A 71,604-nucleotide genomic window follows, 5' to 3' on the forward strand; every position below is an offset into this window, starting at 1 on the left:
GCTATGTTAGGAATGGATACTGGAGCTGTGGGAAACGATAAGCACAGTTGCGCTCGAGATCGGCCATGGGGAAAGTGGGAGGACAGTGAAGATGAGCTTGTGTGTGAACTGGAAGCTCTGCCTGCTCTTTCTGTAGGTACGAATGAGTCTTCCTAATCCCCTAATTTTATGGAGCAAGATCTGTTTGTTGCTTTTGAAGTACAAAAATCCCTATGATGTTATATATACTATTGTCATATATGGATGCAGTCTTCCTATGCAAACACGCAAAATTTGGATCTCCCCAATGGTGGAATCATACTTAGCCATGGCAGTGACTTCTCAACTCAGGCAAACAGAAAATGATAGATACTTACTTTAGCTCAATGTTATTTCAGAATGGATTTTAGCTATGAAATCAAGGTAGGGATGGCTAAACCGGACAAAATACGAGATTTTCTGAACAAGCTCATAGACCTGAAAGATAGTGCCTTCGATACTAGACAATATAGTTGGTATTCTTCATGTCATAATATTGTTATTAGTATCTCTTCGAATTATTTTTAGCGATGCATGTGATCTCTTCTATCTTCTTGCTATGTTTTTGCTCTTCTCTTCTCTTTCTTCTCTTTTGAAGTACTGCTATTTCTAATGGTAGGGGGCATTTGAGTAGACATAATTTCATCTTGGTTCATTGTACTCACGCATCTGTTTATGCCGCATGGTTATACAAGTACTAAAGTAATATCTGGTAGCTGCATTTATTTATTATTTGCAATAACTAGCACCTGCATCATTAATATGCTAAAACGCAATATTTGTATCCTAAATTTCAAACATTCAAGCACATTCTCAACTTTCCCTTGTTTTTGCTTTTGAAAATGCTTGAAGCAGGTACCATGAGATGCGATTTGCATTTCTGAATGTGAGAATGTGAAGCAACTTCAGGCAATATTCTAAATTTTACATTTAATGTGATTCCCAGGTACTATGAGATGTGATTTGCATTTATGCACAATTATGGCTTCTGTATTGTTGCATTTGCTTGTGTATTAGTAGGAATCTTACTGAGCACTCATATAGGCTTGAAGCATTTATTTCTGCAATCTTTTATTTTCTTGGTCTAGAAAAAATGATTAATTTACTTGATTTCTTTACTGCCTTGTCTATCTCTTTAGTCTTGGAAATTATTCTTTGTACTTGATTTCTCTATTCCCCCATTAATCCTTGCATAAAAGAAGAACTTTTTATCGGCTCTAAAAGCTCTTCGACTGCACCATCGATGTTCAATTAGACTGTATACACATATTGATTTATTTTCACGGGCTGATAGGCTATCCCTTATGTTGATTTATTTTCACGTATAGATAATTAATGGATAATGTGTCACTCACAGAAACCTCTTTCACTTATGCATTTACAGTCTGTGTTCTGCTATCTGTATTGTATATGAAAAATTTTCACATATAGAGAATGAATGGCTAATGTGTCATTAACAGAAACCTCATTCACTTATTCATTTACAGTATATGCTCTTGATACTTTAATACATACAAGAAAATTGAGCACAAGCGGATGATACAGATGCAAAGGTTTAATCCACATGCCATGTTGAGTTCTTTTGGTCCTCTTCATCAGAATGGATTCACTCTTTTTTATTGCTTGCTCATCGTTGATTTTTATATATCTTTAATGTAGCGTTTCGCAAAAAGGAAAGACATGAATGTGCACATCATTCTATTTAAAACTTTTCTCTACTGAATATTTCCTAACTGATTTTTATCATTGTTATGCATTAGATTTCAATGTGTTTCCGGTGTGCTTAATCAGAGTGTTAAACATTTCCCCTTATGGTTGAAACATTTCGTTCTCAGTTTACCATGGCTACGCTGACCATGAGAGGTACATGCTTACTGCAGTTTTGTATGTCACTACATAATACTGGTAGCCTACGAAATTTCTCTTCTTACTAGCGATTCACTTGACGGCTTTTATATAGAATTGTAAGAAGGGTTTAGTGTTCGTCCGGGCCCATGGAAAATGTAGAAAAGTACGAGTAGGTAAACACATTCAAGTAATAATCCCCATTAAATATCTGCAGATGCAATGCATTCTAGAGCTATAAAAATCCTCATTCTTTTACACTTTAGGGTAATTAGTACCTTTCCCTCTTCATAAATTATTCATAAAATGCTATATTTTGAGTTGTAATTTTATGTTCCTAGAATAGAAGAACTACCGATTTAAGATCATTGTGTTCATTTTAATTTGTGCAATTGTATTGTCTTAATGCATGCTGATTACGGATTAGCTTATTTGTTCAGTCAATAATTTTGTTGGTTTTACATTTTATCTAAATAGATGATTTCTAAAATTTAGAACTCATATTTATCTTCAAAAAATGTTTCAGGTATATGTTTCGTAAGGTATGTGTTCTATGTTAGCGACATTCTCCTGAAAGGTCAACGGAAACAAAAGGAAGTGTATACATTTTATTTGGATCTCATCAGTGACCTTGTGCACCTGTCTATATATATATGCTCTTCTTCATAGCAATCTTCCTGTAAGTAATTTGAAGATGTTCATTCCTCTTAGTATATTGTAGTTTGAACTTAAATGGCTGGTCTTGCAATACTAAAATCAGGAACTACGAAGTCCCACTGCACTTGATCCGTGAGCTCTACGAGACTTCCGCAGCTTGAGAATCTTCATTTCAGAATTCAGACTATGTACGCTACAAGAAAAGATAACTTCTAACATGAATGAACACTTTGCTACAGGAGATAAACTCAATGTGTGATTTAGTTTTTCCATATATACGCAGGAGCGATGCCACATTTATTATTTAATGTGAAGCGATGAGCACATCAAAGAAGCTGCTTTGTGGGCACTTGTTCCATGTACATTGTTGTAGAACTATGTGGGCACTTTTCGTGAACAAAGGATGTGCAGCATCGGTACAACAACATGGAGATCAACCAGGTGGTTAGCCTTGTGAGCTTTTCTTGGTTTTATCACACAATTAAACCATTTTTATGAGTTAGTAGTAGTTTATGATGGACAACAACTGCGGGTTTTGGTTCTTCAGCTTCAGAAGGAGCAACAAGGCAACAAGTGAGAACGTGAACATGCGCCAAGCAAAACTTGACGCTACTGCTTCAGCTGCTTCCTTATATGGGAGAACGCTTATTCTCCAGCAAGTACACATAATAGTTTATATTTTCTGGAGTAGTTTAAAGGGCAAAGCTCTTCTCTATGTGAAACAATTTATCTTTGGCAATTTGCCATAAATAATATGTACCGACTGTTCCTTCTATATACAATAGCTCCTATTATTCCTTAACTATTGTTGTTAGTACGGTAGTACCTATATGGTTCTATATGGTTATATCAGAGCTGAATTTATTTTTTCGTAACTGTGGGTATGCGCTTTTTTCTACTACATACAATTTCTTTTTTAGCTGTACTAGAGTTCACAGTCATGTCAGTGTATAGTTTTGTTTTCAGGCTCTAGAGCATAATATAGGATAAGGAGCATCCATTATTGGTATTGTTTCATATAACCATTATTATCTCTTTTGATGTGTAGCGTGAGCTTCGTTGTGCCCAGGGGTAGACATGGTTTGTGTTGCCTAATTTAACTACTACTCCGTGGAACCCTGGTGAGGACGTGAGATCTCCCTTTCGCATGTTCACTAAGTCCAGTCGTATGTCCCAAATTAAACCTCAATCTCTAATGTTGTTAAGTATTAGAGGTCAAAATGTAATATCATATTGTTCTGTTGGCCAAACTATCAACATATTTTTTTCCTTTTGTCCTGATCGCCAAGTACTATCAGCATAAGAACAAAGCTGAGAAATCTACTATGTGGAGGAAAAGCGACGGACTGATGCAAGACTGCAAGATACATGATATGTTGTGTTCTTTTGCTCTCTTCGTTAACTGATAAGTCTCCCCTAGCTCCTCTTCGTCAACTCATAATTCTTCCATGTATCCAGTTAAACAAAATGCATAATTATTCACTCTTCATTTAGTGCTTGCTTATCATCGATGTTCACAAATGTATATAAAATAAACATTGACACAAGTTTCACGGGGTCGTGCGCCAAGGCGCACAACGAAATCTAGTAAACATAAAGCCTACATGTGTATAAGACAGATAGACACATAGTATCCCAACAAACAAATCACTTCGCTGAAATGTATCTCGATGATTCAACATCAAATGTACCAACAAATTACTCTTTCGGTTTGTCCCTCTTCCAAGGAGACGAAAATTCAGTAAAGTTTTCTCTTACCGCACATGCAAACATACTACTCGTGTGAGAAATAGTGAGGTTGTAGTTTCCTTAAATTGTAGTTCCATTAAAGGAATGTATTCAACATTAAATAGTGATTGTGCCGGCATGAGCATCGCTCCAAATCCTGGAATATGATGAACCTAGTCAGGCAGTGTAATCAAGCCCTTTAAAATTTAAATGACGAATCACAATGATGTATAAAACATTTCTTAAACATGATAGAACGTTTCAGCAGAAAAAACAAGTCTTAATGCTAGTTTTAACATAACAATGCTTGATAAATCTAGTGTCACTGCAATTAAAAAACTAAGTGCACATCAAACCCTCGCCCTTAATTATAGTCACATGTGTTTGCATATCCACTTTTGGTTGGATTTGCACTTCGGCAATAAAGGACATAATTCATTCTAGGATGAATGGATTGGATTGGTACATCATCATGCAGCTAATAAATCCCCATGTACCAACTGACGAGGTCATAACAAAAGGTTTGGATTTGATTGCACACAAAGAGCAATTTTGAGAAATACAAAATGAACAAAATTCTGACAAAAAGACATACTATTTTAATATTATTGTACTACCATTTACTGTCATAAAATTGTCTTTTTTTTATTTCCTAAAATACAACGTATTTTTTAACGGGACTTTTTACATACACCTATACTATACATATCTATCTATATATTTAACACCATAATTTCTAGAGACACAGAAGTGTGAGGTTTTAAAAAATTTAAAAATCTGAAATTGAAGGTACCCATGTGTCAAAGACACTTTTTGTCTTCTCTCCTGATGATTCGGCGATTTCCTTCCGCTAAGAAAAAGAAGATTTGGCGATTCCCAAGTCCCAACCCTAGCAGCCCCCGATTTGCTCTCTGCCGATCCCGTGTCGCCTCCACGATCTAGCATCCCACGCCTCTAGCCCTCCATAACAAGATGAAGAGGGCGATAGCCTTACCGCTGCAGCGGAAGGTGGCCCTCAACCCGGATAGGAAGCGGAAGTTGGCCCTCAACCCGGATAGGAAGCGGAAGTTGCAGTGGCTCGCGGCGAGGTTCCGACCGAAGCGGCGGAAGGAGGCCAAGGTGGTGTATGTTTGTGCTTGACTGCTCTAGTGCTCCCGTTATTTATTTTTTTATCCAGTTCATAAATGAATCTTACTGAGCGATGCCTGCTAGGTATACATGACTGACAAGGAAACTCACATGCTTGCTGTTGTTAACATGGACTGGGATCATATTAAGGTTTTGTGCCAATTCGAATTCCTTTCATCTTGAAGTTTGCCTCAACAACTTTATCCATGTTCCTATAGTTTGTGTTGCTCGTAGAAACTTCTCTTTGGCAATGATATTGTTGCTTTGTTTTGCCCTTCCAACAGGCGGTGGACTTGTATATGGTCATGACATCTGGTATCCCGGAAGGTGGCCGAGTTCTGTCAGTCTCGATATATCCAACAGAATTTGGACTCAAGTGCATGCGCGTTGAGGCAGCTATAGGCCCTTCTGCTCTTATTGGTGCTGATTGTGAAGAAGATAGTGACTTTGAGGCCGAGAACAACAAGCTCCGTACTTCTCTAAACAGACGCAGGTTAGCAACAAAGCATAGAGATACTTTTGCTGATTATCATCTTGTTTACTTTTCTGTCTGTCTGGGACTTAATGAGAAGAGTTTGAATGCTTTTTTTAACAGTAAGTCCATAATATTCTCTTGCTGATGAAAATATTCAGATCCTCTCTGTAGTTGCAACTACGGTGGCTTCTCATTCACATGTTCGGGATTGTGTGCATATGTCCATGGCCTTGTCTATCCATCTTTCATATTTACCATATGAAAATGTTACTACCTACCAAAGGTCTGTTGCTCTACCCTCTGATGATTATGTCGATCTTGCTGCAGGTTCTACTATGCAGTTGTGTTGTGTGATTCCAGGGCAACTGCACTTCACCTATACACGACTTTTGATGGTACAGAGTTCTTGAAAACAGCAAATGTGTTCGATTTGCGGTTTATTCCCGGCTCTATGGACTTCAACTATCCTGCTCTTGATGTAGCTACAGAGGTATATTACTTGAACAGATAGTGTTTGCATCTGTATTTTTTTCTTGGACAAGGGAAGGGTCCTGAAGACCCAAAAAACTGCATTAAAACTGCTCGGTGCGATTACAAATTACACACAGCACCTAAAAAAGCACATCAGCTCTCTAGCTTTACAAAAAAGACCCTACAACAAATCAGTAAATCATTTGGTCCTTCTCCACCGAGATTTCGTTGAAGCTTTAGAACACAGACAGCTGCACCTTTGCCTGGGACATCACCACTTGAGAGAGAGCAGGCGGTGGACGCTGCGTTGAAGCCGAAGAGCCTACATCCTGGACTGCAAGCCTGAAGTTTGAGAATAGTTGCCTTTTCGGCTAGAAGAGCCAGCGCCAATATGGCGATGACTGTCATAGCACTACTGGGTATGCTCTCCTAAACACATGTGCAGCTTCACTTTCGTCCCGTGAGGCTTCAGATATGGGCGAGCCTGCCCCCTTTAGCGACCATGACAACAGAAAAGGGCCAAACCACCCCAGATCTAAGCTCCACCAACCTTATTGAACTGGCCGAGGGGCTATGGAGAGGAGAGACGAGGGAGCTCATTTTTTTTTCGTATATTGGTTTGTGGACATATTATAAACTGTCAACACTTGTCAGCATCAAAGTTCCTCTTCTTCAGTAGTGGTTGATTATATTATGTTTCTTCTGAAATGCTTTTCAAATATATACTTCCATGTAGGCAGAACTTGCCCCTTTCAGTCATGCTAAAAGAAGTCTTTTCTGTCCGCAACTTGTTTGACTTAATGCAGGCACCTCCGAGTTACAAGGAACCTGATTTTGGGACTCAACTTACCAAAGTTGAGCCCATCTGGGATAACGATGCTAAGGTCAGCTCTATTTTAATCAAATTATTTTCAGCTCTATCATTTTAAGTACTCCCTCCGTCCAAAAATAACAGACTGAAGTATGTATCTAGATTTATTTTTAGTTGTACATACATCTGTATATAGAAAAAGTTGAGTTTATTTCTAACGTAAAACTGAAAACAAAATTTTCTCTTTAAATTTATAAATGTCAAGGGAGGAAAACCCAGTGTCAACTGTCAAGATAGGCATTCAGCAGTAGTGAAATAATAAAGGAGGAAATACAGTTTCATGTAGACTCTTGTATTTTTTTTCGTATCTTCTTTTGCACAGATGTGAATTGTACACTTGCTACGGAATCACATGCCTTGATAATGGTGGCATGCATGTTTCTACTCTTTTGTCTCATGAATTTTTTCCAATATGTTGGTCATCGTTTCTTGTCCTTCCTTTTATTGTGTTTATCCTTTTTGACGTCTTGTCTTTTTCCTGTTGCAGTTAGATAAACTTCTTAAATATATATCAAGGTATGAGGGCGAATCAGATCAATGGTTTTGTACAACAGGAGTCAGCAGAAACAAGCATAGAAGGTGCGCACCTGTGGGGGAACCGAATGATGGGGAAACGTGGTCCCAAGATTCTGCTGCCAACTCTCTTGTGAGGCGTTCTAAAAGCAAGCTAGAGTGAAAGGTTCATTCCTTTGCGTTACTTTGGGGACTCTGGTGTGATAATAGTTATCTTTTTGTATTTCTACTAGCACAAGAACCCGTGCGTTGCTACGGGTTTATTTTAATATTCAACTACTTCGTGTAACCTAGTGTCCCTTGTATTTCTCACGCCGGCTAGTGCCTTCATAGTAGTAAGTGATGCCCTTATCTTCCACGGCCACTATCAACCGGTGGCGTGTTGATATTTTTTAAATAGGTAAATATGTTGTTATGTTGCTACTGATTGGTTTCATTTATTAATAAATATTATGTAGTAAAAAAATAATTATACTATTGGATATGAGTTTATTTTTAATGCGGTAATGGAGGTGCAACTATATTATAAATAATTAGCTTGTTCCTTTGATTGGGTTCGTGTCACCCTAAAAAAGTTTCCTTTGGCCGTTCTCCTCCACCATCGAGAATTGGTGGTTTTCATCCACATAGAGCGGCATTCGTAGGATTTAACTTCTTTGATGACATTACGACACGGGATGCGGCACTTAGCGGTTATAAACACCGATGCACACATCTAATAGTCACGCTTGCGCTAGGTTGGCTAAAAATTCATTAGAATTAACTTCGCCGGGAGAGTGCTTAGGAGTTTTTTTCCGCTCGGTCACATGATAATTTGCCGAGCTAGCGCTAGCACTACATGTACACGTTAACGCCGCGTCCCATTATAAGCCGGTGCAGCCTAGGTGTCGTGCCAGCTGTGTGTGACCAGCATAAACAAACGGCCAAGAATGGTATACCCCCAAGTTTGAAATAATTGCTTAAAAATAGATGTATCTACAATTAGAGGAAGTATTTAACTTCCAAAATATTATTTCAGACTTACCGCACAGCAGGTGTAATCAGTGTAATTAAAGTTTGCGCTGTGGTCATCTCAAAAAAAAAAAAGTTTGCGCTGTGGTGCTGTGTGTAACATGAAAAATAATTGTAGGATGTGGGCCATATTGAAGAGGGAGTCGTGCGTCTGTCTCTTGCCTTCTGACTCCCCATCCCAACCACACCACCAGGATCAGACACGCCCGGGTCAATGCTCCGATCTATCGACACACAGCCTCGCCGACGCTCCTCCCCCTCCAGATCCTTGGAGAACACCCGTCCTTCCCTCACCTCCGCCGCCTGGGGACCCCCCTCCTTCCTTACCTTCTGGCGACGAAGCTCCTACGCGCCGCTGAGCGATTCCTCTTTCCTCTCTTCCTTCCGGTCAATTTCTGAGATTTTTCCACACATTTTCGTTTTCATATCCTCTCTGCCCTCTGTCTGCCACTGCGGCTACCCAGCACTTTTCGAATCGTATCTTAGTATCGAGGCTCGTTGATTTCAGCTAATTCAACGTATATAAATCGGCCAAAATTGTTGTAATGAAGCGAGGTGGGATTATTTAGCACAGAACATCTAGGCGTGTCCAGTAGACGGAACTTCATAAGGGGCTTTTTGGTTTTGGCCCATTGATGCGGACCAGGCTCACGAACATACCGAGGTGGCCAGAGCCGGGAGGGAAGGAGCATACGGCCGGGGGTGAAGGCAGAGCTGGGGGTCAGACTGCGGTGGGGAAGAAAAAACGAACCGGTACATGGCTTTCTACTGTAGTATGTAATTTGGTGGGAGGGTAAATCCGTCCAATGAAAAGTTGGACGAAAATTTTGGCAGAAACCTTAGCTCCTTTATTATTAGGTATAGATTTATCTTTGAGTACTGGAGTTGTATCCTGTGACTTGTGAGGCGTTGTGCCACTGTTTTCATATATGCCGTGGTGCATCCGCATGTTTCATGTATCCATGCATCCGAAGTCCAATTTACCCCCTAAACTAGTCTCAAAGTTGGCTTACAACCCTCAACTTTATTTTGGTTCAACTTTCAACCCTGAATTCTAAAAACGGTTTAGAATCACCCCTTGCATTGTATTAAGCTGGTTTTTTGTGTACCATGTATGTTGTATGTTGATGAGTTGGCATAGTATATAGGAAGAAAACCCGCTAACTGGCGAGAAAAACCGGTTCAAAACATGTTTAAAAAAGGGTAGAAAGTCCAATTCCAAACTGTTTATAGAATTCAGGGTTGAAGATTGAACCAAAGTAAAGTTGAGGGTTGTAATCTGAACTTTGAGACGAGTTTAGGGGATAAATTGAACTTCTCTCCCAGAAGAAACTAATACTAACTACCCAACACAAAATGACTTTGCTCTTTTTCATAATGCTTATTTGCACTTCTTTTTATCATGATGTTTTGCTTCTTATTTCTTTTCTCCCACAGCCTCACTCCGATTTCTTCACGCGCCTTCGGAATCCCAGATCTGACCATCTTCATCTTCTTTAGTACCAGCTGATCCCGGGCAGCTCTAAAGTCTTCTTCTCCAGCTCCTCGCACCAGGTTCCAATTTTCGGCCTCCATCTTTTCTTGCACAGCGGCATCCATCTCTAGAGAAGTCCTTAGCTGCTCTATTGATGCTGGTTTTTTGCAAGTGGAACATAAATTCTTCACGAACAGGTCCTCGAAGGTTTCTCAGCTATCTATGGACCCCTCTAGCAGCTTCCTCATCTAGGATCTTGCAGCTCCACTTTGCATGGCTGTTGCTCTTGTGCCGCCCATCAACTTTACTATCTCTAGGTAGTCAACCAACCAATCCTCCGGGTCTTGAAGTCCGTCGATTTTTTTTATAATTATCGGGTAGCTTGAAACTAGTGGGCACTCGAGTTTTGCGAACCCTTCGGGTAAAGCAAGGAAGTCCGCACAAGTCCTCATCACTATCTTCTGCTGTCTGACGACTTTCGCGGGTTCTGTTTTCTCGACCTCTTTCCTCGGGTGCTATGTCGACTCGAGCTTGAGATATTGTGTTCCTTGCGTCGCTTTCTCTTGGAACATCTCGCGTTGCCGCCACAGTACGTCGATGACTATTTTGCCTTGGGCTATTCCTGCGTGGAGCACTTTCGGGTTGTGGTGCTATTTCTATTCTTGCTATCGCCGCACCCATAACACTGACTCCTGCCATAGCCATCTGGTACAATGATGATCGAGGATATCCTTGAGGTGGCCTAGATACCATCAGATATGCGTGTGTCGCCATGTATCCTGCCTCTGGCGTTTCCAGGATTATGTGTCCTCTCGTGTCTATTGACATGAAAGACATATCGAGGTTTTGAATCAGGTTATCCCGTTCTCTTTCGGGTATGCCTGCCAACCGAGATCTTGCTCTCCCGCGGCTATCTCTCTGATTGGCTGCTGAGTTTCTCGACTGTTGACTCAAGTTGTTCCTGCGCTCGCTGGAGGCATCTTCTGTAGCTCTTCTTTCGTCGAGTTTTTTCTGTAGTTTTTTTTAACTTGCGCCTGGAGTGACTGAGTTTATATTGATATGCTTGTAGCGCTTGCGCCGAAACTTGTGTGGTCATCGGCTCCGTGCCGTTCATGGCTCTTGTAGATCTATCCTATGCTTCCTGCGACAGCTGCACTTTTTCTCGTGGCTCGGCTCCAATATACTTGCTTCCTATTCCACGCGTGAGATCTGCGGGATCGATGTAAGGGTTGCCCAAATCGTCGAAAGCCTTAGACTCTTCATCAGCTTCACGACCTGCTCCCGTGATTACACGGATCCGATGGTATGTTGCAGTTGTGTTTTCGTCGGATTCAGTGTAGATGACACCGTCATATAGATCGGTGAAGTGTAAGGGTACATTGCCCCTATGTGTGGTTTTGGTAATTAATGACAACCCCTATGGACTAATGTTTTCATTGAGTTTATATGAAGGAATATCCCATAGGTACTACTTGCTCTCCATGTGTTGGATTCAAGTATGGATGCCATGAAGATAAAGATATACCTTGTGTATTGGCATCAAGATCATCGGTATGAAGATATATATGTGATATGATCAAGAAGAAGAAATGAAGATGGAGTTCTTATGTGGAACTCAATATTATCCATGCTCTATCTTAAGTGAGTATGAGAAGATACAAGGTTGAGTTGGGCAAGTTCAAGATGAGCATCTTGAGTGGATCACATGCTTGAAACTTGCCGTCCATTTGGTGATAGTGGACATATGAAGATGTGCTTCAATGAAGCTTTCCCATCATAGTGTATGGGGAGCATTTGTGAGTATACACGAAGCGACAAATGATCAAGTGATGGGATGCGCAAGGCAAAGGTATGACCTTGATAGGTTTTCCTTTTACCGGTCTCGTGGTGGTTGATGGGAGACCGGATTATAGGATAGATAGCCGCACTATTAAGAGGGGCTTTCGGTTGGGTAACTTGACCACATCGTCTTAGGGAGCTCAATCCTTTGCATACTTTGCATATTCTTATTGCTTCTTGGTATTTCTCGGTGTGAGGTTCTTGAGCTTGTTGCTAGCTTTACAACAAGCCTAAGTTCATCGAAAACGGAGTTCGCATGCATCTTCTATTGCGTTTTCAAGGTTGGGCGATTTTACAGGTTATTCATAATATAAGGTTCTACCTTTTATATTCATGATAAAATCCCCTCCTACAGATTCTTGAGTTTTCACTTTCTATAAGATAGCATTTGTTGTTATCTTCCAAACAAAATTGGTTTCATGCGATTCGGAGTTCGGGAGCATTAGTTATTAAAGAAAAGGAAAAAGGAGAAAAGAAGAAAAAGAAAAAAAAAGGGGGGAAGGAGCCAGCCGGCCGGACCGGGCTAGGCGCCGGCCCACCCGGTCGAAAACCGGCCTGGGAACCGGTGCCATCCGGGCGGAGTCCCGTGGGCCTGGCCGCCCCATCCGGCCCAGCTCCCGGTTATCAACCGGCCCGCCCGGCTGCCACCCCGGCCGGACCGGGCTCCTGGCCGGACTGGGCCACACCGCCCACGCGGCCCACCTGCTCACCCCGCGCGGCCTGTGGCAGTTTGCCGCCCCTGCGCGCCCAGCTCCCTTCCGGTCGGTGGCCGGCTGGGCCGGATGGCTGACCGGCCTCCTCGGCCCGAGCATCCGGTCGGCCGGGCTGGGCCGCCGGCCTGGGACGTTTTTAGAGCTGTTTTTTTGCCCGTTTTCTTGTCTTTTTCTCCCCAACAGTTTTATTTGCTCCTAGCTATAAATAGACCCTTCTTCCACCTTGAGCAACTAGTTCTTCCCATTCTCTCTCCTCCATTGCTACCATTTGAAGAACTTGCTCTTCCCCTTGAATCCTCCAACCATTCTTGCTCATATTTGAGGATTTGAGAGAGGAGATCTAGATCTACACTTCCACCAAACCATTTCTTCTCTAAGTGAGGGAATCTCTTGGGATCTAGATCTTGGAGTCTTTGGTTGACTTTCCCCCTTGTTCTTCCTCTCCAATCTCATCCTAGCATTCGTTGCTTTGGTGGGATTTGAGTGTGAAGGACTTGAACACCTCCGGTGTTCTTGCTTTGCATCATTGCATAGTGTTGAGCTCTCCACCACGATTTGTTCGAGTGAGAGACCGTGAGCTTGTTACTCTTGGAGGGTGACCTCCTAGTTGGCTTGGTGATTGGTGCTCCGGTGATCTCTTCAAGAAGATTGTGAAGAGGCCCGGGCTTCTCCTTCGTGGAGCTTGTGAAGTGGTTGTGGAGCTTGCCATCTCCGGAGCGGAGGAAAAGCTAACCATAAGGAAAGGGCCATTATCCTTCGTGGGTGTGGTTCGGAGAATAGGGTGAGCCTTCGTGGCGCGGGGAATCCTTCGTGGGACCTCCACTCCTCCAAACGTGACGTACCTTGTTGCAAAGCAAGGGAACACGAGAATACATCCTCGTCTCCGCGTGCCTCGGTTATTTCTATACCCGAGCTCTCTTTCCTTGTGATAGTCATCGTGCTTGAAGTACATATATCTTGCTATCACTTGTGCTACATATATCTTGTGCCTATCTTGCTTAGCTCTAGTTGCTATTGTTACACTTAGTTGAGCTTAGCATATTTAGGGTTTGTGCTTGTAAACTAAACGATAGTTTAATTCCGCATTCATACAAGACAAATCCGCAAGAGTTTGTAATTGCCTATTCACCCCCCCTCTAGGCGACATCTCGATCTTTCAATTGGTATCGAGCAAGGTCTCTCCTTGTTTTAGGCTTCACCGCCTTGAGAGTAAAGATGTCGGCTAGTAATTTAGTGCACAATGACACAATTATCTTTGTTGGCACAAATTATCATTTGTGGCGAAATTGCTTGCTTTGTAAACTTCGGACCTTGTGTCCAAACATTGAGCAATTTCTAGATGTAGGTTTTTCTCCTCCGATGGATCCTCAAAATCTATCTTTAGAGGATGAGAAAAACTTACATCTTGAAGCTCAAGTATCTAATGAGCTTTTATTCTCCTTGAGACCCGATTTTCGTAGGTTCTTGATATATATAAAGCGAAAGTCGTCTCATGAGATGTGGATCAAGCTTAAGGAAATGTTTGGTGGATCCACTTCTCATTTGGTCGGTGGTGACTCCGAGGAGCTCTCTTCTTCTTCACATCATGAAGAGCTCCAAGTTGCTTCCACCTCCGGCCGTGATGAGTCATCATCTTCTTCCACTTCACCAACGTGTTGCAAGACACAAGGTAATGATATGGTGAGTGGTGAGGGAAATTGCAATGTTGATATTGTGCTCAATAGTGATGACTCTTCATCTCTATCTCATTGCAATGTTTCCTCTTTGGACTTAAACACATCTTGCATTGAAAATAATCTACATGCTTGTGTTGATAGTCCTTGCATATCATGTGTAAATTGCTTACATAGATCTCATGAGGATATGCTTGCCTTGTCTTGCTTCCATAATCAAAATGTTTCTATTTCCTCTAGTTGCTTGTTGACTAACATTGTAGAGGAAACCGAACACTCTATGGATCAAGACATGTTTTCAAATGAGGATTCAAGAATATCTTCATCTTCATCCTCCGGTATGCACATGTGCCTTATGGCAAATGGATCAAAGGTATCTCCTACTTTGACTCCTAACACTTTCTCTAATGATGAGAGTGATGATGATGATAATGATGAAGAATATAATACCTTGGTGCATAATATGGCAACGATATATGCTTCTCTTCATGGTAATAAAGAAGCTCGTGCTAATCTCGAACACTCTATGGATATCTTGAATAAATATAAGGAAACCATAGTGAAGTTGGAGTCCCATGTTGAAAATGAGGAAATGAGATTCACTCTCCTCAAGCATGAGCTAAAAGATGAGAAGCATACTAATTTTATGCTTACACAAAAAATTGAATCCTATATGCATGAAAATGAGAAAACTATTGTTGATGCTTGTGCTACTAACTCTAATTCTTGTGAAGCATCTACCCTAGAGGAGAATGTTGAGCTAAGGGCTCAACTTGAATTGCTAACTAGCAATTATAGGGAATTGGAAGAAGGTCATAAAAAACTCTCAAGCTCTCATGATGATCTTCTAATTTCCTATGATGGGCTAAAGTTAGCTCATGAGGCAAGTATCACTAAGGTAACATCTTGTGAGCCTCATATGGATGTTAGCACAATCTCTACTACAAATGTTATATTGCCATGTGCTAGTCCTTGTAATCCATCTAGTCAAACTAGTGATACACCTTGTGTTGGATTACTCACTTTGCCTTGTTGCTCTAACAATGAAGCTTCTACTTCCTCTAGTACTTGCATTTCTACTAACCATGTAGAGGAAATCAAAGAGCTCGAGGCCCAAGTCCTTTCTTTAAAGAAAGACTTGGAAAAGCGTCATGAAGGGAAATCCGCACTTGACAAGATGCTAAGTGTGCAACAATCCCCCAATGACAAGAGTGGACTTGGATTCAACTCCAATAACAAGAACAAGTCCAAGAGCAAGAGCAACAAGAAGAAGGGCCAAGACAAAGTCAAGGATCCGGCCAAGTTGGTTTGTTTCAAGTGCAAGGTTGAAGGGCATCATGTTAGATCATGCCCATTGAAGAAGAAGAAGAAGCACTTGAGTGAGAAACAACAAGGGAAACGGCCACAAGGTAAAGGTCGAGCTCATGCTCAACCTCAAGTTGAAGATAGGCCACTTCCCAAGAAGAATCAAGATATTGTTCCCCAAGAGAAGAAATCAATAAAGAAGAGAAAGGGGAACACTTGCTACTTATGCCGTGAGAAGGGGCACTTTGCTTCTTCTTGCTTAGGTGGTACCTTATCTAACCCTATAGTTGTTGATAATGATTATTCTCTAGGGAAGGATAAGGATGGCAATGTGTTTGCCAAGTTTGTTGGAACTCAAAGTGGTTTCAAGAAAAGAACCATTTGGGTTGCCAAGCCTATTGTGACTAATCTCTTAGGACCCAACTTGGTTGGGGACCAACAATCTCAAACTTGATCAATAGGTGCATATGGAGGTCATTGGAGATTTGGCTACTTCATGAAGAATTAAGGGATCTTCATATATTAAACTTTGACCAAGCCAAGTCATATGGATCATCATCTATATCTTATATCCAATGTTCCTCCTTGCGGTAACTTATACTTCAACTCTTCATGTGTATTGTAAGTTACTTGCCCCCTTTTGCATGTTTGGTTTTGTACCAAATGTGTGTATGTATGTGTTGTGTCTTACTTGCTTATCTTGTGTGTTCAAGTATGTTTGTTTGACTCACCATATACTTGTGTATTGTTTGGAGCCTAATGCATCTTGATGATATCTTATTTGGCTCTCTTGAAGTGATTAATGGAACATCCCATTTTGGGGGAGTGATATGCTTTGTGCATCTCTCTTTCTTTAAAATGTGTGTACATGGGTACCACCACTTAGTATTGATATTGCAAGATTATCTAGTCACTATGTGGTGTTCCATACTCATGAGAAATTCAAATTCTAAATATCCATTAATCATCTCTAGTTGAATTTTAGTTGCCTCTTATTTAGAAGAAATGTTTTATCACATTATGGGGGAGTAATATGTTTTGTACATATCACAAGCCTAGAAAATGTGAACATATGGGGTTATGCCACTTAGAGTTGATGCTCTTAATTATCTTGTTCCTAGGTGGCATGTTTGCTCAAACAAGTTCCATTCCTAATAAAAATATTTTATTACTCACCTTGTGGGCTTTTGTTTGAATATGAAATTCTTGGTGCGGTTTTCCTCAAATACATATCTCTATATCTTATTTGGGACACCGTTTGCTTCAAGTTATTCTAATCATTGCCGTGCGTGATTGTGTGACTAGTTGAAGCTATCAAGAATCTTCATCCGTGCATAGTGCTCAATTCTATATACTTATCCTATGCCTTTTTTGTGAAGTTGATACTTTCTAACATTGTCAATACTCCACCGGAAATTATTTCCAATATACTCATTGTCTTTGACAATTGATAACCTTGTATGTGGTTGAATTTTTGGATCATCTTCACCTTGGATTGTTTCTTATTGCCTTATTTTACTTCCAACAAATCTTTGTTGCTCCCATGTGTCTTCCTTGTCCCTTTGAAAAATGTTTTGATAAATTCTCTTGATTCATATCAAGTGTTTTTTTTGGAAGACAAACCTTTTTCCTTACGGTACATTGTGCCATTGTGAAAAGTGTATAGGGTTTGGTTTATTTTGTTTGAACCTTGCTCTTTTGGGGAGTTTGCTATCTCATTCTTTCTTACATGATTTATTTGCTTGAATGAAATAAATCCTTGAGCATGTTTGCTTTATTTCATCCTTTATGCTCAATGGTTTCTTCTTAGTTCATTTGTTGAACTTTGTTGAACAAATCTTTTGTGATTTGCTTCTTAGATATAACTTGGACAACAAATTTGTTTTGTGGCACCTCTATGCCTTATCTAATTCTTTTGGTGTTTTGTCCAAAGTATATCTTTCTTGGATCTTTAAAGGTTTTGGTGCATGCTTATATCTAATTTGTTTATACTTGTAGCATGCTTGCTTTCTTTTGCATTATGTAGGATATACTCCATCAAATCCTAAATGGCTAAGATGTGCATGAAATTCAAACTTCATCTAAATATGCACATGTTTATATGGAGTGTGTCCTATATATTGTGGTTAGTCTAACCATGTTGGACCCAATAAGTTTGGGGACCAAGATGTACTTGAATGATGTTTTAGGTACATTGGAGATGCAATGGAGGCTTGTCTCATCTATAAGGAAGGTGTTGTCACCATATGAGGATTGGAGTCAAGCTAGGATGATCGATGAACTCTTATCTACTACATCAAGCCATTGCCATCTCGGTAACAAGTATCTTATTCATGCACTCTCATATAGCATCCAACCTCTTGTAGGTTGTATCTTGGCATGAAATTATTTATTTCAAAAATATTGCGGTTCTTGAAAAATCATTTTTAAAGCGAAACTTCTTATTGTACATTTGAGTAATTTGAGAAGATGCATATGTTGGGAATATATATATACACATCATGTTTATGATTCACCTACCCAAATATGCCCTCTAGCAATTTATTGCATATCAATTCCTCAAAGAGCTCTTATGTGCAATATTGATGAAATTGCGAAATAAATCCATATTTATGATACTTGTTGCCTTTCTCAAAACACTCCAACTAGCTCTACTTCCCTTATTGTTAGTTGTGATGTTTTTGAGATTTAACTTGGTTGAAGTTCATTCATATACCATAAGTGAAAATTGGAGCCATAGGCTATATATGCTTCTTAAGCAAACATCCTTTGGTATATCTTATGACTTCATCTTGGATATCTTGTCTTATCTATTTTGTTAACCTCTTGTGTGTGCATGTTTCTTTATGGATCATTTGTCCACTTTAGAAACTTATATACATAAGAGCGTTAATCCATCACCTTGATATCTTTGTTCTTTGCCGACCATCTTTTATCCTTTTGTTTCTTAGTGGTGTTGGTAAAGGAGATTTATGAGTGCTTGGTTTATTTGTTTCCCTTCTTGCACTCATATCTCGTAATTGTTGGACTAAAGTTGTTCTTGATAAGCATATTCTCTTTATCTTAGTTGTGTTCTAAATGATATATAGGGAGTGAGGATTCCATGTTTGTGCATATTGTATTCAAAGGCAAACATTATAAATTGTGCACGAACCTTGGGGAGCTTTCTTATTTTATTTAAGAGCACTATATCTCTCTTATCATGATATCTTTGTTTGTCCAATTGGATCTTTGATTGCTTGCTTTACTTGTTGAAGCTCACTTCACCATGTTATCTTTATGCAATCTTTGATCCTCAATATAGTTTGATTTCCTTCAAGTATTCATCATTGGATATGTGCACTTGATTCCACTCAAATTATGAGAAGTGCACACTTTGGGGAGGAACTCACATTATATTGGCCTTCTAAATTTTTCACCCATTTTGACAATCGATGCCAATGGGGGAGAAATTTAGAGGGTTTAAGGGAATGGTTTTATACTTAAGCTTGGTTTGTGCTTAAGTGTTTTGCCTCTCATGCATTCCATATTTATATGTCTTGCATGGTTGTATATATATAGTGGAAACTATCCCAAAGGTTAATCTTGACAATGTATGCAATGAATTCATGTTCATCACACGTGCATACATTGTGGGGGAGTTTTCTCTATATATATTGGTTCTACTCACATCCATTGCATTTGTTGTAGTTGTGTGAGTAGAGCCGGTTTTGATATGGACTAGCTGCTTTGTGTTACTTGACCATATCAAATACAACCTCTTGTATACAACTTATTCTCGGATAAGTTGCGTACTTGTCACTAATATTCATTATATAAACCCTCTTATTGTGGTTGTCATCAATTACCAAAATGGGGGAGATTGTAAGGGTACATTGCCCCTATGTGTGGTTTTGGTAATTAATGACAACCCCTATGGACTAATGTTTTCATTGAGTTTATATGAAGGAATATTCCAGAGGTACTACTTGCTCTCCATGTGTTGGATTCAAGTATGGATGCCAAGATATACCTTGTGTATTGGCATCAAGATCATCGGTATGAAGATATATATGTGATATGATCAAGAAGAAGAAATGAAGATGGAGTTCTTATGTGGAACTCAATATTATCCATGCTCTATCTTAAGTGAGTATGAGAAGATACAAGGTTGAGTTGGGCAAGTTCAAGATGAGCATCTTGAGTGGATCACATGCTTGAAACTTGCCGTCCATTTGGTGATAGTGGACATATGAAGATGTGCTTCAATGAAGCTTTCCCATCATAGTGTATGGGGGAGCATTTGTGAGTATACACGAAGCGACAAATGATCAAGTGATGGGATGCGCAAGGCAAAGGTATGACCTTGATAGGTTTTCCTTTTACCGGTCTCGTGGTGGTTGATGGGAGACCGGATTATAGGATAGATAGCCGCACTATTAAGAGGGGCTTTCGGTTGGGTAACTTGACCACATCGTCTTAGGGAGCTCAATCCTTTGCATACTTTGCATATTCTTATTGCTTCTTGGTATTTCTCGGTGTGAGGTTCTTGAGCTTGTTGCTAGCTTTACAACAAGCCCAAGTTCATCGAAAACGGAGTTCGCATGCATCTTCTATTGCGTTTTCAAGGTTGGGCGATTTTACCGGTTATTCATAATATAAGGTTCTACCTTTTATATTCATGATAAAATCCCCTCCTACAGATTCTTGAGTTTTCACTTTCTATAAGATAGCATTTGTTGTTATCTTCCAAACAAAATTGGTTTCACGCGATTCAGAGTTCGGGAGCATTAGTTATTAAAGAGAAGGAAAAAGGAGAAAAGAAGAAAAAGAAAAAAAAGGGGGAAGGAGCCAGCCGGCCGGACCGGGCCAGGCGCCGGCCCACCCGGTCGAAAACCGGCCTGGGAACCGGTGCCATCCGGGCGGAGTCCCGTGGGCCTGGCCGCCCCATCCGGCCCAGCACCCGGTTATCAACCGGCCCGCCCGGCTGCCACCCCGGCCGGACCGGGCTCCTGGCCGGACTGGGCCACACCGCCCACGCGGCCCACCTGCTCACCCCGCGCGGCCTGTGGCAGTTTGCCGCCCCTGCGCGCCCAGCTCCCTTCCGGTCGGTGGCCCGGCTGGGCCGGATGGCTGACCGGCCTCCTCGGCCCAGCATCCGGTCGGCCGGCCGGGCCGCCGGCCTGGGACGTTTTTCTAGCTGTTTTTTTGCCCGTTTTCTTGTCTTTTTCCCCCCCAACAGTTTTATTTGCTCCTAGCTATAAATAGACCCTTCTTCCACCTTGAGCAACTAGTTCTTCCTATTCTCTCTCCTCCATTGCTACTATTTGAAGAACTTGCTCTCCCCCTTGATTCCTCCAATCATTCTTGCTCATATTTGAGGATTTGAGAGAGGAGATCTAGATCTACACTTCCACCAAACCATTTCTTCTCTAAGTGAGGGAATCTCTTGGGATCTAGATCTTGGAGTCTTTGGTTGACTTTCCCCTTGTTCTTCCTCTCCAATCTCATCCTAGCATTCGTTGCTTTGGTGGGATTTGAGTGTGAAGGACTTGAACACCTCCGGTGTTCTTGCTTTGCATCATTGCATAGTGTTGAGCTCTCCACCACGATTTGTTCGAGTGAGAGACCGTGAGCTTGTTACTCTTGGAGGGTGACCTCCTAGTTGGCTTGGTGATTGGTGCTCCGGTGATCTCTTCAAGAAGATTGTGAAGAGGCCCGGGCTTCTCCTTCGTGGAGCTTGTGAAGTGGTTGTGGAGCTTGCCATCTCCGGAGCGGAGGAAAAGCTAACCATAAGGAAAGGGCCATTATCCTTCGTGGGTGTGGTTCGGAGAATAGGGTGAGCCTTCGTGGCGCGGGAATCCTTCGTGGGACCTCCACTCCTCCAAACGTGACGTACCTTGTTGCAAAGCAAGGGAACACGGGAATACATCCTCGTCTCCGCGTGCCTCGGTTATTTCTATACCCGAGCTCTCTTTCCTTGTGATAGCCATCGTGCTTGAAGTACATATATCTTGCTATCACTTGTGCTACATATATCTTGTGCCTATCTTGCTTAGCTCTAGTTGCTATTGTTACACTTAGTTGAGCTTAGCATATTTAGGGTTTGTGCTTGTAAACTAAACGATAGTTTAATTCCGCATTCATACAAGACAAATCCGCAAGAGTTTGTAATTGCCTATTCACCCCCCCTCTAGGCGACATCTCGATCTTTCACGAAGACCTCCCTACTAGCAGTAGAGTTGTTGGTGTTGGTGAAGTCGGAGTTGGTGAAGCTTTCCGAGTCGCTATCTTGCGATAGATCAGTTCCCGTGAACGACCCGAAAGTCATGTGACCGAACAGATCGGCGAGTGCCCCACCGTCGGTGGGCTTGGTGAAGCGTGGCGGCGAAACTTCCTCGTCGCCTAACTCGACAGATGATGTTGACGATCCCGAGTACTCAGGCTCGACCGCCAACGGTCCCAAAAAAATCGGTGCCGCAAGACGATGTGATCCTTCTTTTCCGACGAGGAAGCGAAAGCTCCCGAAAGTCATCTCCCTCGACTCCTCCAGATTGGCATATGCATGCAAACGGGCGGAGGGAGGGTGAGGAACAAAAACGGCGAGATCAGGTTGGACTCGTTTCCCTCCGTCCATCGCGTTGCTTGCCGTTGATGATGATGTTGAAGATGCCATCGAGATCAGAACCTTGCAGCCTCCAGTTCCCACGGACAACGCCAATTGACAAGAGATCAACTTGTCAATGCCTACGTATTGTAGACTTAGGGTTTTCGAAAGAAGTAGCGGGCAAGTAGATCTCGAAGGTTCAGCCGAACAAAGGTGCTCAACTCAATATTACGGTGGCTAGGGTTACAATGATTCGGTCCCTTCTTTCTCCCTCGGCTTCCCTTTATATAGGAGGCGAAGCTGAGGCTTTTCCGTGTCGTACAAGTTACCAAATGTCGAGCCGCATTGGGCTTTTCCTATATTGATACAAGTTTCCTATTACAACTCTACTTTCCTAACCCGAAAGCCTTCAACCTTCTGGGCCGAGTCCATGGGTTTCATGCTTTGGTGTAGACCTAGGGTACTTATTCGACATGCCTGGCAGGAATACCTATGTCAGTCTAGGGTAAAGAAGAGGGGCACCAGCTTTGCTTTGCTTTTTATGTGGGGGGGGGGGGGGGGGCAAAGGGCACGACCAACGTCGTTGGTTCCCGCGCGCAAAGGAGGTGGCTCCGTTGGTTGGTTCCAGATCGTCGGCTCCCCCGCACGCGTTGGACCGCCTCTTTCCAAATGGGGAAAGTTTGATCTCGTTTCGCGATTCTGATTAGGGGCCGTTGGACCGGCCTCGCGTTTCCTTACAACGAGGTTGACGTAGGTGTAGCCATGTCCTTTGCACATTCTAAAATTTTAAAAACATTACCGTCCATATCCGTATTAGAGTAATAAATATATCCCCTCCGCGTGTCTATTTGACAACATCCACATTTGCATGAGTATTTCGTTCCTAAAATATGGAAGTGGATACAGAAAGGGCACCGGCAACCTGCCTTCCCAGCCCTAACGATGGGGCGGCAGTAGTGGCACCACAATGTTGCTTCACACACATCGATAGTGCTATCGGGCCGAGGCTAATGTTCGTGACACGAGACAATAGCTGGTGAAGGTTGTGTCTTTGCTTATCCGCGTAGAGCTTTTCTATCCAATTCCCCGGTCCACATGGCTCCACTCCATCTTGTTATCGCCCAATAGGTGGCAAGCAACTTGCGAGAAACTCCTGTCGCATGGTTCTAGTGTTGTGCTACGAATTCAACCGAGACCAAAATGAAAAACAGAGAGGATAATCATTTCCCAGGACGAAGAAAAAAAAAGAGAAAAGAATCCCGTTGGGCACGGCCATGGCCCACGACGTACCAAGTCAGAAGAAAACGAGACAGTCCCAGCCATTGGGCCCCACCCACGCGGCAGTACATGCGTACAGTGACGCACCCACCTGGGCTCGGCACGCGACCCAACCCGACCCGACCCGGTCCAAGCGACCGACCGGAGCCCGACCCGGCGCGCGGCCGGACCGGAACCCTCCTCCGCCCCCTCCACCTCTATATAAGCGCACCCAGAGCCCCCGCTGCGCCGTTCCCCTCCGCCCTCCCCCAAATACCAAAACCCGCGTCCGCCGAAGCACACGGCGGGCGTGCCTGCGCTTCCCCTCACACTCTCCCTCCCCCATTCCCCTCCCCTCCCACCCTCCAGCGCCCCCCATGGCGACGCCCCGCCCCGCGCCGCTCCTCGCCGGCCCATCCTCCGCCGCGGCGGCGGCGGCGCCCGCCAGGCAGGTCACCATGCGGATGTTCCACGGCGACGTCTCCCTCGGCGAGGCCGAGGTCTTCCCGATCAAGCCCGGGCCCGACGCCGCGCTGCCCTTCCCCAGCAACGAGATCCGCGTCAGCCACCTCTCCCCCGCCAGCGAGCGCTGCCCGCCGCTCGCCATCCTCCAGACCATCGCGCCCTTCTCCGTGCGATGCAAGCTCCAGGCAAAGACGGTCCCGCTCAACCCCAGCATCCACAGACTCTACCTCACATGCTTCAACGAGTACAAGGTTTGCCCGCGCTTCTCCCCGACAGTTCCCTTGTGTGCAATAATCGCTCATATGCCCTCGTATTAGCATAATACCTGCCACGCCCCATTTCAAATAGAACCGAAATAAGCGCCTAGAAACGACTACCTAGATAGGAAATGCCCCCAATCACCAACGATTGAAGAATCTTACACATTATCAATTCAGTGTGCCGTTCATCGGTTGGGAGTTTGCGGTAGTAGTAAGAATTTTGGAAGAGGATTTGTAAAATAAGTGCCTAAAAACGACTACCTAGTTGGGAAATGCTACTTGCCCCATCAGTAGCAGATCGTTCCCCAATCACCAACGGTTGAGCCATCTCACACATTCTACAGCGATTATTTTCATCGGTTCAGCGCCCTGCTAGCAATTTATTTAGGGATACCATTTGTAAAAACAATGGCTGTGTGTGCAGAGCGCGGTGGTGGTGGTCGGGGACGAGGAGCTGCACCTGGTGGCGATGCCGAGCAAGGCGGTCAACGTGCCGTGCTTCTGGTGCTGCGCCGTGCGCGCCGGCCTCTACGCCTCCTCCGTCGGGATGCTCAACCTGCGCTGCCTCGCCATCGTCTTCGACCTCGATGAGACCCTCATCGTCGCCAACACCGTCGCCTCCTTCGAGCGCCGCATCGGGGACCTCTCCCACAAGATGGAGGCCGTGGACGATCCCGGCAGGGTGGCGGCCATGTCCGCCGAGATCAAGCGCTACATCGAGGACAGGGCGCTTCTAAAGGAGTTCATCGACAAGGATACCGTTACGGATAATGGCAGGATCCTCGTGGCACAGAAGGAGGAGGTGCAGCCTATAGGTGCCCAGGACCGGCTTCTGCGGCCCGTCATACGGCTACCGGAGAGGAACGCCATTCTCACCCGCATCAATCCAGAGGTACAATTTTGGTTCTCACTCAACTTCTGCTTCTGTTGTTGCTCATTGGATGTCTGGGGAGGGTTACAGTTTATCCACAATAACAGTATTATAATTCCCTTGTTTTAACCAATCCCCTGGGCCTGGCTGTGGAAAATGATGTATAAATGGGCTCCGCTTTGTCTTGTACAACAAGGCATGTCGTGTGGGACCGTGTCTCCTTTCCTTTGATGATCTGGCATTAAAGGTTTTCTATATGCATTCTAGTTGCCGCAATACATTGATCGTCTCATTAAACGCTTGCATAGCTCAACTCTTTCTTTCTATGTTTACGCATTTATTACTATCACCTGTTTAGTTGCCAAAATTGCAATATTCTTTACCTGCCGAATATGTTGCATCTTAACCAAATATATGGGGCTAGCATCCCAATGAATATTAACAAGTACTAGGAAACACAAGTTTTAGGCCACCTAATGTTAGGCCTTTCGGTCAAGGGCGGGCCTGGTGCAGCGGTAGAGCCTCACCGCCTGTGACCGAGAGGTCCCAGGTTCGAGTCGCAGTCTCCTCACATTGCACTTCGTGAGGGTAAGGCTTGCCACTAACACCTTCCCCAGACCCCGCACAGTGCGGGAGCTCTTAGCACTGGGTACGTCCTTTTTAATGTTAGGCCTTTCGGTCCAACACATTATGTGCCAACAGCATTGCATATATTTGCGACCTTCAGCAACAAATATATTCTGTTTCAGTATCGTAGTTCTTGGCTGACATCATATGGGCTGTGGACTAAATATGGGATCAACATTAGTTTCTTCCGTAACTCTTATGTTTTGGTGTTTTGGAATTTAAGCCATCAACTAGATCTTATTCTTTTGGTCGCGGTATTCTTTTGCGATTACTTTTCCTCTCGCCCTATCCTCATTACCCATTTCAATGTTTTATTGCATTCAGATCCGCGATACTAGTGTTTTTGTAAAGCTAAGGCCTGCCTGGGAAGATTTGAGAAGTTATCTAACTGCCAAGGGACGCAAAAGATTCGAGGTCTATGTATGTACGATGGCTGAAAGAGATTATGCTCTTGAGATATGGAGGCTTCTTGATCCAGAAGCTAATTTAATCAGCTTGAATAATATTTCAGAACGTGTAGTATGTGTAAAACCAGGTAAGATCTCAAGAGTTTGGAGCTTTCCTCTTTCAACTATTGTGCAGTGCTTGCCCATCGCAGCATTGATCTATTGTATTTACATCACCATTTTTCTCGAAAGTATTTACATCAGCATTAACACGCTCTAGCCATTGTAGATTGTCCAATCCAAATTTTATGCCCTATCTAAATGTTAAAAAGTACCACACAATCCTGCATAATGATTTCTGAAATGTTGATAGTTAGAATGATAGTGCTGTTTCTTCGTGCTCCAGAAAAGCTGTTTGTCTTACTCACTGTTTCTATTGATGCAGATTCAAGTAAGTCTCTGCAGCATGTTTTTAAAAACGGAGGATGCCATCCAAAGATGGCCATGGTGATTGATGACAGGCTGAAGGTCTGGGATGAGAAAGACCAGCCTCGAGTCCATGTTGTTCCTGCATATGCTCCATACTATGCCCCACAGGCTGAGGTATTTTTTTGTGTTTTTTTCTTACATGTTTTCAGTTGAACATATTTCTGTGCTGGAATAATGTGTTAATGTTCTTGCATATCCTAGACGGCGAATGCTGTTCCAGTGCTTTGTGTTGCGAGAAATGTTGCTTGCAATATTCGTGGTGGTTTCTTCAGGTTGGTAGAAACAGTTATTACGATACGACCTGTGCATTCTGATGATACCATACTTACAGCCTTAATGTTTTTCTTTGTTTTGATGGAAAAAGGGAGTTTGATGAAAATCTATTGAAGAAAGTGTTTGAACTATTATACGAAAACGAGTTATTGGATCTTCCATACGCTCCAGACGTCGGCGACTACTTAGTCTGCGAGGTAATGTCCTCTTGACACCACGTTGTCGTATTGCAGTTTATCCGCTGAAAGTCTGAACTCTGAAAGTTTATTTTGTCTGTTATTTATTTTCAGGACACTAGTTTTGTACCAACCAACAAAGATCCTGCCCCTATACCTGAGGGTATGAGTGGAGCTGAAGTGGAGAAGAGGTTGAATGGGCGGGTAAGTTTTCATATGATGTTTCTGCTTTGATTGATTTTGTGGGCAATCTTTTCTCCCCCTTTTACTAAGGAGGCCATACATTATCTCTGTTCTGGTATCACAAGATTGCTCCCATGTACTTGCTCGGTTACCAATAACTACTTTACCTCTCGTGATATTATTACAAAAAATTATCAAATAGGCTGTAATATTAGCTGAAACTTGACCCTATTTTTTTGACCAAATGGACCCTGATTTTTGTAAGAACATTAGTCCCAACTACTGGACTATCGGAGCTTCATTACTTCATTAGGATCTCAATTAGATATGAAATTTCAAGGATGAACATGCAGTAATGCGAGTTGTTTCAGGCACATCAGGTGGACCAAAAACAGATATCTTCTTCAACCCCTATACCTGAGGGTATGAGTGGAGCTGAAGGGGAGAAGAGATTGAATGGGCGGGTAAGTTTTTTTATGATGTTTCTGCTTTGATTGATTTTGTGGGCAATCTTTGCTCTCCCTTTTACTAAGGATGCCATATATTATCTCTGTTCTGTGGTATCACAAGATTGCTCCTATTTCCTTGCTTAGTTACCAATAACTACTTTACCTCTCGTGATATTATTACAAAAAAATATCAAATTGGCTGTAATATAGCTGAAACTTGACCCTATATTTTTGACCAAATGGATCCTGATTTTTGTAAGAACATTAGTCCAACTACTGAACTATCGGAGCTTCATTATTTCATTAGAATCTTAATTAGATATGAAATTTCAAGGATGATCATGCAGTAATGTGAGTTGTTTCAGGCACATCAGGTGGACCAAAAACAGATATCTTCATCAACCCGTTTATCAGGTACTTCATAATTCTCTTTTTTTTTTTGCCACTTGTCTCCATGCTGGCCTTTCCTTGTCGTCTATTAGTTTGGTATTTTTAATTTTCAAGTTAGTTGTGTTAACTTGCAAAGAGGGAATGGGGATGTCTCTGCAAAAAAAAAAGACCACTGTACTATGTAATGCAGCATCGTTAGCATAATGCTCCAAATCCTAATTCTGACCGCATTATGGTTTGCTTTCATTGACATCTTTCCGGATGTACAAAAAATATCTTGTCAAATGCTCAGAAAATATTGTCATGATTTCATATTTACTCGATGTTGAAGCTCTGATTTTAGCTGGTAATGTATTTTTGGAGAAGCAGGAATGGAGACTGACCCTAAGAAATCTTTTGAGAACGAAAAACAAAGAAAATAGTCTACTTTCAAGTTTAGGGTCATTCTATTGATCATATTTAGGACTCTGCTCATCTGGCTTCTATACACATCGTTTTTTTATGCATTTCAAGTAGTATCATAATCCCTCTGGTTCTTTATGTAAGGTGTACTTTAACTACCCAAAATTAAGCTTTTTGGCCACTAACTAATGCAATAATATGTGGATTATGTTACACCAAATTGATACAATCAGATTCATCTTCAAAAGCACTTCCTTATGAAGTTATGATTGTACAACCGTTAGCAGAACGTAGGCAGTCAAAATATAACTTATATTTCGAAACAGAGGGAGTGCATTATTTCACTGCGTACAGTGTGTATTAATTTGAACCTGGTGCTTTAAGTAACCTACGCGGCCCAACCTTTTGTGCAGATGACGTGCGAGTGGCACCGCGAGGCAATCTAGCTGGTTCAAATGTCGAATCCAATGGAGGCTCACTGCCAATAACCCCTTTATTGTTTGTCTCGGTATTACAAGAAATTGGGCGACTATGTAACTCTAAGGTATGCTGTTGGCTTAGTGTTTCAGTGCATGTTTGGCTTTACTGTTCTTGACTTCGAACTAATCTCCTGCTCTTTCTTAATATAGGTGGAGTTTAGGTCTACAGTAAGCAGCACTGGCAAAAGTACGCAATTTTCAGTTGAGGTTGGTGCTTTGCATTTGTGATTGAGCATACTGTTTATACTATGTTCTTTTGCCAATAACCTGGTTTGAAGTCTGAACCCCAGAGCCCAGATCGCGACAAATATCTATTCAGGAGATAATAATGGACCTTATTTTGAAGTTTCCCTGAATTAGCCTTTTAACATTGACATGAACTCAACTGGCTTTGCTTTCTTGCTTGCTGATGTATGTTTTAAACGAAGTTGCCAAATTTCTGCCTAATTCTTCCACCTTCATCTTACATGTGACAGGTGCTATTTAGTAACGAAAAAGTTGGATCTGGCACTGGAAAAACAAGGGAGGAGGCCCAAGTGCAAGCTGCTGAAAAGGCTCTCCAAAATTTGCAAAGTAAGATATATTCCTTTTATTTTGGATAATGCAAGCTCGCAATTCTGTTACACTTATTTTATTTTAGACTCCTTGTGAGGTATCATCCTCTCACTTATATAAGATAACCATTTATTCTTCCCTGTATGATGTCGTTGCCTTCACTCTACTTCTATTATTGTCAAATGATGCCACTGAGTTAAATAGTAAATAAACATGACTGAAATGAAATCTATGCTTGTAAGGGGATCTATTTTTTTGTTCATGTTGGTTGGATATGGTTTGCAAATAATCTACTACCATAGCCTGAGGTGCTGTTTAATGCCATGTAACAGCGCTTAGATCTTTACTTGTATAATCATTCATGTCATCAAATTGTGGGAGTGCAATTCCGATTGGTTCGTTCAATACAACCTCTACTTTTAGAGAGAAGGCAAAGCCAGGTTCATGATTTATGCAAGACAAAAGGAAGATAATATAGCTGGCTAAACAAATGGAGTGCGAACCAAATATCACAAACTGCACTCCTGACTTCAACGTAGTAAAGAGGTGGTTGTCATTAGGATCCTCACCAACTATGGTGAAAATAATCAGGAATTGCATATCTCCATACTGGTAACTGGGTGTATGTTCCCTGTATATTTCAAGTTTACCAGAAATGGTAGCTGTGGCATAACACAGTAAATTCGGAAGTAATTCTTCGCTAACAAATTAAGTATTATCACATTTGGCTATTTTTGTACCTTGGTCTTGCTAACATGAAAAATGAACTTGCTATATCTTAATACCACCATAAGGAAATAACCTCCTATATCTTGCCACGGCTAACCTTAGGCACATCCACACAATGTGGCTTCCACGGGGAAAGTGCCCAACAAAATGGCTCTCACTAGTAGTAGCATAGACAGTTTGATGTGTTTTCACTTTTCAGCTCTGCATTACAGTTTCACATACGAATTTGCACTAACAGTGACTGCTCCTGCTCACTCTTGAGCAATCCCCCCCCCCCCCCCCCCAAAAAAAAAAAAAAAGTGTATCGTGTAAGTGAACTTGGTTGTGTTGGTTCAATTAGGCCACCAAACCGCATGTTTAGGCACTGAATGTGGTGAAGTGAATATTTGAAGGTCATTACCAGGCCAACCAAGTCAGGATGATGACATAGCAGTACCACTCCAGTGAAGGGGCACATGGAGCCAAGGTACTCCAATGCTTTTGTATTTGTCAGACCGGTTATCTCAATTTCAATCCAATTTCTTCTCGAGACCCTCTGCCATTACTTTCTTCCCCAGTCGACTCCGCTGCATCCGCAAGCCCTGTGCCCCACACAATGGCTTCCTTGCTTAATGCACCGCTGGTGGACCTGGAAGGATGGGCCTGCTTAATGATTGAGTTCCTTCGCCAGATTCATGTTCATTCCCACAGCTGCGGCACTTTGGATTGGAAGAACTTGGCTGTGTCTGTTGGTGACTTGGTGTACTACTCAATGATACATATCTTGCTGTACTACTCAATGATACATATCTATGCATGGATAGATCTCTATAGAGGGAGGTACCTGCAGCCCGGCCCGTTCACCGTGTTGGTTTATTTGGTGTTGTTTTTGTCTTGGCATGTCTTATGCCCTTCGCTGTGCTGCCACTGCAAGTCCTTGTCATAACCGTGCGTATAGCTAAATGACCTTCATTGATTCATCAATCACTGGAACATCTGTAGTGACTTACTTAAGTATGTTTTTTATGTAGTAGTATGGTAATCTACTTGATGACCAATGTGACAAGTTCACTGACCCGAAGGGCAATGTACAAAATATTTTTTCCTCTTAAGCTCCCATTGACTAGAAATTTGCTTTCTCCTAAATTCTCTGAACTCACTGACTTGTAGGCAATTACTTGTCATTTGTTGCTCCTATGGCTGGGGTTCTTAATAAAGACACAAGCAAGTCTCCTGGGGGTGGAAATGGCTTTCTGGAAGACGATATCGATGCAGATGGTGATACTTCTATGAAAGAACTATCTGGAAGTACACCAATTGTGGATAGGTTGTCCTCTGTTATAAGTCTTCTTAGAGAACTTGTAAGAGTTGATGCTACTACCTGATATTTCACTTTCTCATCTACCTTTCACATTCGTTGTACTCTTGCTTCATTGAATTCTAATGTGCATTTTCTGCTTCTAGTGCGTGGAGGATCAGCATGTAGTATTTCGAGATGAAGTCCAGAATCCTGGCTCGGCAATCAACGAAGAATACCATTTTCAGGTTACTTATATAATATCTATTCTAAATTCTGCAAGAATACTGTGGGCCTTCTGGCTTATAGTGGAATGTACCTATACCTAAGTGTTGCAGTTCTGACCAGTTCCCACCTGTGCGGCTGAGACTAGTACCTGTCTTTGGCTATTCGCCGGTGGGGTTACCACTGTATCGGTAAATGATTTACCGGTTTTGCTAAAGGGTTTACTTTTTTAGTTTGTTTGAAGAACTAGCTGGTTACCACCTGATTGTGGCATCTTCAAAGTTTAAAAAGTTTAATCCTTACATTCAGATTTGACTTTCAACGAGTTTTCAGTAAACCAAAATGAATTGGACCATTTATAATCAGCAATTTAGTATGTAACTATGAACACACCTTCTGTGAGCTTGTTAATGCAATTAATAACATATTTTGTTATTTTTTGAAGGTTGAACTTGCAGGACAGATACTTGGGATTGGCATTGGTGCGAACAGAGATTTTGCGAAGCTTCAGGTACTATATTTCCTAGTGTACTGCCGTTTTCATTGGTGGCTTTTATATTTTGGTGCCATTGAGATATTAAATTGCTAAATTAGTTTAAATATTTGCATGAAAGTGGTATAATGTGACATCTGCAGTATTTTATAGATTTGCGTTATATACATAAATCTGCACTGTGTTCTGTTCTTTGCCATAAAATCTAGTATATGCTGGAGCTATAATAAGTATACAACCGTCTAGCTAGGATTCTAGCACGTGCAAAGTTATATTAGGAATTTGATAGATGCCTCCTTTGAGCCACTGTCTCAAACCTCAATGAGGTGTGCATAAACCAGGTTCGCTAACAAGACTAAGCCTTATGGCTGCTTTGGGTGCTAATGAAGCGGCCTCCATTTCGCGAGCTCCTGATTAAGATTAGCCATGCTCCGCGGAGCTATTGAGGTGTCAGAAGCACCCATGAAGCTAGACGGAACATTAGAAACATCATCTTGTCCGGCCAGATCAGCATGGGTGTGGGCATCCGATGTATCAGCCCAGAAACTGTCCCTATAGTTACTCATCATGAATAATATTCCAGGCATGCTCTCAGAACATCTGCGCAAGCTTCTTCTTGAATGCTTTTATGTTTTTTAGTAGCTAAGAGACCTCAAGGCATTCCATCTTGAGGGATGCGCTGTTACAGTGTATTTGTTGCTACAGATAGCCAGTTCACAGGTTTAAAAAGAATACCAGTTCACAAATTATCTCACTAGTATGTTTAATTATTTATCTCTTGTATGAAAGGCTAGGATTTTGACTATTATATTCTACCGTCGTGCTCCAAATCCAAATGCATACACTAGTTCAAGCTTTTGTTTAGGTCTTGTCGTTTAACAAAAGCTATGCCTGATTTCCGGAAATTATGTTGTTTCAGGCTGCAGAAGAGGCCCTGAGATTCCTGGAAACAACTACTGACCCACAGATCAAGAAGCATTTGAGACCAATAAGGTTATTTTTTTCTGGAATTTATCGAGCACTGCCATAAGTCTGTAGCATCTCTTTCTAAGAAGGCCTAGTTGTAGCCTTTTTGAGGGGCGGAACCTTTTTTTTTTTTCAGAGAGAACCATTGTTACTGACAGATTCCCTTGTCTTTTATGCAGATGCAGTTGAACTCCTCACCCTTTCCTCATCCCCCAACTGTACCAACCAAATGAGTTGAAAGAAAATTGGAATGTGAAACCAGCTTCGCACTTAACCATTCCATGTACAAAATGGTCGCATGTGACTGATTTACCGGAAGCACCTCTCTGTGAGTATGGTTGTCGCCTCCTCAACCAGGATGTGTGTATCCACTGTTGGTACTCGTAGGCTTGGATATGCAACTTTTGGAGATGGTACATATACAAAGCGGGACATGAGGCTTTCTTGATTCTTTTGACTACCTTCCCCGGAGAATCTTCTCGTAGACTATTTGCCTCCGCAGTGCGCACAACAGAAGATGTACTTATCAGGATAAGATACTGGCATGGTTGGCTGTAAACAAGTAGGAATGTAGAGTTAGTTGTGAGTATTATTACCAGTTCCGGATGCAGTTGTAAATTGTTTAGGGGCATTAAATCTGCAATGCTAATGCTGATTTTTCAAGTTTATATATGTTTAGGAGCATTAAAACGGTGTTAATGTTTTGTACTCCCTCCTATAATAAAAGGATGTCTCAACTTTGTCTAAATTTGCATGTATCTATGATACATACAAATCTAACAAATTTGAGACATCATTTTGTGGACCGAGGGAGTATAATTTAGAGTATTACCTATTTTGCAAATCGTAGATATAGTAGCTGGCAAGCTGGGCATGTTAGCCTTGCGCAGTTCTATTCAATTATTTGGTGGTTCTAGAGCGCGCATGTACCTCATCTTGTGTATAGTGCAGTTATTACTGCTCCGTAAAATTCATTCATCTAAGCATCGAGATCCACACACACAAGAGTAATAGACAACATGCTCGTCGCAGAGATAATCTCAACTACATGTACTGTATTTCGTTTTTTTCTTTTCAGGAACTTATATACTGTAATAGTGTATCTGCTTTTTGCCAACACATGCTGAAGGCTGCAATTTACTCTTCGGTTTCACTATTAGTTCTACTATGTGCTTAGCTATTTGTGGAATTGAGATAAGGGTTTAGGATTCCTTCAAAACAAGGTATTTACTAGATAAGAAATCAAAATCAAAGACAGCTAAGTGATAACGGGTGCACTAATAACAGCTTTTTTCCGGGAGGACTTCCTATATGCAACGCTACATCGAAGACAGTGGCTGCTGTAATTGATAACTGGTGCACGATTAACAGCTTTTCTCGTCTCTTGAGAGTTGCAGCATAGAAATGGTTTCAGCGGGCGAACACCATGACCTCCAAAACGGCAAGATTAGACCGTATTCATATAACTGTTTCATGTTTCTGTGGTGCCAATCTGGAGACCGAGGCTCCGGAGCAACCGCTGCAGGGCTTTGCTGACCCAGGCCATGTCATTTTCGAACATACCGGCTGGCGCCCTATTCTCCACGGGCGCACCTTCATCGTTCAGGGTCTGTACTGCAACTTTTGCTCTTCTGCGAAGCACGTCAGGAACCTTGTGGTCTTTCTCCAAGGTAAACTGTGTCAGAAAACCATAGGCGGCCGTATGATTAATCGTATGCAATAACCGGTGACCGTCCTGCAGGGTTGCAGCTAGGTGAAACCGGCGCACGATCATTATAAACCAAAGGACGGAGAGCTGGAGAATCAGTTACCTGCAGTCCGTTGGCGCCATTTGCCCGCATATTTTCTCTTTGAGGAGAAGAACCACCATCGGTGCCTGCTACATCCGTCATCACCTTGTCGGTCTGTTGATTCTCATGGATTTCGTTATCGTCTGGCAGAATTGCGCCATTATATGATCCTGCAAAGTGGACGTCTTCCGCTCCAATCGACGGGTATGTCACCTCTAATACTTCCTGGCACTTGGCGTCATCCCAGTCTTCGTAGACCACCAATGTCTTCGAGGTCTCTGCTATCTGCAGAGTTCTGTTGTGGCCGTGCTGCCAGCTGACCTGCCCCGACGGATCTTGCAGCAAGAACTTGAACTCGATCGCCCTGTTCGCTGGCAAGTCCTAGCCGGACCAGAGACGGCGAGATCAATCATCCACGATCGACAAGAGAGTGGCGCATGAAAGAATGTGCGCGCGCGGGACGGACTTGAGGAGCTTACCATCCTCGCCGTCCAAACGTGGCCTTCCGACCACTCCAGAGCGGCTGCCTTGGTCGGGTCCCAAAGGCCGAGCGCCGGGTCGTCGCCGACGACGAGGAACCGCTGGCCGAACGCGCACTGCCTCTGCAGCACGAACTTGACCTGCACCGTGTTCACAGGGTCTGGCGAGGAGGATAGATTCGCAGAAGAACGGGAGTTAAAACGGGTTTCTTGGTCGTTAGGAATCAATCACACCAGAAAATACTACAGTAGTCATTTTGTTCCTGTACGCACGAGTGGGAAGTTGAGCTCACCGTCAGGGAGCGGCGGCAGGATCGCGGTAGAAGCGACGTACTCATCAACCTGCGCCTGCGCGATCTGCACCAAATCGACAGGTTTCATTCATAACTGAGAAGTGCGCGATTGACCTGAAGAACTGTCCGGGAACAGAGCCAGCGAGGGCGAGGCACGGCACCGGAGCGAGTATCCGAGCTGGAGGAGAGCAGCAAATTACCTCCTGCGCGACGGCCACGGCGTTGCGCGCGGGCGCCGGGGAGGCTTCCTCGAGCGACGCCACGACGAGGAACCTCGGTCGAGCGCAGCCTACGCCGTGGCGGCGCCGCGCCCTGTGACCGGGCAGCGGCCGCGCGAGCACCCCGCCTCCTCCGCAAGCCACGGCCTCCATCGCGGCGCCGGCGTGTCCTCAAGAGCGGAAAGGCTTACAAGCCGGCCGGCGGGTCGGCAGCTGCAGGTGGTGCGGCGCGGTGGTGTTTGCTTTGCTTGCTTGTGGGAGCGGGGAGCACGGGATCGCGCGCGCGGGTGTGTGGACGTGGTGGCTGCTGCTGAGTAAGCAGTTAGCCCGCCTGCCCTGGTCTCGCGTCGCGTCTGGATCTCCGCGTGCCCAGTGGGGTTCCGGAGTGTTTTCAGTCAGCTCCCGCCGTTTTATCCGTGCCAAGTACATGGTCTCGCTCATGTCCTCTCCCCAGGCGCCCCCATCTCAGCCCCCCACCCCACGATCTCGCCGGTGAAATCTCGCGATGGCGGAGCGGAAGTGGTCGTTGGGGATGCTGCCTTTCGAGGAGTTGATGAAGATCGCCGATGAAAGGGGGAAGCGACGCGAGGAGGAGAAGGCGGCGGAGGAACGACGGCAAACAAAGCTGCGGCAAAAATTGCTGATGCTGCAGATCTGCCTTGCCTCGCCGTGGGCTATCGAGCAGATGGTGAAGGGATGGCGGCCGCGGCTGTCGGGGCAAGGGATCGAGGAGCAGATCGAGGCGGCGCATGCGATGTTGGATCTCACGGATCCCGACCACCCGATGCGGGAGCTTGCGGCGCAGGGGATTGCGGATTTGGAGGAGATGACGTGACGCTGCTGAGGGGATGGGGCACCTGGTCGCCCATATGCTGTGCTGTCGTGGTCCCTGGAGGAATCACTGAGATTCTCCATGACTAGGCCCGCAAGGTAGGGGGGCTTGGGAGCTTCTGCTTCCCCTGCACCTCTGTCGTCGCAAAGTGCTCGACCCGAATCCATATTTGGGGGTAGTACCAGCGAAGCTACCAATGCCAAAAACGGGGGGAACCAGAGAGCCCCCGCAGAGTTTTCCACCAAAGGATAGAGAGCGAGAAAGCGATGAGAGAGGCGGCGGAGGGGTTGGAGCTGCTGAAGAAGACGCCGGTAGGAATCATGGCTCTGCCAGTTCCGCCAAATCGAAGGATGTCGGAGATGCTAATGCCAAGCCCTGTTAGGCCACCAACTCCGACGGGGTGGTCTCGATCGCCCAAGGAGGACTCAATCTACGTCAGCAGCTCCTACGACCCAGAGCGGAGGCTGCCACCGATGAAGATGGAGGATCTAACAGCCATCTCCATAATGGCAAGGTTCAAGAGATTCAACAGGCGCCTTCTCGGAGGGAAGAAGAAGGTGTTGTTCGAGGAGCCCTTCAAGGAAGGATGCAAGAAGATTCTCTGAATGGTATATGTCAAAGCAACAACAGTGCAAATCGTTTCCATGTTCTTGAACACTTGTATGATGAGGAGAGTGAGGAGGGTCAAGACTTGACTGATACATCTTGGCATAGCACCTCTCCTGTTTGCTTTGGTGATTATCTTGCCATTGCAGAAGACATGAAGGGTACACATTGCAAAAAATAAATTAGGAAACGAAAGTTGATTGAGCACCAAAATAGGAGGGGGAAGAATACTATGAATGATTGCTCTACTAGAAGAGGGACATGCTCTGTTGGACTAGATCTTGGAAGCAATGCCTCCTTGCAAACTAGGACAGTTGAACATGTCGATGATCCTCTAGTTGAAGAAACAAATTTTGGTTGGTATCGAATTTGTAAAGGGAAAGCAGTTCGGCAAAATTTAGATCCCTTGATGGAATCTAGACGAGCTTTAGGGGTGTAGAAACCTGTTCCGATGTTGCTTAGGCCACCGGCAGGGGATTCTGTAACTGAAGCTTGTAAACGACCATGGAGGAAGCCAGGAGATGAAATTCAATGTTTTATAGGGATAAAAAATTCTATTAGAAATTGTTCCATCTCGTGGGCTTGTAAAAAATAGTCAAGGCCCAAGGCCTAGTCCACTAGAGATTGGAAAGCAGCAGCCTACGTGCCCAGATAAAGCGAAGACATGGTCAACTTTGTCTGAGAAGATATTTATCTCGGGGCACTTGGACAATCTCTTCAGGTGGTGGGAGTGTGAAACTAGGGTTCCTAAGGTGCCATTGGCAGCGGAAATCACAGGAGACATGGGAGAGCGGTATGAAAACAATGGAGGTGGAGGGAATTTTGGAAGAGAAGGAGGAGGACCCAACAAGCAACATCAATTCGATGGATAGAGAGGTAACAACTTCCAGCGCCCTCCTTTTCTCGTCCTGGGCAATTTGGGGGGGGGGGGAATCGGTACCAGAATGGCCAGAATCGTTTTGGAGGAGGGCAAGGATAGTTCAATAGTTTAAATAGAGGTCAATATGGATAGGGATCAGGGCAGTATAGCAACAATCAAAATTAGGGAGGAAGAGTTGGTGATAGAGATCAGTATCAAGGCAGAGCTTATGTTCAAAAAGCTACACCAACTGGTACAGGAGGGGTCTCGACTGGGCAGAACAGAGTAGCTGATGAAAGAACTACTGTATCTACAACAACAATAGCTGCTTCATCAGGTACCACCCAATAGATCCAAGTGGGTTCTAGCTCTAAAACAGACATTGCAGGGAAGAAGGCATTGCAGAATGACAATCTCTTATGCAACATGTGGGAAAAAAAGGGACACATCTCAAAGGATTGTGCTGAGGAAATAGAATGTGTAAACTGTGGGAAAGTACATCTATCCATGAGGTGTGCCTGGCTGAAGTAGAAGAAACCAATAACCAATCTGGTTGGCTTTGGAGGTCCTAGCCTCTGCTTCTTTGTAGTTGAGCATGCAAAAGAAAACTCTGGGGCTGAAGAAAAGGGAAAAATAATAGCAATAGTCAAAGTTCAGGAAGTGGACTTCCAGGTGGATGAAGAGCTACTGGTGACGTGTCTGAGAAGAACCTATACATGGAAATGGACATGGCAAGCAAAAGAAGTATCCACTGGATGATTCTTAGTCAATTTCCCATCAGCTGCAAGGATTAGTGAGGTATCAATATATGACTGGGTTACATTAAGAGGTGCACACATCAAAATCAATGTGAAGCAATGGTCAGATGAGAATTTGGCAGCGGGGAAGCTTGATACAGTTTGGGTAAGGGCTAAGAGAGTCCCCAAAACTCGGAAGAACTACTAGGGAATATGTGAGGTAGGGTCTACCCTAGGACAGGTGATTGAAGTGGACATGAAAACTTTTAGGAAAAATGGAAGCATTAGAAATTTAGAATCTTGGTTGGGGTGGTTAATCACAAAAACATCCCTGCCATGACTAAGCTTACAACAAAGAAGCTGATGATCTACTACATCTACTTCCAAGTAGAAAAGGTGGTGGAGGAAGGGTGGCTAAGGCCAAGAGAAGAATACATACAAGATTTTGATGAGATGGAAGGTACCATGTCACAGGAAATGGGAGACAAAGTGGGAAAGCGACAGAGGAATGAAGAAAATGAGGAGATTCACGAAGGAAACCACATTCAAGCAAGTGAGCAAACTAGAAAAGTTTTGGAAGAAAGAGAAGAAGAAATAAGAAAGCAGAACGATCTTGATGTAATTGCCTTGATAAAGAAGAAACAGTAGCTCCATCAAATGAGACAAACAAGACACAAACAAGAACATAGCTGATTGAGCAAGATGAGGGGGAGAAAGGAAAAAAGAAGAATGACACTGTGGAGGAAACTGGAGACAATGGGAGAGGACTTGACTTAGAAATGGAAGACCAAACTGAAGATCTTGAAATAAATAGAAGAGTTGATTTTTCTGGAGATGAAGGGGATAGGACATGGAGAATCTGACTCTTCACTAAGCATCAACACAAAAATCAACAATGTCTAAGATGGGAAGTCACCTAATCATGGGAAGAAGAAGCACAAAGGGGTTGGGATACTGGAGGAGATAGAGGAAGCCAATGGGAACAGATTCAGTAATAGACTGGCACCCATGAGTGATATACCAATCATGGACAGGGTCAAAAAAAGCTATGATGAAGAATCTTCAGTCGTCAGAAGGTACATCTCTACCCACTTTGGCTAGTACATCTGATTACTGCATTTTAGATATTGCTAGTAAAGTGGGGATGGAGCTTGGAACTTCTCTAGATATGATTGATAGTAATTTGATTTTACCAAGAGGACAAGAACAAGCTAGAGTGAATATTTTCCTTAATAGTGAGAGAGAGGTTGAATGTCAGGAGAGTTCATTAGATCTGGACAACCAGCCAGATGCTGTTGACCAAGCTCTAATGGATATTCTCAAAATTACAAAAGAATACTATGAGGATTTAACAAACAAAATGGTTGTCCCTTTCTCGATGGGGAAGGACAAAATGGGGGAAAGGGTGACTTTGCAAGAAGTGCACTGCAAAACCCCAGTAAAAACTAAAATAAGGTGTAGAAGGGGGGAATGGGAACAAATAATGATACTTGGAATAGTAGAGGAACATGGGAAGAAAGCAAAAAAAAAAATTATATTAGACAGAGTATAAAGGACTTCAAACTAGATTTTGTTGGTACACAGGAAACAATGAGACAAGATTATCCAGCTAATATCCTTAGGAAATAAGTGGAGGGTACGTACAAATTTCATTGGGATGGTATACCTGCAAGAGGAAGATCTAGAGAAATTCTCTTAGGAGCAAATAAAGAGACTTATGATGTTGTGGATAAACAAATGGTGTTTACTATGTTAGATTCCTTATTGCTAGCAAAAAAGATAACTTCACTTGGAACTTAGTGGTGGTGTATGGGGATACCCAACAAGATGGCAAACCCAATTTCTTAGTAGAATTGGTTAATGTCATAAGGAGGTCCACATATCCAATACTAATAACAAGGGATTTTAATATGACTAGAAAGGAGAGTGGGAAAAATAAACCACGGGGGTATAACAGATGGAGCCCCTGTTCAACGTTGTAATTGAACAAGGGGAGCTAATAGAAATTGCTCTCGCTGGGAGGAAATTCACCTGGTGTAATAACCATGAAAATCCAACCTATGAGTTATTGGATAGGGTTTTGGTTTCGACATCTTGGGAAGAGAAATTCCCTCTAGTATATGCATCAACACTACCTAGTGAATTCTCTGACCACACTCCTATTTTGATCAAAATAGGGGATAGCTGAAAATTGCTGGTTCTTGAGATCTAACCTGGAGAGTGTGGTGAGCAAGGTTTGGAACAAAACATACCTAGGGAGGAGGAATATAGACAGATGGCAAAAAAGATTTGAATGTTTGAGAAAAACTTTGAAAGGATGGAATATGAATATAGAAGCGAAATATAGGAAGAATAGGGGGAATCTTGCTTCTCAGTTGGATGAAATTGATAAAAAGGGGAGCTGTATGGCCTAACACAGGTGGAAATAGTTGCCAAAAAATCAATTCAATCCCAACTAGAGATAATTATCTAAGAGGAAGAAATTAAATGGATCCAGAGGGCAAAATAAAAAGGAACTGCTTGAGAGGGATAATAATACTAGATATTATCATTCAAAAGAAAATGGGAGAAGGAGGAAAACTTTGATTATTAGTCTAAATCAGGATGATGGTGTAATAGAAGGACAAGAAAATCTCTAGAGATACATTCGTGACTTCTACAAAAAAAACTCTTTGATAATCTAGATTTAACTAATATTTGATTTAATAATATTGGGATAGACAGGCTTACTGCTGATAACTGTGAACTTCTGATGAAGGATTTTACTATGGATGAATTAAGAACAAATGTGTTTGAAATGGCAGTAAATAAATCAGCTGGCCCAGATGGTTTCAATGTAGAGTTCTACCAAAAGAATTGGGAGCTTGTTAAATAGGACCTATTTGACCTGTTAATGGATTCCCCAAAAGGGGAGCTAGATATTGCTAGACTAAACTATGGATGATAACTTTAGTGCCAAAAGGAAAAGATGCAGACATAATCCAAAAATACAGGCCCATTTGTCTCTTGAATGTATCTTTCAAAATCATAACAAAATTGTTGGTCGATAGACTCATTCAAGTGATTTGGAAAAAAAAATTAAACCAAACAACATTTATCAAAGGTAGACATATAATGGAGGGAGTAAAGGTCTTACATGAGGTATTAAATGATATACACATGAATAAAAAATCTGGGGTCCTCTTCAAGAATGATTTTGAGAAAGCTTTTGACAAAGTCAAATGACTTTTTATATATCATTCAATGGAAGCCAAAGGATTTCCAGCTAAATGGATGGATTTCATTATGAAAACAGTAACCAGTGGTAAAATGGGGATTAATGTAAATGTGGAAATTGGTGCATATTTTTCAACACTCCAGGGCTTAAGGCAGGGGGGGTCCTCTTTCCCTCTTCTCTTTGACATTGATGTTGATATATTAGAAGTTTTTGTAAAGAGAGCACATGGTGAAGGTTTACTGATTGGACTAGGTACAAATCTGATAGAAGGAGGGATATCAACCTTGCAGTATGCAGATGATACTATTCTCCTTCTAGAGGATAATCTGGAACATGCTAGGACTTGAAAATTATTTTATGTTTGTTTGAACAGATGTCAGGACTGAAAATAAATTTTCATAAAAAGAGAGGGAGGGAGACTTTGAGAGAATTTTCACCTGTAAATCTGATCTACTTTCCATGAAATACTTGGGAGTGCCTATTAACAGGAAAAGATTGAACAAATCATACTTGGATTCCAGTGAAGGAAAAATGAGGCATAAATTGGGACCCTGGTAGGGAAAAATCATGGTGATGGGAGGGAGAGTCACTTTGATTAATTCTTCTCTGACTAGTGTCCCTCTGTACATGTTTTTTTTTATATAATACCACGTGGGGTGAAGGAAATATGGATAGGATTAGGAACAGTTTCCTTTGGGATGAAAATGAAAATAAGAAAAAATACCACTTGGTTAACTGGCAGACAGTATGTATGACAAAGAACCAAGGGGGTTTGGGGGTCCTAGATGTAGAAAAAATGAATATTGCTTTGTTATCTAAATGGTTATGGAAATTGTTCAATGAGGATGGCATATGACAACAAATCCTTAGAAAGAAATATCTTCGAAAACAAACACTCTACCATGCAGTAGAAAAAAATGGGGACTCCCATTTCTGGCAAGTTTTAACGGAGATTGAAACTTTCTTTTGGAAGAATTGTCGGGTGCAGATAGGGAATGGAATTAAGACAAGCTTTTGGGAAGGTCAATGGATAGGATCCTCTTGCCTAGCCAAAACCTTCCCTATGTTGTTCATAGTCTCAATGAATAGGGATGTGACAGTACAAGAGGTATTTGATAAAGGGGTGGAAGGGCTCAGGTTTAGGAGAGCGATGGGCTGAGAACTCGGAGAACAATGGTGTGATTTGAAAAAGTTGCTAGAGAGAGTTAATCTGGATAATGAACCTGATATGTTAATATGAAAATTAACAAATTTAGGGATATTTTCAGTTAAATCTTTCTATCTGGCAATGCAATTCAATGAAGTTGTTCCTTATAAATTCATGTGAAAAGTTAAGATACCACCAAGAGTTAAAACCTTCTTGTGGTTAATGCTTAAAAATGTATTCTGACAAGATCTGTGCTTTTACAGAGGGGGGATGTGAGAAACGTTGCCTCTTTTGTGGATGCAATGAGACTATTAAACATCTTGATACATTTGGAATATGGTTAGCTGTACTTTTGGTCTGAATTTTCATTTTGAAATTGGTTGAAAAAGAAATTCTTGATGTTGGAGTAGCTGCTGTGATATGGAGTATCTGGAAAACAAGAAATTTGGCATGTTTTGAAGGAAAATGGCCTGATGAACCATATGTAGTAATCCTTAAAATTTGTTACTATATTAATTGTTGGAGTTCCTTGCAGGTGAAGGAGGACATTAAGGATCAGCTGGATTTCTGTGCAAAGCTGTTGGAGAAGGTGGCGAAGGAAGTGTTTGGAGCAAGAAGAAGATGGGTGTCATGGACGCCAAGGCTAGTGATGTAAAAAAATAAAAGGAAGGAAAAGGGTAGCAACAAAAACACACTGTGCTTGGTGCTAGGGATGATCCGAGAGAAGGGTTTGGCTGGCTGTTGTTGGCCTTTCATTTTCTCTTTCATCTTATTTTCGCCGGTAGTTTGTTTTAGTTGTACTGTTAGGTTTCAGTATTTCGATCAGGAGTTGATCAGAAACAGAATGTTTAGTTTCCAGTTGCTGTTGCGTTGTGGTGTGTGAGGGTGAAACTTTGTAGTATGATTGTTTCGTTTAATGAAATCGGGGGTGATCCCTTTTATCTAAAAAGAAATTTAAAAACATATTTATATTTAAAAAAACTGCGACAATTATTTTAGGACGGAGGAAGTAACTTTCTTGCCCTGAAAGATCGGCACTTCTCCATCTGGCAGCCGGAGTGATTACAACAGCAATAGTTAAATCTGAGTCTGTCTGTGTCTGCGTTTAAATTTGTGTTCCTCTTGTTCGCGCCGTTTGCACGGTAGTACGTCGCATGTCCCGGTTTTCTGTCTGAATTTTGGTTTTTTTCTCCTCCGCCGATTTTTCTCTATTTGGTCTTTCGCCTTTTCCATTTCTATCATGTCAGTGTTTCTTGCGTGGAGGGAAGGGCGGAGCAGCTCAGGATGCTCACCGCCGCCCCGCCGCTTTTGCTCCGAGCATTGAGCTAGTTGCTCCACGACTTGGGAACCCGGTTGTTCCGCCTTGTTTCTCAAGGTCCCCTACCTGAGATTTGTGACGAGTTTCTTGTCGTCTCTGTACAAGTAGGTGGTGAGTTGTTCTTCTCCATGTCCCTTAATTTGTCATCTCCGGGCGTTGGCATGTGCTACCGGTTTCAGTAGTGATTTCGCTTTTCATAGGTGAGTGGTCGATATTGGCATGCGGTAGTATTTATTGTGAAGATGGTTGTTATGTGTTAGGATTTTGAGTATAGATTACTTGGTCGGGTTGTTCATTTTGGGGCAATGTCTAGTCAACAATATTATTGGGGGATGTATTACTATGATTATAGCCATTCATTATCTATGTGTCATATAGGCTCTGTTATGTTTTTTGTTTTTGTTTTGATGCAGGGGGTCGTGTGAGGGACGTTTGGTTTTGCGAGGATTGCTTTGTACAACCCGTTGTACTTTTTTTTATCTTGTGTTAGTTAATTATGTAGCTGAGTTGAGCACTATGATACCAACACAAAAGAGGAGTAACTTAGTGTTGTCTTTTGTATCACTGGTGTGTAGCTCCTTAGTTTTATCCATGTCGTATGCAGTGACTGTTTCTTGTGAAACTAGCCCAATATGGACAGCATATGGTGATACGCTATCTCCCCAAAAGTCTTTAAGTGGTGATGTTAACTTCTATGAAGATGACTTCTTTGATGAACAGATTTCATTTCAAAGGTACCTTAGATGTCAAGATTTTTTTTTATCGAAGATGATGTTGGTGTTTTGATTGTGCATCTACAATGATCTTTTGTAGGATATATGTTTATAGTTAGCTGAAGTTTTTTACAATCTCTATATCATTTTTAACTGAACTTTATTTTAGATCATGTTTTTTTAAATGGAGGCTATGCCCTAGCCTCTGCCTCGATATTTTAGATCATTTGTATTAATGTATTCACCACGTCTTTGTTTTATCTTAGGAGGATCGATCTATGAGAAATACCAAGTTTGGCAAAACTCTTCTAAAGTTTTACATGAGCAATGTATGGTGTTCCTTTATTTTTTCAGTGTTTTGGCTTTGTCATATTGAATACAAGGAAAATAATTGGGTTGCTATGTTTGCATTGTTTTATTGCAAACATCACATATTACTTCCATTGTGTTGTGAACGCGCATAGAACTGCCGGCGTGTGTTCGTACATTCGAGAGCAACGGCTTTCTCCGGCGGACGATCGTGGATGTGAAAGCACGAGACGGATTCGAGATAGGCAACACCGGCCCATGTTAGATCGCCGATCTCCTCCGGCGCATAGTCCACCTCGGGGTACTAACAGAAATAGCCACATATTCGAAGCTACATCTTTATATCATTGGTGCAATAGGGGAGGGGGGGGGGGGGGACACATCACCGAGCCGAGACTCATTGTAGGTCTCCATGTCGTTCTAGCTCGGCATGTTGGGCGGCATCGGTGGCAACGGTGTGGCGGCTCCAAACGTCGGCGAGGTGAGGGGCAGCAACGGGGACGTGACATGTTTGTGCGTACACGCCGCCGAGCTCCTACGCGTCGAATCGTGGGCGGCGACGGCGAGGGGGTGGCACTAGAGGCGATCGCTCGGGGCGGGGGGGGGGGGGGGGGGGCAGGGGGAATGGTTTAGTCGCTGCCCAGAGGGACCTTCGCAGCCAATCCAATGTGGAGACCGTTGACGTCCCGCTCCAACCCCTTCGCATTGGTTTGCGACAATGTTTGACATATTACGATAGTGTCGGACAATGTTTCAGGCCGCGGCGCGTGCCGACATGGCGGCGTGTTTTCTAGTCAGAGCCCCAGAACAATTGAGGGGGAGGGGGCGGGGCTTTTGGGGCTGACGGTGGGATGCTCTAAGGGCATCTCCAGCGGCGCGATGCATTTTAGCGTCCGCGCGCGTCCGTTTGCGTCAACCCTTTTGGTCGAAATCGACCGCGCGTCCGTTTGCGTCGGGGGTGGCTCCAGCGGCACGACGCATTTTTTTAGGACGAATTATTTTTTTAACATGAAACATAATTTACATACTTAAAACATAAAAAATAAACCTAAACGTCTACTGCTCCTCGTCGCTGTGCTGCTTCTCGTCGATGTGCTGCTCCTCGTCGCTGTCGAGCACGATGAGCTCCGGTATGACCCAAGGCCCGTTGCCATCTGGGGGAGCGTACGCCGGGCGCGCCGCCGCCGGTGCTCGAGGTTGAGGAGGCTGTGGCTGTGGCGGCGGTGGAGGCGCCCAGTGCTGCGGCTGTGGCGGCGGTGGAGGCGCCCAGTGCTGCGGCTGTGGCGGCGGTGGAAGCGCCCAGGCCTGCGGCTGTGGCGGCGGTTGAGGCGCCCAGTGCTGCGGCTGTGGCGGCGGTGGCGGAGGCGCCGCCGACTCCAGGAGCCTGTCGAAGTGCTTCATCCGCCGACAGGCCCGGCGGCATGACGGCGGTGGCGTAGCGGGGCAGCGGCGGCTGCACATGCGCGTTGTACTCAGAGACAAGGACGGCGACCTTCGCCATCTCGTCGTCCATCATGTTGTCCGGGAAGTCGAAGTTCCAGCCCTCCGCCAAGGCCTGCTGCCATTCGTGGAAGACGACAGCGATGTAGTCGTCGCTGTCGTCCTTCACCTCCTCGCTATGGTACGCGAGCGCCTCGACATAGTCGTCGTCGTCATCGTACACGGCGTAGGCTTCATCGTCGTCGTCGTCCTCGCGGTCGTCGGCGTCGTTGTGCTGCGTCTGCTGACGTCGCGTCCGCGCCTGCTGACGACGAGCCGGCGGTGCAGGGCCGAAGGGATAATCCCTGTGCCCATGAAGCCTGCCCTTCGTCTCATGTCCATCTCCGTGGACAGGTACGTACGCCAAAGCTCCGAGTCGATGGCGTATGCCGGATCGGCGCGGAGGTCCGCCGGCAGATACCGCCTCCTGCGCCGGATCTCCGCCGTCCGATCAGGCTCACACGCAGTGCATCGGAGGGATGGGCACCCGGCGGCAGCTGAGCCGCCAGCCGCCAGGCAGCTGCACGCCGGACCAGGCGTCGTCGCACGGCATCCATTTGCCGTGCATGAGCCTCCCCACCGTAACGGGGAGCGGGATCTTCTTGGTGCCGCTGCCGGAGGCTTCAAAGTCGTTTTTCTTCCCCACGGCGCTGCGGCGGTGGTGGTGCGAGTGGAGATGTAGTGTGGGTGAAGGAGCGACGCGGCCGGTGGACTTTTAAGGGCGGCCGCGCGCGGGATACGATGCCATTGAAGGCGGCACAGAAGCCCAGCCGCCGCCCGCCAGTGCGCGCGCAGAACAGGCAGCCGCGCCATTGATGGTGAAGCCTGCGGCGCAGACGCGGAAGCGCTGACCGCCGAAGCGGTGCCCTCGGTGCAGACTCGCTGCCAGGCGCCCGGTGGAGACGCGAGCGGACACTTTGCGCGTCCCCGCAGTGTCCGCCGAGATGCAAACCTGGCGCATATTTGGGCCAGGTTTGCGTCTCCGCGGACGGCCCGGTCACTTTGCGTCGCGCCGCTGGAGGTGGTGCACGACGCATTTTCGGTCACGGCGGACACAAACGGTCGCTCAGCGTCCGTTTGCATCGCGCCGCTGGAGATGCCCTAAGACTCATCTTTCGAAAGAAAGAGAGAAGAAAGCAGCACGTGGGCGTCATCATGCGAGTGGGCATTGGTAAAGAGAAATGTGGCAGCCGAGCAGCAAAGAATCCACAACCAGAGGGAGCCAACAAGCAAGGAATCGATCATAGCCGAAGGCTAAACTCCACAGCGCAGGCAACAATATTACTCTTGGACATTCTACAACTCTGTTGTTAGCAGAAGCAGATCGCGGTGCTTCGAGTTGTCCAAATCAAGTTTGGCTATACATACCGTTGAGGTACGCACCTTCTGCCTTCTAGTAGTATAAGAAATTGCAGCGTTTGCCAGCTTTCTTGGTACCCTCGAACCTTGTTCTGCAGCATTTTGCGGCAGAATGAAACATAACTTGTCTTTCGCATATATAACTGCTTTGAAGCCGGCAGTACTACGGTTTACAGTAGCGAAGCACAAACTTACGGTGTTTTCGTTGTTCTTGTTTATTTAGGCGGTGGCTGAAATCTTCCACTGATGGGTTAGATGGATTGATTGATTCGTTGCTCTTTTTCATTCTTGGTCTTCCACCGAGGAATTCAACATGGATATTGCTCAAAAGGTACAAAACACTGGTACATTTTGCATTCATTCATTAAGTAACAGCAGGTGGCTTTCTTTTCGCCAACTGTACTTTGCTTAGCCACATGTAACATGTTAATCTACTTGTAATGAGTGTTCAAATACCCACTTGTTTGTTAGTTCACTTACGCACCCATTCTTCATTTATATGCTCAGATTATATGTTGATATCAATGCATTCAATAAATAGTGTTGCTGCTAGGATAGATGGTCTAACTAAATTGCAATGTTTGCTCCAGTTCATCAACACCACAGATGTTGATGCCGCCAGAGAGGCACTATTTAATTATATTAAGAACATGGTGGATCAAAGGGTAATCTATTATAATGGATGGGGTGGACTCGGGGCGTCCGCCGTTCTGAGATCCATGGCGGAAGTGCTTCCTTTTAGGAGTCACATTCCGGAATTATGCTTTGACAGAATAATTTTTATAGATTGCTCAGAATGGAAAAGTAGAAGATCAATGCAGAAGACAATTGCAGAGAAACTGAAACTTGATTGCTCTACAATGGCTATTATAGATAAGAAGGACGATGAGGATGATTTTCATGGAATTGATGAGAGCTCAAGGGCTGAGATAATAAGCGTGTCAGGAAAAATTAATAATATTTTGAAGGATGGTAGATTTTTGATGATATTTTGTAATGGGAGTGACGACGAGATTGATTTATATGGTTCTGGTGTTCCTCCGTTTGGCAAGTTTGCCCACAACATTTTGATATGGACCTGGAGAAGGAGCTTGCTGACCATAAAAGAACATGAGAAGCAGCTGCTACACAAGTTGAGGTTCACCCATGTTTTTTCTTATGCCAGAAGATTTACTTTAACAGGTGAAACTTTCTACAAACTATTATGTAAAGAGGCTGCCATAATAGCTGCGGGCATCAACCCGACAATGGTCGCAGATTGTTGTCTCTATAAATTATTCCTGCACGACAGCTTTTGCACCACCACTAAATATGATTGGGCTAGTCATGCTACCAATTGTTGGATATGTGACGGGATACTGGAGGAGGACATAGAAAGGGAGATAAGCGATATGCTGCATAGAAAGATAAGTTTGGATTGTGATGCTTCTGCGCTTCATGATGTGATCACGATGTTCAAGAAACATTTGAAGCTTTCATTTTTGAGAGTTAAAGATGATGATATATATGAAGAAGGACCATACCGTTGGATTTCAGTCACATCGAAGGATACAAAACTACATGGTATAAAAAATATCCCTGCACAGACATCATCATTTATCTTGGAATTTGACATATCTGAACCACCGCTAGCCTTGACAAATAGTTTGTTTGAACATTCCAACATCCTTGGTGTGCTAATTCTTTGTTGTTGTGCCTTCAATTTTGCATCACCTCCTTTTGTAAAATGCAGTAGCCTCAAGTTCCTTGGACTAGACCAATGTACCGACAGCAATCAAAGTGAAATAAGGGATCATACTGAATGGGCATGTTTGTATAGGCTGAGTGTGCTAGACCTACGCTCCACGTATTGGACTGAAATCTTATCTCAAGAAAAGATTGATCTCATGGCCAACATCAGAGAGCTAAATATAGAAGGATTCATGTGTTGGCAATACACAACCCGCTTACAAGGGCGACTACCTAACCTAGAGAGGCTCCGGATAATCAAACCAACATGTGAACCTGAGATTTCCACAGAAACAAGCAACTCCTTCCTCGGCAAGACAAAGCTAGAGATACTTGATTTGTCAGGCAATAGTGATATGGAAATTCTACCAACCAGCCTAACAGAAGTGAGTAGCCTTCAGGTGCTTGTCCTGGATGGTTGCACTAAGCTTCAAGATATTGTGCCTAATGTGCTCCCTCGCTTGCTAAGGTCATTTAGACTTGATGGTTATGTCCCGCCAGCTCGACTTAAACCAAGTGTTGATAAAACCCACCCAATTAAGTCATCAGATGAGAAAGGTGCCAACAATATCTATAAGATCTCCCTAAAAGGTTGCACACAATTGGATAATCTGTTCTTGCGCGGGTTATTATCTCTTATTGAGTTAGACCTGTCAGGAAGTGCAATTAAAGTTCTTGACTTTGAAACCATGGTGGTTGAAGTCCCAAGGATCAAACGACTATTTCTGCTAGGATGTGAGCACCTTCGTGCAATACGATGGGGTGGTGTTGGCACGCAAGCTGACTTAGAGTTGTTGTGCATAGACACGCGAGCTGGAACTGTGTGTCCTTGGCCATCACTTAGTCAGAATAAACCCTTAAAGTTGCAGGTGCATGCTGTTGTTGAGGATGCAAGGCTTGTTTGGTCCTTATGTCCCCCAATATCAAAGGAAAGCAGGGGCAGTAGCATTAAGGATGTTCATTTCGATATCCATGTCACATCATCACCTGTGTACAAGACATCTGTTCAACTCAAAGCAGTCCGCGAGGAGAAGACCGTCATGTACAGTGATCAAGTGTGCTCAGTTCCAGCATGCAAATACATTGATGTCCTTAGCATGGTCGGCGATGCCCAGATGCAGGAGTTTCCGGAGCCACCTACTACCAACCTGGACCGACATATCGAGATTGCTCAAGGAAGTTGTGGCTTGGAGAGCGCACTGGATGGAGATGATGGAGATTCTCAACAACATAATTTAGCTTATATAATGAGATTGTTTGCGGAATCCCTATATGTGCACAATGTGTCGGCTAGACACAGTATTATTATACCTGTGGGAGAAATGAAAGTGCTCAAGCAATGCCACGTGGAGAGCTGCCCCAATTTGTATACAGTGTTCCCGTCACGGTCGGATGGATTTTATGAACTGGAAACCTTCTGGGCACTGGATCTCCCGATGGCCCGCCAGATTTTGGATAGAGGTGACCGCCCCAAAAATATTCTCCTAAAAAACATAGGGTCCAAATTCGCATTCGCATCATGGGTTAAAGACGCACCCAGCCAAATTAGGTCCTTCCAAAATCTGCGGTACCTACACCTAAGCTCCTGCCCCAGGCTTCAGTTCGTGCTCCCCGTGTGGTTCCCTTCCTTCCCCAGGTTGGAGACCCTCCACATCCGCCACTGCGGCGTGCTCAAGCACATCTTTGTGCTGGACGGACAGTACCCCGAGGAAATTGTCACCAAAGGTGTAGCGTTCCCAAAGCTAACCGCTATCCAACTGCACGACCTCGCCACGCTGCAACAAATATGCGAGGTGAATATGGTGGCACCCATAGTCGAGAGCATCAAGATCAGAGGATGCTTTGGCATGCGCCGGCTTCCGGTCGTGGACGCCCGTGGCCCAGGAGTGAAGAAGCCGACCATCGAGATCGAGAAGGATGTGTGGGATGCGCTGGAGTGGGACGGCGCCGAGGCCGGCCACCACCCAAGCCACTTCGAGGCACCGGTGCACTCGCGCCACTACAAGAAGAAACTGCCCAGGACATCCGTCCTCAGGTATACTCGTCTGCATATTCATATTTCTTTATCAGCTGTATTACTGGATGCATGGTCGGAGTTCGCTTAGATGATCACCCCTTGTTTCCCCGTTTCTCATGTTGCCTAGGTGATTCCTGCACTGCACTTTACCGAGATGTGTAAATGTGTTTCTTTCATGGGGACTAGCTTGCTGATTTGGAGTGATGGATGCTCCTGCCATCCTGCGGCTGTGTGCGCTTGGTTTGGTCGTGTGGAGAATTCCAGGTGTGATGGCCTTTAACTACTATCATGTGTTGTTGTGTCAGGTGTGAGCTTATAGTGGCTCTAACCTCATGTGTGGTCTGTGAACCGAGGCATAGCCCGGATGGTTGCCGGGTGCTGATACTGCAGTGACCCACGAGATCCCGAGTTCGAGTGCTTGGAGAGCTTCTTACCCCCCAAGTCGCATTTTTCAAATAACACGCGGTCTGGTTCATGCCTGCGTGTGCACTAGCCAGCCGAGATATGTGTGGTTTGCGATTGAGAGTGTTTGATGTGTGTGTGCGCGCGCGCGCCTGAGTACAACTACTTATGTGAGTGTATGGCCGGTGTGTATCTGAACTAAGAATCAGTTTGATTGCGTGCATCAAACTTTGGTGCATGCATGTTTGATGTGGTTTTGAAATATGCAAAAGCTATATATGTGTGCCGGCTGTTGCATTTAGCTGCCTGTTTGTGTGACACCGAGGATGCATCTATTTCTAGTTTCTGGTTGCTAATTTAAGTAGAGTCGGTACCTGTACAACCAGATCGTGCGTAAATATGACTTCAGCCTGCACATAGTTTTGCAAGTAAATGAACGCCTGAACCTGCTGGTATCCTTTGCACGAAAGCCCTATTTTCTCTGAACCTAGCATGATATACATAAGCTAAGTTAGGATATTTACCCTATCTCTTTCCTCATTTGTTTCAAAAAAGAAGTAATCCTTTCGTAGTTGTAAGCTTGTACTACTGTACATGTTTACATGAAGAAAAGAAGAGAGAATAATCTGAACTTCTGAAGTGCAAAAAAAAGTTGAGTTGTACGGTTATGTTATGCTCATACCAGAGCTAAAGAAGCCTTAAAAAATGTTATGTTAGAAACTCAAATATGAAGAACAGGGTGGGTAAACGTGAGATAAGAAGCTTTGCGAGAAAAAAAAAAATACTCCAAGAAGTACTCTATTTATCAGGAAAAATACCTATACAGAAGTGTGTTCTACACAAGTTTTAACAGGTATAAACATCGTAGTTCATAACTCATAAAGTCATGCACCAGAACCAAGTTGGTTCTGAACTTGGTGTCTGCATCCATAACCAAACTGAAACCATTAGCTTGTACTGTATCTCTAACATGGATATACCTGTTTCAAAAGTAGATACATAGTATCTTCTCCAGGGTCCAAATTAAACTGTCAGCATATATCAATATGTGAATGTTATCTTACATGAACACCGTGATACAATAACAGATCAAATGTGTCTACCAATTTTTATCTTTACATGAACACCTGGACAGAAAGAAAAGTCTATACTACATCCCACAGATGGTGGTAGAGTAGTTCATCCAAACATCTCATTCAATTTAGATTAATAAGAGAATAAAGTTTTAGATGAAGTTGGCCCAAGCTTTGAGAGTTCTGGACTGAAAGAAAAGGCTATGCTAAATATAAACATGGTAATAGGCTAATAGCACCAACAACAGATCGGTAGATGACAAATTATATGTTGCTCTGTTAATTTTTTTCTCCATATGGATCCCCAGATCAAAAATATTACCATCATTGAACTACGATGGTGTGATTTTGGGGAAGCAAATTACAAATCCTGGTAATCAAACCATATGGTATGTGAACATACTTGACAAATAAGTACAGAACACTGGTACCGGCACAACAAACTCAAATGTTGCACTTACATCAAAAAAGGCTATACCACACTTGCAGATCTGGTATGAGCATGTTACAGCTACACTGACACTAACTTGATAAACAACAGAGCTAAAGAAGGCTAAACAATGTTACGATTCAAACTACGATGAACTGGCTGGGTAAAATTGAGATGAGAAGCTTTACGGGAAAAAAAGACTGGGCTTATCAGGAAAATACCTGCGATAACTGCAAAGATCCTCTCGCAATACAAAAATGTGCTCTTAACAAGATTAACAGGTATAAGCATAGTAGTTCATAACTAACAAGTCATGCACCAGAAAGCTGCTCCTCAATTTGGTGTCTGCATTCCTAACCAAACTGAAAGCGTCTAGTTTGCATCTCTAACTACATCCATATACCTGTTTCAAAAGTAGACACATACTATCTTCTTCAGGGTCCAAATTTAACTGTCATCATATACCAGTATGTGAATGTTATCTTACATGAACACCTTGGTACAATAACAGATTGAATGTGTACAAATTTTTATCTTTCTGGGTCCTCAAATCAGACATAAGCATTATAGCATTTGTAAGTCATGAACGAATTTAGGAGAAACAAAAAATATTACTCTGTACTTCTATGCTACTAACCAGAGTTATCAGGACGCAATGTGTAACTATTATCTCCATGAGTACAACAATTGCCACATCTGTCTCCTAAAGGCGCAACAATAGGAATCAGGTTAGCATTCAGCTCTTGAGCTTAGGTATTTCCAATGATGAGATGGAGTCTTGCATTTCAATAATGAGGAGGGGGGGTATAATCAGTGGAGGTATACTTAAAACCATGGTTTTAAAGGCGACGCCTTGGCGCCTTAAGGAGGGGGGCGCTTTGGCACCTAGGCGATGCCTAGGCGCCTAAAGCGGCCGTTTTTACAAAGCGGAGGGGGGGGGGCCTTGACACCTAGGCGACGCTTTTTAAACCATGCTTAAAACATCACTGGTTTTTCACAATCATTTACTTATAATCATACTTTTTGTACAATAATTTGCTCCGTTGATGCCTTCAACATGATTAAACTATTGGTACAACAGCTATTTTAAGTTACATACTTAGAACCAAGAGCAGGCTTGGTCGCTAGAGCTCACCCACCCAGGTCCAAATCGCAGGTGAGGCGTTCAGACTAAATGGGTGTTATCCGCGTGAAAAAATCGCTGGAGATGTGTCATCTACCTAATGACATATAGCCAAAGAAGGGATCCTTTCCCCGTTGGTCAACATTTATTTTGAGTTACATACTCATAAAAACACAACATAAATGGACACAATCTTGCAATGTCTTTTATCTGTTGATACTTTAGGCAAAAGAGAATTGGTGCTAAACAGATTGTCGCTGGAGTAGGCAAATGAAGATCTTGAATAAGCAAGCTACAATTCAAGCATGATTTTATAGATCAAAGCCTATCTACCCATAGTATGTAAAAAAACCACAACAAGTCCAAAAACGGTAAGACACATTAGCTTGTCCGATTTGCTACAACTTGAAATTTACACTTAGAGCTTCATATAAGAACAGTTAAGAACTAACACAGGTCAATTGACCAAACAGATTGAACAATACTTGAAAAAAGTTACAAGAAGAAAACCGATCCATAGTATCAAAGAGTACAACGCTGTACACCTAATGCACACATCATATCCGCAGAAAACAAAGAATCAAAATCCTAAATAAGTATTATCTGCATGAAAAAATCGCTGGAGAACATTTATTTTGAGTTACATACTCATAAAAACACAATATAAATGGATGCAATCCTGTGCTGCCTTTTATCTGTTGATACTGAAGGCAAAGGAAGGATAGCAAAAACTATCTGTATAAGAATAGGTGTGAGTACGTCATGGCTAACTGAACAGGTTGTTGCAGAAGTAGGCAAATGAAGATCTTGAATAAGCAAGCTACAATTCAATCATGATTTTATAGATCAAAAGCCTACTAGATATCCACCCATAGTAAGGTAAAAAATCACAGCAAGTCCAAAACGGTAAGACACATTAGCCTGCCCAATTTTCTATAACTTGAAATTTACACTTAAGAAGAGTTAAGAACTAACGCAGGTCAATTGACCAAACAGATTGAACAATACTTGAAAAAAGTTACAAGAAGAAAACCGATCCGTAGCATGAAAGAGTACAACGCTGTACACCTAAATCACCGATAGCCATCACTAATGCACACGTGATATCCGCAGAAAACAAGAATCAAATTCCTAAATAAGTAGGAGGAGAAAGATAAGTTACAGGGTCACCGGCCGTGTCCGATCGATCGACGGATCTATGATCTGTCGCCGGTTGTGGGCTGGCCGCTGTCGTAGTCGACGATCTCGTCGTCGGTGACGGATCGGGAGTGCTGGACGATGGAGCGGCCGATGGAGTTGATCCACTCCTCCTTCTCCTTGTCGGAGTCTGCGACGAAGTACATGGTCTCGCGCGGGGTGGAGAGCTCGAAGGCGAACTTGCGGTTGAGCACGTCCTCGGCGCCCTTGACGGTGAGGCAGGTGGCGACGGGGATGACGCCGCGGGGCACCGACGCGCGCGTGACGGTGGAGTCCTTGAACCAGAAGAGCTTCCCCTGCTTGAGCACGAACCACCGCCGCCGCCACGTCTTGATGTACTCGCCCTGCTTGTCCAGCCAGCCCCCGCGCTCGGGGGCGCGCCAGAAGTCGACGCCGCCCGTGGGGTCCGCTTGCGCCGACGGGGCACCGCTGCCCATCACCGCTCGCCACAGGCTCGCCGCCATGAGATGCGTACGGATTTGGGGATCGGGTCCAACGACTTGGGCGTCTTCTGGGGAGAAGGACGTTCTGGTTGTTTTTCAACCCTGATTTTAACGGAACGTGGTAGGGGTAGAATCAGACTCTTTTTTTTTTTACACATTACGCTTACAAAACGCACGTACAATGAAACTCTACAAACACCTCTATGAACGCCATCGTACACTCTACTCCTATGAGCACCTTCGAGGGACTGAGCGGTATATCTTGAGGTTGACGAAGTCATCACTGCCACCTCGCTGTTGACGGGCACGTCACGTACTACTAAAAGCATAGCATCGGTTAAATCCTGGAATAAATCCAGGTAAATGCAAACACCCATGCTAAATCTAGGATTTGAATTTGGGTGGGCTGGTTCCACCACAAGGAACCAAACCACCAGAGCCAAGCTCTGTTTGCGGGTAGAATCAGACTCTTGAGATACAAATAATTCTTACTATAAATATCGTGCATGCAAAATAATACTTGTGTATACGAATAATGCATGGTACTACCTCAGTTCCATTTTAACTGACGGGCGCACATGCATATATCCCGCAGTAGCTAAACGTTGATTATATCAGGACGGAGGGAGTATTATGGACTAGTATCATGGTATTATTATATTTATTGATTTATAATATCTCAATGCAAATTTATGTATAAGACCTATTTAATATTATTTTTTCTCGTAATATGCGATATGATACGGTATCTAACTATGTTACTCTAATCCTCTATCTCCTCCTTAATTAGCTCACACGTTATTATTTTAGTGAACTTGATTACATGATACTAACTAAGATACTAGCACTATGGCTAGCCCTTAGCCCATAACCAATTTTATTCCATCTATTTGTGAAATTATGATTAAGATTATTATTATATATATATGAGTATGAATGCTAATTTAAGGGTCCAGAAAGCATGATCTCAAGAACTCATAAACAGAAACTTGTTTGCTAGTGAATCGGCGATCACCGAGTGAAACGGTCGATATCAAAGAGGATCTAGCAATACTCGAGGAATCACAAGGAACCACCGAGTTTAAAGCTTTACTCATGTCTAACCACCTTAATAGATGCGTTGACCATGGCTTTGGTAACAGGCATAAGGATTATTGGAGGAAGATGAAATCTACCAAGAGGAGTCTTTCTCTCTTATGGGTTGCTTGCCTTCTCTCATATAAATAGGAAGAATCATATTCACTTACATTTATTCCACCAGGCACATTCACTATCGCCATGAACCGGATCTTGTGCCTACCTTTCCACATGCAGAAACCCGTTTATTTCTTATTAGTTATTTACTTTTATGTACTTTACTTATTGCATTATCAATACTCCAAAATCCTATCATTTACACTCACTACTTTACATTTCAATTCATTCGGTCAATTCACCTGAGACTTGTGAGACCTTGGGTGTGACAGAAACACCATGGATAAACATCCTCCTACGCTCTTTGTTGGGATACGATATAAAAACCGGAAATGATTCTTGCTGGAATTTATTTAAAATTTAGCTAATTCGCGTGTTGTAGGAGTAAACAGTTTAAGTACCATGATGAAAAACTTATCCATCACAACTAAGGTGCAGGGCCTAGCAAAACCTTAGGGGAATATGGGACTCCTTCAACTTTAGTTGCAAAAAATCCTATTGTTTATCCTGATGTTAGGGCATTGAGTATGAGATAGATCCTGAGTTACTAATTATGATGCAAGATAATGCCTTTTCAAGAGAAGAACATGAAGATCCAAGCGTTCACTTAACTAGAGTGAATGATATATGCGAGGTAGTTGGACCTAAGAATTTACCAAAAGATCTCTTATTTCTTAAATTATTATGTTGGTCCTTAAAGGACAAGGCATTCCAATGGTTGCAAGCCTTACCAAGAAATACTATTGCTAGTTGGAAAGATTGCATTAAAGAATTTATGAATAGATTTAATCATTTCTATAAGACTATGCAGGTTAAAAGGGAGATTACTAATTTCTTCCAGTATATTGGAGAGAGCTTTGCTCAAGCTTGGGGAAGAATCTCCGGATTACTTATGATGGTTCCCAACCAGGTTCCATGGACCATGTTATCTTGCAATATTTTTATGGTGGACTTAATGATGAATCAAAACAAATGGTTGATGCATGTGCAGGAGGAACTCTAAATTCATTAACCTATAAGGAGGCGGTAAAAAATCGCCGATAGATCTTATAATGATGAGAGCAATGCAATCCTTTAGGTGAGGTCGAAACAAAGAAATGCATGCTCTTTATAACCCTTGAACTTATGTCTGCAGTTAAAAAGTCAATGGAAGAGAGAGGTATACCAACTAAGCTAGCAATTGAAAGCAAGACTAATGAACTACATGCTATGGTAGTTGAGAATGATCTTGACATAGAAATAAAAAAATGTTGGTATCAATATGTAGGGATTCGTGGCATAGAAAACAAAAAAAATCCTACTGCAAGAACGAATAACAAGCCAAGATCTAATCTAGTAGATGGTAGCAACGAGGTGAAGATCAACACACCCTCGAAGATCGCTAAGCGTTAACGAGATAAATCTCGTGGTGGATGTAGTCGATCACTTGCCGCTTTCAAAAGCGCGTAGAAGATCTTGATGATGCCACAATCGGGCAGCACCTCCGCACTCGGTCACACGTTCGGTGTTGATGACGATGTCCTTCTCCCCGTTCCAGCGGGCAGCGGATGTAGTAGATCCTCCTTGGAATCCCGCCAACACGACGGCGTGGTGACGGTGGTGGTGGAGATCTCCGACAGGCTTCGCCGTAAGCGTTGCGGGAGAAGAAGGAGGAGGGAGTAGCTAGGGTTTGGGAGAGGGGGGTGCTTGGGCACCGGCCTTGGTGCCCCTTGGGTGGTGCGGCTGGCTTTATGTGGTCAGCTCCCTCCCCTCTCCTCCTCTTTATATAGGTGGAACCCCTAGGGTTTCCCCAAAACCACTTTGGAGTCCAACTCCAAAACTTACCATAATGGGGAAACCTAGGTCAAGTGGGATTGCTCCCTTTCCTTGCTTCATAGCCGGCCAACTAGGTGGAGTCCACCATGGACTCCACCTTCCCACTCGGTGGGTTGGCTAGGGTTGGTGGAGTCCCTCCGGGACTCCTCCTTCCATAGTGATTTATTCCGGATGATTCTAGAAACTTCTACAACCTTCCATAAATTCACCGGACCATTCCCAAACTTTGAATGTGACTTCCTATATATGAATATTATTCTCCAGACCATTCCGGAACTCCTCGTGATGTCCTAGATCCTATCCGAGACTCCGAACAACATTTGAACTCCATTCCATATTCCATATCTACTTAATATGACATCAAACCTTAAGTGTGTCACCCTACGATTCGAGAACTATGCGGACATGATCGAGACTCCTCTCTGATCAATAACTAATAGCGAGACCTGGAGATCCATAATAGCTCTCACATATTCAACGATGACTTCATGATCGAAAGAACCATTCACATAAAATAATAATTCCCTTTGTCTCGCGATATTTTACTTTTCTGAAGTTTGATCGTCGGTATCTCCATACCTAGTTCAACCTCGTTACTGATAAGTACTCTTTACTCGTACCATGATATGATATCCCTTGTGAACCAGTCACATTCTTGCAAGCTAATTGGGTGTCATTTCACCGAGAGGGCCCAGAGTATATCTATCCGTCATTAGGATGGACAAATCTCACTATTGATACAAGTGCCTCAACCCTATACTTTTCGAACACTTAATGTCACCTTTATAACAACCCATTTACGCAGTAGTGTTTGGTGTCATGAAAGCATCCATCCGGTGTAGGTGATTAACGTGATCTCATGATCGAAGGATTAAAGTTACTTTTCATATTAAAGCTTGAAGCACAAAGAACTAAATGACTTGATCATATGCTACGCTTACTATGGGTGTATGTCCACCACATCATTCATCTAATGATATGACCTTGTTATTAATAGCATCCAATGTTCATGATCAGGAAACCACGATCATCTATTAATCAACAAGGTAGTTTAACAAGAGGCTTACTAGGGACTCCTTTATGTTTATAAAACACACAAATATTAATGTCTCCGGCTAATGCAATTATAGCATGGGATGTAAACATTTATCATGAACACTAACATATAAGAATAAACACTTTTATTATTGCCTCTTGGGCATATCTCCAACAGTCTCCCACTTGCACTAGAGTCAATAATCTTGTTTACATTTGTAAAGATATAACACCTTGGCCTTCTGGTGCTTATCATGTTTGCTTATGGGAGAGATTTCAGTCAACGAATCTGACATACTCAGAAACGTATGTATTTTGCAATTCATTTGCGTCTCTACGCATTACTCGGTCTTTCAAAATGAGTCGGCATCAATCGTATATGTTTGCTCTTCTGGTGGAACCTTAATTACGTGGTCTAAAATATGTTACCAATATTGTACATACAATACAGTTTCATAGTTCTGACACTATCGAAACTACACCAAGTTCTCAAAGAACTCCGCGACTCAAACACCCTCAGTCATTGTCAAAACAATGAGATACTCTATCTTCGTTTGTAGAATCCTTCACAGTATTTAAAACTCATCTAAATCTAGCATAGACTCTTCCTAGCCCATTGTGCTACCTTTTAATGAACACATTTAGCCTAATTGAGATTGAAATTTATTTTATATGTGACCAAACTAATATCGGTGTAACACCTTACAACGATTTGTTTGTCATTACCCCATATAAAACTACATATTTATATCATCGACTCTCTGACAAAGCACTCAGGGATATTCTTACTGCTGTCCAATGATCATCGTATTAATCATTCTGATATATGCTCGTAACACTTTATAATAGAGTATAGGACATCTGATTGTGTACATATTATTCGTGATCTAAAATCACTCATGTGTTTTTACTCATTGAGTGTCAAATACACTCAAGTCTTGTTTAAACATCCAGATGGAAAAGAACACCTGCTTAATATTTTGATATTGAACTACTTCAATATTCATTCTATGTACTTTGACTTAAACTTATTATGCGTTTCAATCTATCTTCATAGATCTTGACGCTAAATATGTTTTTAGTCCATATTCTTTCATTGAAGTTAATTTTCAATGAAACCTTCTAATCACATCAAGTACATGATTACATTATTTATAATCAACGATATGTCATCTACATAAAGTATTATAAATATGTCTCAGAACTCCCACTTAATTTCTTGCAAATGCAAACTTCTTCATCGTTTCTGATGAAATCATAACTCTTTGATTATTTCATCCGGTGAAGATTCCAACTCCGTGATACTCACTTCATCTAGTGAAGTTTGTATTCCTTTCTAGTATTCTACGGACTAACAAAACTCTCAGCTGTATCTTGTATACACCTTTAATACAGACTTCTATCAAGGAATGTATTTTGTCATCCTACTAACATATCTTATAAGAGAAATATGTAGCGATTACTAGAACAATCCGCATAGACTATAAGCATCACTGCTGAAGATCTTAATCTGATCGCATTCAACTCTTTAAACTTTGTCATAAACAATATTTTGACAAGTCGAGCTTCTTCAAAGATATTATATCCAAGTCTATTTATAGATCTATTTACTTTCAAAAGTATTTATTCCTTCAAAAGGTTTACCAATCTCCAAGCTTTATTTTAGATACTATCTTGGATTTCATGGCTCTTAGCCATTTTAACGGAGTCAGGGCCCATCATACCTTCTTTGTATGTAGTTGGTTTATCATTGTTCAAAATCAATCCTTTGTTCACAAATCGTTTATTTGATCACAAAGTAAACCATACCTACAAGGTTCAATAGGTACTTCGATCTCCATGACTATAACACAAGTATAGGGGATCGCAACAGTCTTCGAGGGAAGTAAAACCCAAATTTATTGATTCGACACAAGTATAGGGGATCGCAACAGTCTTCGAGGGAAGTAAAACCCAAATTTATTGATTCGACACAAGGGGAGGTAAAGAATACTTATAAGCCTTAACAACTGAGTTGTCAATTCAGCTGCACTCGGAAACGCACTAGTAACAGGGATGATGTGAAAGCAACGAGTAATATGAGAGCAAGTAGTAACGAGTAACACAGCAAGCCAGTAGCAGTAATATGAGAGCAATGGCACCAGAAAATAGTTGATACTACTTCCAATGTCATGTAGAACGAGTATATGATGATGAAAGATGGACCGGGGTTCCCAGCTATCTACACTAGTGGTAACTCTCCAATAACAAATGTTGGGTGAACAAATTACAGTTGGGCAATTGATAGGATTGAAATAGCATTAAGACAGAACATCAAGATTATTAATCATGTAGGCATGTTTCCCATATATAGTCATACGTGCTCGCAATGAGAAACTTGTACAACATCTTTTGTCCTACCAGCCGGTGGCAGCCGGGCCTCTAGGGAATCTACTGGAAATTAAGGTACTCCTTTTAATAGAGCACCGGAGCAAAGCATTAACACTCCGTGAAAACATGTGATCCTCATATCTAAGCCTTCCCCTCCAGCTTGTCCCAATTTCCGTCACTTTGGGGCCTTTGGTTCCAGACATAGACATGTGCATACAACTTGTAGATACAATCTAAGCAATAATTATAGAGCTTAAATCTAAGATCATGCCACTCAGGCCCTAGTGACAAGCATTAAACACAACAAGATTGCAGCAACAATAAATTCACAAACTTATATAGATAGACTAATCATAATGTAACAATCCATCGGATCCCGACAAACACAACACCGACTATATCAGATGAATCTCAATCATGTAAGGCAGCTCATGAGATCATTGTATTGAAGTACATGGGGGAGAGAATACCAACTAGCTACAGCTAGAACCCGTAGTCCATGGGGGAACTACTCACGGAGCATGATGGAGGCGGTGGCGTCGATGGAGATGGCTTCCGGGGGAACTTCCCCGTCCCGGCAGGGTGCCGGAACAGAGACTTCTGTCCCCCGAATTGGAGTTTCGCGATGGCGGCGGCGCCCCTGGAGTCTTTCTGGAGTTTCGTCAATCGGTCTCGCGTTTTTAGGTCGAAAGGGCTCTTATAGGCGAAGAGGCGGAGTCGGAAGGGCGCCAGGGCTCCCTCCCCATAGGCCGGCGCGGCCAGGGTGGAGCCCGCGCGGCCCTGTTGTGTGGGGCCCCCGTGGCCCATCTTCGTCTCCCCTTCGGTGTTCTTGAATCTTCCGGGAAAATAAGATACTGGGTCTTTGTTTCGTCGAATTCCGAGAATATTGCCCGAACAGCCTTTCTGGAACCAAAAACAACAGAAAACAGGAACTGGCACTGTGGCATCTTGTTAATAGGTTAGTTCCGGAAAACGCATAAAAACATTATAAAGCGAGCAAAACATGTAGGTATTGTCATAAAACAAGCATGGATCATCAGAAATTATAGGTACGTTGGAGACGTATCAGCATCCCCAAGCTTAGTTCCTGCTCGCCCTCGAGTAGGTAAACGATAAAAAGAGTAATTTCTGTAGTGACATGCTACTTACATAATCTTGATCATCCTATTATAAAGCATATGAGATGAATGCAGTGACTCAAGGCAATGATCTATAGTTGCTAACAAATAGATAACATATAGCAAAACTTTTCATGAATAGTACTTTCAAGACAAGCGTCAAAAGTCTTGCATAAGAGTTAACTTATAAAGCAATAAATTCAAAGTAAAGGCATTGAAGCAACACAGAGGAAGATTTAAGTTTCAGCAGTGCTTTCAACTTTCAACATGCATATCTCATGGATAATGGTCAACATAAAGTAATATGATGAATGCAAATAAGCAAGTATGCAAGAATCAATGCACAGCTGACACAAGTGTTTGCTTCTAAGATGGAAGGAAGTAGGTAAACTGACTCAACATAAAGTAAAAGAATGGCCCTTCGCAGAGGGAAGCAGGGATTAAATCATGTGCTAGAGCTTTTTAAGTTTTGAAATCATATAGAGAGTATAAAAGTAAAATTTTGAGAGGTGTTTGTTGTTGTCAACGAATGATAGTGGGCACTCTAACTACCTCATCAACCAGACTTTCAAGAGCGGCTCCCATAAAGGACGTTATTTCTACCAGCAAGGTAGATCATCCCTCTTCTATTTTGTTTACACATGTACTTTAGTTTCATTATTTATGGATGACACTCCTCCCAACCTTTTGCTTACACAAGCCATGGCTAACCGAATCCTCGGGTGCCTTCCAACATTCACATACCATGAAGGAGTGTCTATTTGCAAAATTAAGTTGCTTACTGATGAATCAGAACAAAATACGTGAAGAGAATTATTAATGAAAGTTGATTAATTGGGGGCTGGGAACCCCGCGCCAGCTCTTTTTGCAAAATTACTGGATAAGCGGATGAAGCCACTAGTCCATTGTGAAAGTCTGTCAAAAGTAAATGACAAGATCGAAAGATAAAAGACCACATACTTCCTCATGAGCTATAAAACATTGACACAAATAAAAGATAATAGCTTTTGAATTGTTTAAAGGTAGCACATGAAGTATTTGCTTGGAATGGCAGGAAATACCACATAGTAGGTAGATATGGTGGACACAAATGGCATAGGTTTTGGCTCAAGGTTTGGGATGCATGAGAAGCATTTCCTCTCAGTACAAGGCTTTGGCTAGCAAGGTTGTTTGAAGCAAACACAAGTATGAACCGGTACAGCAAAACTTACATAAGAACATATTGCAAGCATTATAAAACTCTACACTGTCTTCCTTGTTGCTCAAACACTTTTACCAGAAAATATCTAGACTTTAGAGAGACCAATCATGCAAACCAGTTTCAACAAGCTCTACGGTATTTCTCCACTAATAGGTTTAAACTACATGATGCAAGAGCTTAATCATGATCTACTTGAGAGCTCAAAACAATTGCCAAGTATCAAATTATTCAAGTCAATATGAAGCATTTTCTGTTTCCAACCAAATAACAATGAGTGCAATAGCTTCCAACTTTTGTCATTGAACATTAAAAGTAAGAGCGAAGAACACGAGTGTTCATATGAAAAAGCGGAGCGTGTCTCTCTCCCAAACAAGGATTGCTAGGATCCGAATTTATTCAAACATAAACAAAAATAAAAACACACAGACGCTCCAAGTAAAGCACATAAGATGTGACCGAATAAAAATATAGTTTCAATAGAAGAACCTGATAAGTTGATGAAGAAGGGGATGCCTTGGGCATCCCCAAGCTTAGACGCTTGAGTCTTCTTGAAATATGCAGGGAACGGGGGCATCCCCAAGCTTAGAATTTTCACTCTTCTTGATCATATATCATCCTCCTCTCTTGACCCTTGAAAACTTCCTTCACACCAAACTTCTCATAAACTTCATTAGAGGGGTTAGTACTCAAAAAACTTTAATCCACTTTAGTACTGCAGTGACACATTGCAAGAACTCAATAAAACATTAGCTACAGCTCTCCACGTCTAGAAAGCCTCACTTAAAGTCCACAAGAGACAATGCAAAAAACAAAGACAAAATTTGTCAAAACAGAACAGCCAGTAAACACGAATTTTTAAGAGGTACTTCCGTTGCTCAAATCAGAAAACTCAAAACTAATGAAAGTTGCGTACATATCTGAGGAACACGCACGTAAATTGGCAGATTTTTCCGAGTTACCTACAGAGAGCCCCGCCCAGATTCGTGACAGATAGACATCTGTTTCTGCGCAGAAATCCAAATCTAGCATCAACCTTCTATTAGAGACTTCACTTGGCACAACATTGCAATAAAATAAAGATAAGGAGAGGTTGCTACAGTAGTAACAACTTCCAAGACACAACAAAACAGTATCAAAATAAAAACATGGGTTATCTCCCAAGAAGTGCTTTCTTTATAGCCATTAAGATGGGCTCAGTAGTTTCAATGATGCACTCGCAAGAAATAAGAGTTGAAGCAAAAGAGAGTATCAAAAAGCAATTATGAAACAAATTTAAGTCTAACCCACTTCCTATGCATAGGACTCTTGTACACAAATAAATTCATGAAGAACAAAGTGACAAGCATAAGAAGATAAAACAAGAGTAACTTCAAAATTTTCAGCATATAGAGAGGTGTTTTAGTACCATGCAAATTTCTACAACCATATTTTCCTCTCTAATAATAATTTTCAGTAGCTTCATGGATGAACTCAACAATATAACTATCACATAAAGCATGCTTTTCATGATCCATAAACACATAATTTTTATCAAGCTCAAAAATAGTGGGATTAAAACTTTCAAACCCACTTTTATCAATAATATAACAAGATGATTGATCAATCTCAAAAGATATGGGACTCATAGATAAAGTCAAGAACTCTCCAATCCCATTTTCATTAGTAGTACAATTAAATTTATCAAGTAACATAGGACCATCATCTAGAGATTTATCATAAACATTTGCTAAGCAAAACTCTTTAGTACCATGCATCTCAACATCAGGCACAAACAAAGCATTATCATAAGATTTATCAAAATAGCATGGATTATCATAAATAACAGTAGCATAATTATTCTCACAAGTTTTACTCATAGGGAATATTTCAAGAGAATCCACAGGAAAATAACATTCATCCTCTTTCGGTAAGCATGGAGGACAATCAAATAGTGTAAGAGATAAAGAGTTACTCTCATTAGAAGGTTGGCATGGGTAGCTAATCCATTCTTCCTCCTTTTGTTCATCACTCTCCTCTTATTTTTCATCCAATGAGCTTTCAGGTTCATCATTTTCCTCCTCTTTTTCATCCAATGAGCTTTCGGGTTCATCAATTTCTTCTTCCACGGGTTCCCGCAAATTGTGAGTGCATTCTTGTGCATTAATGAGTCTCTCTTTATAATCGATGATATAAGGATTATTGCTGTAACTTTCTATGCAAAAATTAAGGATAGAAGAGACATAATCTTTAAGGTCCTTACAAACAACACAAGTTTCATAATTTTTAGACATGAAGGATTCTATCTCAGAAGCTCCCATAAATAAGACAAATTGTTCTACCTCTTCGAACCCAAAATGAATATAGTTATTCCAATTATAGTTCTTAATTAAAACTTCCTCACTAAAGCCACATTGGAATTTCAGATGTTTAGTATCCTGTTTAGAGCAACAGTTTATATCATGGCGTTTAAGCAAGATTTTAGCAATTGTATTCAATTTTCTATCACAACACTCATAACTTTTCCCGTTCTTGATTCTCTATAATTATTATATAATTCAATAATCTCCAAATAGGTTGTGGGTTCTCCCATAACAACAGTTTTTAATTTTTCGGTTTTTCAATTTTTTATGGATTTTCGGGTATATGAGGAAAACAAGACAAAAACAAACTAGACAAAAGTAAACTAAGCAAAGTAATACTAGACAGAAATAAACTAAGCACAAATAAACTAGACAGAAGTAAACTAAGCAAAATAAAACAAAATAAAAAACAGAGAGAGAGGTAGAGTGTACTCCCCAGGTGAACTTATGAGTAGAGCTATGCCTCCCCGGCAACGGTGCCAGAAAATAGTCTTGATGACCCACAAGTATAGGGGATCGCAACAGTCTTCGAGGGAAGTAAAACCCAAATTTATTGATTCGACACAAGGGGAGGTAAAGAATACTTATAAGCCTTAACAACCGAGTTGTCAATTCAGCTGCACTGGAAAAGCACTAGTAACGAGGGGTGATGTGAAAGCAACGAGTAATATGAGAGCAGATAGTAACAGATAACACGACAGCTAGTAGCGAGTAATATGAGAGCAATGGCACCGTGAAAATAGTTGATACTACTTCCAATGACATGTAGAACGAGTATATGATGATGAGAGATGGACCGGGGTTCCCACCTATCGACACTAGTGGTAACTCTCCAATAACAAGTGTTGGGTGAACAAATTACAGTTGGGCAATTGATAGGATTGAAATAGCATTAAGACGGAACATCAAGATTATTAATCATGTAGGCATGTTTTCCATATATAGTCATACGTGCTCGCAATGAGAAACTTGCATAACATCTTTTGTCCTACCAAGCCGTGGCAGCACGGGCCTCTAGGGAATCTATCGGAAATTAAGGTACTCCTTTTAATAGAGCACCAGAGCAAAGCATTAACACTCCGTAAAAACATGTGATCCTCATATCTAAGCCTTCCCCTCCAGCTGTCCCAATTTCTGTCACTTTGGGGCCTTTGGTTCCAGACATAGACATGTGCATACAACTTGTAGATACAATCTAAGAAATAGTTATAGAGCTTAAATCTAAGATCATGCCACTCGGGCCCTAGTGAGAAGCATTAAACACAACAAGATTGGAGCAACAATAACTTCACAAACTTATATAGATAGACTAATCATAATGTAACAATCCATCGGATCCCGACAAACACAACACCGACTATATCAGATGAATCTCAATCATGTAAGGCAGCTCATGAGATCATTGTATTGAAGTACATGGGGGAGAGAATACCAACTAGCTACAGCTAGAACCCGTAGTCCATGGGGGAACTACTCACGGAGCATGATGAAGGCGGTGGCGTCGATGGAGATGGCTTCCTGGGGCACTTCCCCGTCCCGGCAGGTGCCTGGAACAGAGACTTCTATCCCCCGAATTGGAGTTTCGCGATGGTGGCGGCGCCCACGGAGTCTTTCTCGGAGTTTCGTCAATTGGTATCGATGTTTTAGGTCACCGGGGCTTAAATAGGCGAAGAGTCGGAGTCGGAGGGGCCACGGGGCCTCCTCACACTAGGGTGGCGCGCCCCCTCCTGGGCCGCGCCGCCACCACGTGTGGGGCCCCCAGGGCACCCCTCTGGTCCCCCTCTGACTTTCTGGGAGGTTCCGGAAAAAATAAGGTTCTGGGCGTTGATTTCGTCGAATTTCGAGAATATTGCCCGAATAGCCTTTCTGGAACCAAAAACAACAGAAAACAGCAACTGGCCCTTCGGCATCTTATTAATAGGTTAGTTCCGGAAAACGCATAAAAACATTATAAAGTGTGAGCAAAACATGTAGGTATTGTCATAAAACAAGCATGGAACATCAGAAATTATAGGTACGTTGGAGACGTATCAGAGCCATGATCGTCGTGGCCGCTTCCGGAACCATTTCCGATGCTGCGCTACTCTGATCATTATGCTCAGGTTCATCAACCTTATCAAGTTATATTGTCCTCCCACTTAAATACTTCGCTAGAAACAATTTCTTGGAAATAAGAAGAAACATCGACAAACACTTTCGTCTTTGATTTCATAGTGGAAAGAATTTCAATTTGGTCTCTGGGATAACCAACAAATACATTCATCCGATTTTGGTTGTAAACTCATTTACTTATGCTATGCATACCAAAATTTAAAAAAGTACTATTAGGATTTATACCCATGTCATAACTCATATGGTGTCATTTTAACGGATTATGATGACGCTCTATTTAGTGTAAAAGCGGTAGTCTCTAAAGTATAATCCACAAAATATAATGACATTATTTTATTTTATATCATCTTTAATCCAACAAGGTTTGGATACGTCTTTCGAATACTCCATCATTACTATGGTGTTCCGAGAAATGTGAGTTGTGGAACAGTTTCGTAACTCTCTTGGATGTTCGCTAAAACTCGTAATTCAAATATTTCCACCATGATACAATCATAGATATTTGACTTTTCTATTACGATGATTTCCACTTCATGATGAAACTTAATTGAATCTATTCAAATGTTTCATACTTCTTCCTCATTGACTAAATATATCCATATATATACACTCAATTCATCTTTGGAAGTTTTCATGAAGTAGAAGAATCTTCCGCACACAACTATGCCCAATGAACCACATACATCATCATGTAAGTTTCCACTAAGTTAGTTTCCCGTTCAACTCTTGGCCTATGAACGGTATTTCAGTCATTTTCTTTAGAAAAGATTTGCAAGTGCCAAACGATTCAAAAATGAAATGACTCCAAAAATCCATTTGCATGGAGTTTCTTTATGTGTTCCTTTCTAACATGACCTAAATTGCGGTTTCACAAATAAGTGAGAATTTAAATCATTTGCCTTATGGCATTTTAGCGTCAGTGTTATGCATGTGTGTTTCACCATTAAGATTTATAATAACTTATCCATTGTACATGGACTAAGGTCATAATTTGAACAACTTATTGTTTTCATTTGACCAGAGCAAAATAATAATTATTAAGTTCTTTATTATAAATCTGAAGGGCTAGGTAGAATGCCAACGACGAACATAATAACACTTTATTTTGTTCCAGACGTGCATTATTACCACATTCCTTATATGTCACTTAGGCCATTGTATTGTTGTATTGCGTTGTGTTGTATGACATATCATACCAACCAATATGGTACAAATACCCAAGAACTTTATTGTGTGACCAATAAAAGAATACATTCATAACGTGTATATCATCTATATACACCTGAGCTAGACTTTCTAGTCTTTTCTTTCTTGATGCAAAAATTCTTTTCGTAGTTTCTTTTTCGACTTTCCTCATATTCCAAAAAACACTTCAACATCAATAACTTCTAGG

General features: G+C 42.5%; 4 protein-coding genes across 15 annotated transcripts; 2 read left to right on the forward strand and 2 right to left on the reverse strand.

Moving 5' to 3' along the window:
• The first annotated feature begins 5,122 nt into the window (after positions 1-5,122).
• LOC124677387 (pre-rRNA-processing protein esf1-like) lies at positions 5,123-7,929 on the forward strand. Of its 2 annotated transcripts, none has more exons than XM_047213377.1 (6): positions 5,123-5,370; positions 5,461-5,526; positions 5,661-5,869; positions 6,179-6,341; positions 7,129-7,206; positions 7,681-7,929. In XM_047213377.1, exons 1-6 carry the CDS (start codon positions 5,221-5,223, stop codon positions 7,867-7,869), a joined length of 855 nt encoding a protein of 284 aa, XP_047069333.1. In that variant the 5' UTR covers positions 5,123-5,220; the 3' UTR covers positions 7,870-7,929. The 2 variants fall into 2 exon arrangements, with proteins under 2 accessions (XP_047069333.1, XP_047069341.1); XM_047213385.1 differs by having other exon boundaries at positions 5,123-5,367.
• Positions 7,930-24,021: 16,092 nt separating this feature from the next.
• Positions 24,022-33,928, forward strand: LOC124692267 (RNA polymerase II C-terminal domain phosphatase-like 2). Of its 11 annotated transcripts, none has more exons than XM_047225631.1 (17): positions 24,022-24,280; positions 24,714-25,181; positions 26,112-26,322; positions 26,619-26,776; positions 26,864-26,934; positions 27,027-27,132; positions 27,226-27,315; positions 27,666-27,758; positions 28,109-28,157; positions 28,949-29,079; positions 29,165-29,221; positions 29,491-29,587; positions 31,448-31,638; positions 31,742-31,822; positions 32,245-32,310; positions 33,212-33,285; positions 33,438-33,928. In XM_047225631.1, the coding sequence occupies exons 1-17, from the start codon at positions 24,023-24,025 to the stop codon at positions 33,445-33,447; spliced, it is 2,211 nt and encodes a 736-aa protein (XP_047081587.1). In that variant the 5' UTR covers position 24,022; the 3' UTR covers positions 33,448-33,928. The 11 variants fall into 11 exon arrangements, 6 of the variants coding, with proteins under 6 accessions (XP_047081587.1, XP_047081655.1, XP_047081726.1 ...); XM_047225699.1 differs by having other exon boundaries at positions 27,675-27,758; XR_006999645.1 differs by lacking the exons at positions 31,742-31,822; positions 32,245-32,310; positions 33,212-33,285; positions 33,438-33,928 and adding exons at positions 30,593-30,606; positions 30,691-31,225; positions 31,309-31,365 and having other exon boundaries at positions 31,448-31,561.
• Positions 33,929-34,382: 454 nt separating this feature from the next.
• Positions 34,383-36,502, reverse strand: LOC124648818. Its single transcript, XM_047188520.1, has 6 exons — positions 36,497-36,502; positions 36,230-36,397; positions 35,821-35,884; positions 35,528-35,688; positions 35,040-35,429; positions 34,383-34,993 (listed from the first exon to the last, which is right to left on the reverse strand). The coding sequence occupies exons 1-6, from the start codon at positions 36,500-36,502 to the stop codon at positions 34,730-34,732; spliced, it is 1,053 nt and encodes a 350-aa protein (XP_047044476.1). The 3' UTR covers positions 34,383-34,729.
• A 19,792-nt stretch (positions 36,503-56,294) lies between these two features.
• Positions 56,295-57,066, reverse strand: LOC124677404 (pleckstrin homology domain-containing protein 1-like). Its single transcript, XM_047213395.1, has one exon. It carries the CDS (start codon positions 57,046-57,048, stop codon positions 56,584-56,586), a length of 465 nt encoding a protein of 154 aa, XP_047069351.1. The 5' UTR covers positions 57,049-57,066; the 3' UTR covers positions 56,295-56,583.
• Between the last annotated feature and the right edge of the window lie 14,538 nt (positions 57,067-71,604).

Source organism: Lolium rigidum, chromosome 1, assembly GCF_022539505.1.
Source record: "Lolium rigidum isolate FL_2022 chromosome 1, APGP_CSIRO_Lrig_0.1, whole genome shotgun sequence".
In the NCBI taxonomy this organism is placed as follows: Eukaryota; Viridiplantae; Streptophyta; class Magnoliopsida; order Poales; family Poaceae; genus Lolium; species Lolium rigidum.

Bases quoted from the DNA above. Each gene is read 5' to 3' on its own strand.
- LOC124692267 (XM_047225631.1), top strand. From the start codon at position 24,023: ATGCGGATGTTCCACGGCGACGTCTCCCTCGGCGAGGCCGAGGTCTTC. The intron at 24,281-24,713 runs GTTTGCCCGCGC...CTGTGTGTGCAG, and splicing joins CATGCTTCAACGAGTACAAG to AGCGCGGTGGTGGTGGTCGG. The intron at 26,777-26,863 runs GTATTTTTTTGT...TGCATATCCTAG, and splicing joins ACTATGCCCCACAGGCTGAG to ACGGCGAATGCTGTTCCAGT.
- LOC124677387 (XM_047213377.1), top strand. From the start codon at position 5,221: ATGAAGAGGGCGATAGCCTTACCGCTGCAGCGGAAGGTGGCCCTCAAC. The intron at 5,371-5,460 runs GTGTATGTTTGT...GATGCCTGCTAG, and splicing joins GGCGGAAGGAGGCCAAGGTG to GTATACATGACTGACAAGGA. The intron at 5,527-5,660 runs GTTTTGTGCCAA...CCCTTCCAACAG, and splicing joins TGGACTGGGATCATATTAAG to GCGGTGGACTTGTATATGGT.
- LOC124677404 (XM_047213395.1), bottom strand. From the start codon at position 57,048: ATGGCGGCGAGCCTGTGGCGAGCGGTGATGGGCAGCGGTGCCCCGTCG.
- LOC124648818 (XM_047188520.1), bottom strand. The intron at 35,689-35,820 runs GTGAGCTCAACT...CCTCCTCGCCAG, and splicing joins CCTGCCGCCGCTCCCTGACG to ACCCTGTGAACACGGTGCAG. The intron at 34,994-35,039 runs GTTTATAATGAT...GCAACCCTGCAG, and splicing joins CTCCAGCTCTCCGTCCTTTG to GACGGTCACCGGTTATTGCA.